General features: G+C 44.4%; 1 protein-coding gene across 1 annotated transcript; it reads left to right on the top strand.

The window, feature by feature from the left end:
• Nucleotides 1-25169: 25169 nt before the first annotated feature.
• LOC141257582 (DNA helicase MCM8-like) lies at nucleotides 25170-68953 on the top strand. The gene is made up of 19 exons (XM_073672257.1): nucleotides 25170-25281; nucleotides 29449-29632; nucleotides 30901-30993; nucleotides 37278-37360; nucleotides 40879-41025; nucleotides 41537-41640; nucleotides 41712-41910; nucleotides 44536-44621; nucleotides 46417-46568; nucleotides 47688-47886; nucleotides 49553-49583; nucleotides 51079-51219; nucleotides 51464-51605; nucleotides 53173-53368; nucleotides 62649-62868; nucleotides 62969-63178; nucleotides 64248-64324; nucleotides 65883-66072; nucleotides 67418-68953. Exons 2-19 carry the CDS (start codon nucleotides 29485-29487, stop codon nucleotides 67508-67510), a joined length of 2511 nt encoding a protein of 836 aa, XP_073528358.1. The 5' UTR covers nucleotides 25170-25281; nucleotides 29449-29484; the 3' UTR covers nucleotides 67511-68953.
• Nucleotides 68954-72089: the final 3136 nt, after the last annotated feature.

Here is a 72089-nt window from a genome sequence, read left to right as displayed (position 1 = left end):
TACGTGGGGGCAATTATTCTGTATGGAGTGACTATGTGAGGCCCATTATTCTGTATGGAGGACTATGTGGGGCCCATTATACTGTATGGGGGACTATGTGGGGGCCATTATTCTGTATGGAGCACTATATGGAATATTATTCTGTATGGAGGACTATGTGGGACCATTATTCTGTATGGAGGACTGTGGGGGATCATTATTCTGTATGGAGGACTATGTGGGGCCCATTAGTCTGTATGGAGGACTATGTGGGTCCCATTAGTCTGTATGGAGGACTATGTTTGACCATTATTCTACATGGAGGACTATGTGGGGCCCATTTGTCTGTATGGAGGACTATGTGGGACCATTATTCTGTATGGAGGACTATGTGGGGCCCATTATATTGTATGGAGGACTATGTAGGGGCCATTATTCTGTATGTAGGACTATGTGGGGCCATTATACTGTATGGTGGACTATGTGGGGCCATTATTCTGTATGTAGGACTATGTGGGGCCATTATATTGTGTGGAGGACTATGTGGGACCATTATTCTGTATGGAGGCCTATGTGGGGGCCATCATTCTGTATGGAGGACTATGTGGGGCCATTATTCTGTATGTAGGACTATTTGGGACCATTATACTGTATGGAGGGCTATTTGGGACCATTATTCTCTATGAAGGACTATGTGGGACCATTATTCTGTACGGAGGGCTATGTGAGACCATTATTCTGTATGGAGGACAATGTGGGGCCCATTATACTGCATAGAGGACTATGTGGGGGCCATTATTCTGAATGGAGTGACTATGTAGCCCATTATTCTGTATGGAGGACTATGTGGGGCCCATTATACTGTATGGAGGACTATGCGGGGGCCATTATTCTGTATGGAGGACTATGTGGGGCCCATTATACTGTTTGGAGGACTATGCGGGGGCCATTATTCTGTATGGAGCACTATGTGGGACCATTATTCTGTATGGAGGACTATGTGGGACCATTATTCTGTATGGAGGACTGTGTGGGATCATTATCCTGTAGGGAGGACTATGTGGGGCCCATTAGTCTGTATGGAGGACTATGTGGGACCATTATTCTGTATGGAGGACTATGTGGGGCCCATTATACTGTATGGAGGCCTATGTGGGGGCCATTATTCTGTATGGAGGACTATGTGGGGCCATTATTCTGTATGTAGGACTATGTGGGGCCATTATACTGTATGGAGGACTATGTGGAACCATTATTCTGTGTGGAGGACTATGTGGGACCATTATTCTGTATTGTGGACTATGTGGGACTATTATTCTGTGTGGAGGACTATGTGGGACCATTATTCTGTATTGAGGACTATGTGGGACCATTATTCTGTATTGAGGACTATGTGGGACCATTATTCTGTATTGAGGACTATGTGGGACCATTATTCTGTATTGAGGACTATGTGGGACCATTATTCTGTATGGAGAACTATGTGAGGCCCATTATTCTGCATGGAGGACTATGTGGGGCCCATTGCACTGCATGGAGGACTATGTGGGGGGCATTATTCTGTATGGAGTGACTATGTGAGGCCCATTACTCTGTATGGAGGACTATGTGGGGCCCATTATACTGTATGGAGTGACTATGTGAGGCCCATTATTCTGCATGGAGGACTATGTGGAGCCCATTATAATGTATGAAGGACTATGTGGGGCCCACTATTCTGTATGGAGTGGCTATGTGAGGCCCATTATTCTGTATGGAGGACTATGTGGGGCCCATTATACTGTATGGAGGACTATGTGGGACCATTATTTTGTATGGAGGACTATGTGGGACCATTATTCTGTATGGAGGACTATGTGGGACCATTATTCTGTATGAAGGACTATGTGAGGCCCATTATTCCGCATGGAGGACTATGTGGGGCCCATTATACTGTATGGAGGACTATGTGGGGTCCATTATTCTGTATGGAGCACTTTGTGGGACCATTATTCTGTATGGAGGACTATGTGGGGCCCAGTAGTCTGTATGGAGGACTATGTGGGGGCCATTATTCTGTATGGAGTGACTATGTGAGGCCCATTATTCTATATGGAGGACTATGTTGGGCCCATTATACTGTATGGGGACTATGTGGGGGGCCATTATTCTGTATGGAGCACTATGTGGGACCATTATTCTGTATGGAGGACTATGTGGGACCATTATTCTGTATGGAGGACTGTGGGGGATCATTATTCTGTATGGAGGACTATGTGGGGCCCATTTGTCTGTATGGAGGACTATGTTTGACCATTAATCTATATGGAGGACTATGTGGGGCCCATTAGTCTGTATGGAGGACTATGTGGGACCATTATTCTGTATAGAGGACTATGTGGGGCCCATTATACTGTATGGAGCACTATGTGGGGGCATTTTTCTGTATGGAGGACTATGTGGGACCACTATTCTGTATGTAGGACTATGTGGGGCCATTATACTGTATGGAGGACTATGTGGGGCCATTATTCTGTATGTAGGACTATGTGGGGCCATTATACTGTATGGAGGACTCTGTGGAACCATTATTCTGTATGGAGGGCTATGTGGGACCATTATTCTCTATGGAGGACAATGTGAGGCCCATTATTCTGCATGGAGGACTATGTGGGGCCCAATATACTGCATGGAGGACTATGTGGGGGCCATTATTCTGTATGGAGTGACTATGTGGCCCATTATTCGGTATGGAAGTCTATGTGGGGCCCATTATACTGTATGGAGGACTATGTGGTTGCCATTATTCTGTATGGAGGACTATGTGGGACCATTATTCTGTATGGAGTACTTTGTGAGGCCCATTATTCTGCATGGAGGACTATGTGGGGCCCATTATACTGTATGGAGGACTATGTGGGGGCCATTATTCTGTATGGAGCACTATGTGGGACCATTATTCTGTATGGAGGACTATGTGGGGCCCATTATACTGTATGGAGGCCTTTGTGGGGGCCATTATTCTGTATGGAGGACTATGTGGGGCCATTATTCTGTATGTAGGACTATGTGGGGCCATTATACTGTATGGAGGACTATGTGGGACCATTATTCTGTGTGGAGGACTATGTGGGACCATTATTCTGTATTGAGGACTATGTGGGACCATTATTCTGTGTGGAGGACTATGTGGGACCATTATTCTGTATTGAGGACTATGTGGGACCATTATTCTGTGTGGAGGACTATGTGGGACCATTATTCTGTATTGAGGACTATGTGGGACCATTATTCTGTATGGAGGACTATGTGAGGCCCATTATTCTGCATGGATGACTATGTGGGGCCCATTATACTGCATGGACGGCTATGTGGGGGCCATTATTCTGTATGGAGTGACTATGTGAGGCCCATTATTCTGTATGGAGGACTATGTGGGGCCCATTATACTGTATGGAGTGACTATGTGAGGCCCTTTATTCTGCATGGAGGACTATGTGGGGCCCATTATAATGTATGGAGGACTATGTGGGGCCCACTATTCTGTATGGAGTGACTATGTGAGGCCCATTATTCTGCATGGAGGACTATGTGGGGCCCATTATACTGTATTGAGCACTATGTGGGGGCCATTATTCTGTATGGAGCACTATGTGGGACCATTATTCTGTATGGAGGACTATGTGGGACCATTATTCTGTATGGAGGACTGTGTGGGATCATTATTCTGTATGGAGGACTCTGTGGGGCCCATTAGTCTGTATGGAGGACTATGTGGGGCCCATTAGTCTGTATGGAGGACTATGTGGGGCCCATTAGTCTGTATGGAGGACTATGTGGGGCCCATTAGTCTGTATGGAGGACTATGTGTGACCATTATTCTGTATGGAGAACTATGTAGGGCCCATTAGTCTGTATGGAGGACTATGTGGGACCATTATTCTGTATGGAGGACTATGTGTGGCCCATTATACTGTATCGAGGACTATGTGGAGGCCATTACTCTGTATGGAGGACTATGTGGGACCATTATTCTGTATGGAGGACTATGTGGGACCATTATTCTGTATGGAGGACTATGTGGGCCCATTATTCTGTATGGAGGACTATGTGGGCCCATTATTCTGTATGGAGGACTATGTGAGGCCCATTATTCTGCATGGAGGACTATGTGGGGCCCATTATACTGTATGGAGGACTATGTGGGGCCCATTATTCTGCATGGAGGACTATGTGGGGCCCATTATACTATATGGAGGACTATGTGGGGGCCATTATTCTGTATGGAGTGACTATGTGAGGCCCATTATTCTGTATGGAGGACTATGTGGGGCCCATTATTCTGCATGGAGGACTATGTGGGGCCCATTATACTGTATGGGGGACTATGTGGGGGCCATTATTCTGTATGGAGCACTATGTGGAACATTATTCTGTATGGAGGACTATGTGGGGCCCATTAGTCTGTATGGAGGACTATGTGGGTCCGATTAGTCTGTATGGAGGACTATGTTTGACCATTATTCTACATGGAGGACTATGTGGGTCCGATTAGTCTGTATGGAGGACTATGTTTGACCATTATTCTACATGGAGGACTATGTGGGGCCCATTTGTCTGTATGGAGGACTATGTGGGACCATTATTCTGTATGGAGGACTATGTGGGGCCCATTATATTGTATGGAGGACTATGTAGGGGCCATTATTCTGTATGTAGGACTATGTGGGGCCATTATACTGTATGGTGGACTATGTGGGGTCATTATTCTGTATGAAGGACTATGTGGGACCATTATTCTGTACGGAGGGCTATGTGAGACCATTATTCTGTATGGAGGACTATGTGGGGCCCATTATACTGCATAGAGGACTATGTGGGGGCCATTATTCTGTATGGAGTGACTATGTGGCCCATTATTCTGTATGGAGGACCATGTGGGGCCCATTATACTGTATGGAGGACTATGCGGGGGTCATTATTCTGTATGGAGCACTATGCGGGACCATTATTCTGTATGGAGGACTATGTGGGACCATTATTCTGTATAGAGGACTGTGTGGGATCATTATTCTGTAGGGAGGACTATGTGGGGGCCATTATTCTGTATGGAGGACTATGTGGGACCATTATTCTGTATGGAGGACTATGTGGGACCATTATTCTGTATGGAGGACTATGTGGGCCCATTATTCTGTATGGAGGACTATGTGAGGCCCATTATTCTGTATGGAGGACTATGTGAGGCCCGTTATTCTGCATGGAGGACTATGTGGGGCCCATTATACTGTATGGAGGACTATGTGGGGCCCATTATTCTGCATGGAGGACTATGTGGAGCCCATTACACTGTATGGAGTGACTATGTGAGGCCCATTATTCTGTATGGAGTGACTATGTGAGGCCCATTATTCTGTATGGAGGACTATGTGGGGCCCATTATACTGTATTGAGCACTATGTGGGGGCCATTATTCTGTATGGAGGACTATGTGGGGCCCAGTAGTCTGTATGGAGGACTATGTGGGGGCCATTATTCAGTATGGAGTGACTATGTGAGGCCCATTATTCTATATGGAGGACTATGTTGGGCCCATTATACTGTATGGGGACTATGTGGGGGCCATTATTCTGTATGGAGCACTATGTGGGACCATTATTCTGTATGGAGCACTATGTGGGACCATTATTCTGTATGGAGGACTATGTGGGACCATTATTCTGTATGGAGGACTGTGGGGGATCATTATTCTGTATGGAGGACTATGTGGGGCCCATTAGTCTGTATGGAGGACTATGTGGGGCCCATTAGTCTGTATGGAGGACTATGTTTGACCATTAATCTATATGGAGGACTATGTGGGGCCCATTAGTCTGTATGAAGGACTATGTGGGGCCCATTATTCTGTATGGAGGACTATGTGGGACCATTATTCTGTATAGAGGACTATGTGGGGCACATTATACTGTATGGAGCACTATGTGGGGGCCATTATTCTGTATGGAGGACTATGTGGGGCCACTATTCTGTATGTAGGACTATGTGGGGCCATTATACTGTATGGAGGACTATGTGGGGCCATTATACTGTATGGAGGACTATGTGGGGCCATTATTCTGTATGTAGGACTATGTGGGGCCATTATACTGTATGGAGGTCTCTGTGGAACCATTATTCTGTATGGAGGGCTATGTGGGACCATTATTCTGTATGGAGGACTATGTGAGGCCCATTATTCTGCATGGAGGACTATGTGGGGCCCAATATACTGCATGGAGGACTATGTGGGGGCCATTATTCTGTATGGAGTGACTATGTGGCCCATTATTCGGTATGGAAGACTATGTGGGGCCCATTATACTGTATGGAGGAGTATGTGGTTGCCATTATTCCGTATGGAGGACTATGCGGGACCATTATTCTGTATGGAGTACTTTGTGAGGCCCATTATTCTGCATGGAGGACTATGTGGGGCCCATTATACTGTATGGAGGACTATGTGGGGGCCATTATTCTGTATGGAGCACTATGTGGGACCATTATTCTGTATGGAGGACTATGTGGGACCATTATTCTGTATGGAGGACTATGTGGGACCATTATTCTTTATGGAGAACTATGTGAGGCCCATTATTCTGCATGGAGGACTATGTGGGCCCATTATACTGTATGGAGGACTATGTGGGGGCCTCTATTCTGTATGTAGCACTATGTGGGACCATTATTCTGTATGGAGGACTATGTGGGACCATTATTCTGTATGGAGGACTATGTGGGACCATTATTCTGTATGGAGGACTATGTGAGGCCCATTATTCTGTATGGAGGACTATGTGGGGCCCATTATTCTGTATGGAGGACTATGTGGGACCATTATTCTGTATGGAGGACTATGTGGGACCATTATTCTGTATGGAGGACTATGTGAGGCCCATTATTCTGTATGGAGGACTATGTGGGGCCCATTATACTGTATGTAGGACTATGTGGGGCTCATTATACTGTATGTAGGACTATGTGGCGGCCATTATTCTGTATGGTGGACTATGTGGGACCATTATTCTGTATGGAGGACTGTGTGGGATCATTATTCTGTATGGAGGACTGTGTGGGATCATTATTCTGTATGGAGGACTATGTGGGGCCCATTAGTCTGTATGGAGGACTATGTGGGGCCCATTTGTCTGTATGGAGGACTATGTGGGGCCCATTAGTCTGTATGGAGGACTATGTGGAGCCCATTACACTGTATGGAGTGACTATGTGAGGCCCATTATTCTGCATGCAAGACTATGTGGGGCCCATTATTCTGTATGGAGGACTATGTGGGGCCCATTAGTCTGTATGGAGGACTATGTGTGACCATTATTCTGTATGGAAGACTATGTGGGGCCCATTATTCTGTCTGGAGGACTATGTGGGGGCCTCTATTCTGTATGTAGCACTATGTGGGACCATTATTCTGTATGGAGGACTATGTGGGATCATTATTCTGTATGGAGGACGATGTGGGACCATTATTCTGTATGGAGGACTATGTGAGGCCCATTATTCTGTATGGAGGACTATGTGAGGCCCATTATTCTGTATGGAGGACTATGTGGGGCCCATTATACTGTATGGAGGACTACGTTGGGCCCATTATACTGTATGTAGGACTATGTGGCGGCCATTATTCTGTATGGTGGACTGTGTGGGACCATTATTCTGTATGGAGGACTGTGTGGAATTATTATTCTGTATGGAGGACTATGTGGGGCCCATTAGTCTGTATGGAGGACTATGTGGGGCCCATTAGTCTGTATGGAGGACTATGTGGGGCCCATTAGTCTGTATGGAGGACTATGTGGGGCCCATTTGTCTGTATGGAGGACTATGTGGGGCCTATTTGTCTGTATGGAGGACTATGTGGGGCCCATTAGTCTGTATGGAGGACTATGTGGGGGCCATTATTATGTATGGAGGACTATGTGGGACCATTATTCTGCATGGAGTACTATGTGAGCCCCATTATTCTGCATGAAGGACTGTGGGGCCCATTATACTGTATGGAGGACTATGTGGGGGCCATTATTCTGTATGGAGCACTATGTGGGACCATTATTTTGTATGGAGGACTGTGTGGGATCATGTTTCTGTATGGAGGACTATGTGGGACCGTTATTCTGTATAGAGGACTGTGTGGGGCCCATTAGTCTGTATGGAGGACTATGTGGGGCCCATTAGTCTGTATGGAGGACTATGTGTGACCATTATTCTATATAGAGGACTATGTGGGGCCCATTATTCTGTCTGGAGGACTATGTGGGGGCCTCTATTCTGTATGTAGCACTATGTGGGACCATTATTCTGTATGGAGGACTATGTGGGATCATTATTCCGTATGGAGGACGATGTGGGACCATTATTCTGTATGGAGGACTATGTGAGGCCCATTATTCTGTATGGAGGACTATGTGGGGCCCATTATACTGTATGTAGGACTATGTTGGGCCCATTATACTGTATGTAGGACTATGTGGCGGCCATTATTCTGTATGGTGGACTGTGTGGGACCATTATTCTGTATGGAGGACTGTGTGGAATTATTATTCTGTATGGAGGACTATGTGGGGCCCATTAGTCTGTATGGAGGACTATGTGGGGCCCATTAGTCTGTATGGAGGACTATGTGTGACCATTATTCTATATAGAGGACTATGTGGGGCCCATTAGTCTGTATGGAGGACTATGTGAGGCCCATTATTCTGTATGGAGTGTCTATGTGAGGCCAATTATTCTGTATGGAGGACTATGTGGGGCCCATTAGTCTGTATGGAGGACTATGTGGGGCCCATTAGTCTGTATGGAGGGCTATGTGGGACTCATTATTCTGTATGAAGGACTATGTGGGGCACATTATTCTGTATGGAGGACTATGTGGTGCACATTATTCTGTATGGAGGACTATGTGGTGCACATTATTCTGTATGGAGGACTATGTGAGGCCCATTATTCTGTATGGATGGTTATGTGAGGCCCATTATACTGTATGGAGGATTATGTGGGGCATTATACTGTATGGAGGACTATGTGGGACCATTATTCTATATGGAGGACTATGTGGGGCCCATTATTCTGTATGGAGCACTATGTGGGGCTATTATACTGTATGGAGCACTATGTGGGACCATTATGCTCTATGGAGGACTATGTGAGTCCATTATTCTGTATGGGGGACATGTGCGGCCCATTATACTGTATGGAGAACTATATGCGGCCCATTATACTGCATGGAGGACTGTGGGGCCCATTAGTCTGTATGGAGGACTACGTGGGACCATTATTGTGCATGGAGGACTATGTGGGGCCCATTATACTGTATGGAGGACTATGTGGGACCATTATTCTGTATGGAGGACTATGCGGGGCCCATTATTCTGTATGGAGGACTATGCGGGGCCCATTATTCTGTATGGAGGACTATGTGGGACCCATTATTCTGTATGAAGGACTATGTGGGGCCATTATACTGTATGAAGGACTATGTGGGGCCCATTATACTGTATGGAGGATTATGTGGGACATTATACTGTGTGAAGCACTATGCAGGGCCATTCTTCTGTACGGACGACTATGTGGGGCCCATTATTCTGTATGGAGGACTATGTGGGTCCATTATTCTGTATGGAGGACTATGTGGGACCATTATTCTGTATGGAGGGTTATGTGGACCAATTCATCTTTATGGAGGACTATGTGAGGCCGATTATTCTGCATGGAGGACTATGTGGGGCCCATTATACTGCATGGAGGACTATGTGGGGGCCATTATTCTGTATGGAGTGACTATGTGGCACATTATTCTGTATGGAGGACTATGTGGGGCCCATAATACTGTATGGAGGACTATGTGGGGGCCATTATACTGTATGGAGCACTATGTGGGGCCATTATACTGTATGGAGCACTATGTGGGGCCATTATGCTCTATGGATGACTATGTGAGTCCATAATTCTGTATGGAGGACTATATGCAGCCCATTATACTGTATGGAGGACTGTGGGGCCGATTAGTCTGTTTGGAGGACTACGTGGGACCATTATTGTGTATGGAGGACTCTGTGACCCATTACTGTGTATGGAGGACTCTGTGGGGCCCATTATTCTATATGGAGGACTATGTTGGGCCCATTATTCTGTATGGAGGACTATGTGGGGCCCATTATACTGTATGGAGGAGTATGTGGGGCCCATTATACTGTATGGAGGAGTATGTGGGGCCCATTATACTGTATGGAGGACTATGTGGGACCATTATTCTGTATGGAGGACTATGTGGGGCCCATTATTCTGTCTGGAGGACTATGTGGGGGCCTCTATTCTGTATGTAGCACTATGTGGGACCATTATTCTGTATGGAGGACTATGTGGGATCATTATTCTGTATGGAGGACGATGTGGGACCATTATTCTGTATGGAGGACTATGTGAGGCCCATTATTCTGTATGGAGGACTATGTGGGGCCCATTATACTGTATGTAGGACTATGTTGGGCCCATTATACTGTATGTAGGACTATGTGGCGGCCATTATTCTGTATGGTGGACTGTGTGGGACCATTATTCTGTATGGAGGACTGTGTGGAATTATTATTCTGTATGGAGGACTATGTGGGGCCCATTAGTCTGTATGGAGGACTATGTGTGACCATTATTCTATATAGAGGACTATGTGGGGCCCATTAGTCTGTATGGAGGACTATGTGAGGCCCATTATTCTGTATGGAGTGTCTATGTGAGGCCCATTATTCTGTATGGAGGACTATGTGGGGCCCATTAGTCTGTATGGAGGACTATGTGGGGCCCATTAGTCTGTATGGAGGGCTATGTGGGACTCATTATTCTGTATGAAGGACTATGTGGGGCACATTATTCTGTATGGAGGACTATGTGGTGCACATTATTCTGTATGGAGGACTATGTGAGGCCCATTATTCTGTATGGATGGTTATGTGAGGCCCATTATACTGTATGGAGGATTATGTGGGGCATTATACTGTATGGAGGACTATGTGGGGCCCATTATTCTGTATGGAGCACTATGTGGGGCTATTATACTGTATGGAGCACTATGTGGGACCATTATGCTCTATGGAGGACTATGTGAGTCCATTATTCTGTATGGGGGACATGTGCGGCCCATTATACTGTATGGAGAACTATATGCGGCCCATTATACTGCATGGAGGACTGTGGGGCCCATTAGTCTGTATGGAGGACTACGTGGGACCATTATTGTGCATGGAGGACTATGTGGGGCCCATTATACTGTATGGAGGACTATGTGGGACCATTATTCTGTATGGAGGACTATGCGGGGCCCATTATTCTGTATGGAGGACTATGCGGGGCCCATTATTCTGTATGGAGGACTATGTGGGACCCATTATTCTGTATGAAGGACTATGTGGGGCCATTATACTGTATGAAGGACTATGTGGGGCCCATTATACTGTATGGAGGATTATGTGGGACATTATACTGTGTGAAGCACTATGCAGGGCCATTCTTCTGTACGGACGACTATGTGGGGCCCATTATTCTGTATGGAGGACTATGTGGGTCCATTATTCTGTATGGAGGACTATGTGGGACCATTATTCTGTATGGAGGGTTATGTGGACCAATTAATCTTTATGGAGGACTATGTGAGGCCGATTATTCTGCATGGAGGACTATGTGGGGCCCATTATACTGCATGGAGGACTATGTGGGGGCCATTATTCTGTATGGAGTGACTATGTGGCACATTATTCTGTATGGAGGACTATGTGGGGCCCATAATACTGTATGGAGGACTATGTGGGGGCCATTATACTGTATGGAGCACTATGTGGGGCCATTATACTGTATGGAGCACTATGTGGGGCCATTATGCTCTATGGATGACTATGTGAGTCCATAATTCTGTATGGAGGACTATATGCAGCCCATTATACTGTATGGAGGACTGTGGGGCCGATTAGTCTGTTTGGAGGACTACGTGGGACCATTATTGTGTATGGAGGACTCTGTGACCCATTACTGTGTATGGAGGACTCTGTGGGGCCCATTATTCTATATGGAGGACTATGTTGGGCCCATTATTCTGTATGGAGGACTATGTGGGGCCCATTATACTGTATGGAGGAGTATGTGGGGCCCATTATACTGTATGGAGGAGTATGTGGGGCCCATTATACTGTATGGAGGACTATGTGGGACCATTATTCTGTATGGAGGACTATGTTGGGCCCATTATACTGTATGGAGGACTATGTGAGGCCCATTATTCTGTATGGAGTGTAACATCCCTGGCGGCGTGCTTGCATAGTGCACCACCTCCCACCATGCAAGACCGCAATCTTACCCATCAGTCCAGCCTCCAAACCTTGCTCCAGTTAATGCTGTGTGCATATCTCTTGTCTGATTGCTTAGGGTGGCGGCCCGGTTACTTTCTGATTCTTATAGCTGCTGTGGGCGCACTCCTAATGCGTCCCCAGCCTATTGCTGTGAGTCACTGGATATTTAAACCCCCTCCACCCAGAAGAAGGTGCCTGAGCATCACTAACTATCAGTGTGCTCCTTGCCTCTGAGTTGCCAGGTCTTGTTCTGCTTCTTGTCTGTTTCCTCCACCCTGGGGGCTGTGTACCCAGGCCTGTTACCTGTGACTTCTAGTCTGTTTCCGCCACTCTGGGGGCTGTATACCCAGGCCTGTTACCTGTGACTTCTAGTCTGTTTCCGCCACTCTGGGGGCTGTATACCCAGGCTCGTTCCTGTATCTAGTTGCAGTATCAGTTCCTGTCTGAACTGTCTCCTAGTCTGTTATCTGTTTGTTTCTATGTTTGTACCTTCCCTCTTCCTGCAGTGTCTGAACCTGCACCTAACTCCAACTCGTTGTCTCTGTACTTCTGCTTGTGAGTTTAGTGTCCACTCGCTACTTCATTGTAAGTACCTTGTGTGTTTCTGGTTCTGCTTGTCCCTTTTCCCTTCCTCCGTATCTACCTCCTGTGTTCTAGCCATCTTCTGAATTTTCCAGTCTGTTCCATGTGAACAGAGCCCTGCCCTCTCTGACTGCAGCTTGAGCCGTATTCTGCTCTGTCTTGCCCACCGCTCCGGCGGTTCCTCTCTGCTCTGCCTTGTCCTCGCACCTGCGGTTTCGCTCTGTTCTGCTTGCTTACCGCACCTGCGGTTCCACTCTGCTCTGCCTTGTCCTCCGCTCCGGCGGTTTCGCTTTACTCTGCTTGTCTACCGCATCTGCGGCTCTGTTCCTGTCTCCCAGTCTGTACTGGACCCTATCCAGCTTGCGCTCCAACCTGCTAGTACAGTAGTTTAGAAGAAAAAGACTCAGGATATACAACCGTGCACACCCAATGTTGAAAAAATGAAAAAATCTTTATTACATGATTACACACTGACAACACAAGAGGAAATAAAAACATTTAAAAACAGACAAAGCATTACAATGTTCATGGGGGAGGAAAATGACAATAACAATATTCCAAAGCAATAAATCCCCCTTAGGCCATAGGTATAATTTGTGTCATTTGTAATATCCCATAGTACAGTATTGATTTTAACCAAGCTATGTCACCCTGGTTAAGAGTAGCACAGCACAACTAGACCAAATATGGGTGATGAACCAGGCACTCCCAAATAGTCAGACCATATATCATAATAAATCAAGGAATGAGTGGGAAAAGTCACCTGCTAGCACTAGAGGCCCGTACAATATCAGTTTTCACCAAAATGTGTCACCCAAGTCGTGTACGACATCGCACAGCTAGTCCAAACATGAGTGGCAGACCAGGCACCCCTAAGTGGTCAAGGGATAAATCAAAAAATATAGAAAATATATATACAATGGCATAGTTATCCCCTTTCCTGGGGCAGTCCTCATGTGAGCCAGTTTCTTTGTAGCGCTTGATGGTTTTTGAGACTGCACTTGGGGACACTTTCAAAGTTTGCCCAATTTTTCGCACTGACTGACCTTCATTTCTTAAAGTAATGATGGCCACTCGTTTTTCTTTACTTAGAATTTGTATTATGGCAAGAAAAAAGCAGCTAACAGTCTATTCAGTAGGACTATCAGCTGTGTATCCACCAGACTTCTGCACAACACAACTGATGGTCCCAACCCCATTTACAAGGCAAGAAATCCCACTTATTAAACCTGACAGGGCACACCTGTGAAGTGAAAACCATTTCCGGTGACTACCTCTTGAAGCTCATCAAGAGAATGCCAAGAGTGTGCAAAGCAGTCATCAAAGCAAAAGGTGGCTACTTTGAAGAACCTAGAATATAAGACATATTTTCAGTTGTTTCACACTTTTTTGTTAAGTATATAATTCCACATGTGTTAATTCATAGTTTTGATGCCTTCAGTGTGAATGTACAATTTTCATAGTCATGAAAATACAGAAAAATCTTTAAATGAGAAGGTGTGTCCAAACTTTTGGTCTGTACTGTATATTCCAGCGTGGAAAGATCTGAAACTTTGCAAATCACTTGATAAGATGGAGTTTTGCATTCATTTTGTGAAGAAAAAAAAAAGACATGCAAGTGGTATGCAAACTCTGCTTGTCCCAGTATTTTGACCTGTCATCAGCTACATTGATATTAGAATGTACTTACTTGGAGTACAGATGATGGCAGTGATGGCTCCTGCCTCCTTCTCTGAGTGTTGTGCTGATTAGAATAAACTACTGCAGCAACTTATCCCCAGATTTAGGCCAGGTTCACACGAGCCTATTTCACAGCCCATATACAGACTGCAATAGGCGGGCTTATAAGAACATGCTTCGCTTAGACGGACCACAATGCCCAGACTGACTGCAGCTCTGACTATCCGAACTTATAGCCTCATATGTTTCGATGAGGCTGTACATTAGGGTCGGGAGACCTGCGGTCATCTTGGGCATTGTGGTCCGCATATGGACTGGGAAATGTGCTTGTATGAACCTGGCCTTAGTGAGACACAGGTGCTGAACTGACCCTTTCACTACCATCAGCTGTACTCCAAGTAAGGCTATGAGCACAGAAAGCGTTTTTGATGCTTCTTTTCCACTGCGGAAACGCTGCAAAAATGCTTGTTAATAGGTCTGCCAGCTGTAGCAATGGTAATCCTGATGTGCTGTGCACATGATGCGGAAATTTCCACTCAGGATTACCATTGCGGAAAAAAACACAGCATGACCATTGTGCGGGCATTTCCCCAGCGAATTTGCGCCCGTTGACTTGCATTGAGCTGCAGCAAATCCGCAGATATAACATCTATGCTCGAGCATGCACAAAAGAGTGTTGTATCATAGTAATCAGTATCAGCGAATACAAGAGAACAGGGCTCACGAAGTGCAAGACAGAGCAAAAAGGCCATCGCTGCCCCTTGTATGAGCGCTACTGGGCAGCGCAAGTGCACAAGTCTTTTCAGCGATTAAAAGGGGTGGAGGCGACCTAAACCGCAGCACCTATCACATGTATAAAAGAAATGACACGTGTAGGTAGACTCTAATTTGGGTACTTTTTTTAGTCAATGGTGTTATTACAGACGTCCTCCAGAGAAAGACACAATTCGGAACCATAGAACAGCTAAAAAAATTCTCCTGGCAGAAGCAATAGTATATGTTATCTACATGAGCCCGGTAAGAGGTAGTTTATGAAGCCACTATTATACCTGTGCTGGCATAGGAGAGCATCCCAGCAAGAAGCAACGGGATAAAGGAGATTACAGACACACCAGAATAGAAAACCTGCACACGTAAGGCTTTAATGAGAGATGAGGAAGGTATGAGAAATCAATGAATCAGCTGGAGACATTGGAAGCAGAACGCAGCCTAATAATAAGCTGGAGGTGTCCCTTATGGAATCCTGCAGGAACATATGCCGTCCTCAGCGAGCAGATGGCATCTGGAGGAGGCTTGTAGAATACGCCGGCACTTCTGGAGGATTATGCAATGACATCGGGGATCTAAAATAGTCCTACCTCCAGGCGGAGGCTTCATACAAGACCTCTCCGATGAATGATCAGACACAGCATTTCTAGATAAATTAACCTTTTACACAGTGACACACAGCCATCGACTTCTACCATCTATCTGTCACGCAAGGTGTGGGAAAGACTTTGTGCAACACAAAGGGAAGAGGGAAAAGGAGCCCAGACTCTAGGGAGAGGGGTGAAGTGGAGACCTCCTAGGTTGATCTAGCGTCACCCTGTCTCCCCTAACGTCCCTGTATTGGATCTTCATCAATCGCCGCACGTGTGCCTCGCCCTGTCTTTCCCTGGCGTATGGCCAAGGCTAGGGAAGGGAGGAAATGAACACTAGTCGATCTCCACTAAACACTATAGACAACAAGGAAGGTCAAACAGGGGTAAATTGCTTAGGTTTAGATGACTCCAGACAAATGTGCACACATCCCAAAGCTCCAGAGAGAAAAGTACTGCTCTTGGTAAAGCCTCACAAGTAGTAATAAATATCGGCGGCACCTCCATCTCAGACACATCAGGTATTTATACACCCAGGCCAGGGAGCTAATTAGCTAGAGGAAGGTAGCTGCTGGGTCCTAGAGACAGCCTCTAAGAATATGTCAGTAATGTCAAAAGTAGAGATCTCCTGCAACCAACTGCAGGGCGACTGTCTGTCACTTCTGACACACCCATGACACTATCACTGGATTATTTATAACCCACAATGCCATTTATTGTGAGAAAAGCATCAAGCCCCATTGTATCTGCTATTACTTCTGGTCGGCATTGCACTGTCTGACTGCTCTAAAGGGGCATTTACACTGCAAGATAACGAGCGCTGTTAAAAACGCTTGTTTCCTGATTATCTTTCTTTGTAATTAGGCTGACGATCCCTCATTCATCGAGTGAAATCATCTTTTATGCAGCATAAAAAAAATCATCCGGCAAACAGAACCAGCAATGGCGGCCTGTGCACACTGAGCGACCTAGCATAGATGGGCGAGTGCGCATGTTTAGTGATGGGTCCTTCCTGACTGATCCAAGACAAAGAGCCGACTCCCATTGTTCCCAGAAGTGAGGGCCATTAATGGCTCTGAATGGCTCTCACGGGAAGGGGGGGGGGGGTGGTAAAATGATGGTGCTTGGCGGCACAAACCTTGCCCAATGAAACCCCGCCAACCTATCAATTCCATTGGCTGGTTGCATGTAGGCGGGGTGTCAGATGCGTTAATTTCATCTTAAATGTGTGTTCAACTGGGATGCAGACAAATTTAATAGGGATCCATTTCCGATCCAGAAGAGCTGGCTCTTTTTGGTGAGCAGAGAAAGAGCGCAGAGCACCAAACAGAGCCGGTCCGCCCATCAGTAGCACCATTTGCTTTGGTCTGCTTGTGTAAACAGGCATTCAAGCGCCCGCCGATTGGTAAAAGTTTACCTATGGGCAGTCATATCGTACAGCCAGCCAGTCTGTGTAAACGGATCCTAACTTTAAGGAATCGTCTTTCCAAGTCCCATAATGAATGCCTCCTGGTCCTTGAAAGGTATAAATCATGTGCCAGTCCCTTGTATTGACCACACATGTAAATGCGATCTCTTCTGAGACGTCTTTTTTTCTAAACGTAACAAGCCTCTCATCATTGGAGAAGCCTTCCAGCCAGGGCTGTGGAGTCTGAGTCGGTATAAAATGGACCAACTCCGACTCCTAAAATATATAATAAATTGGGTGCAGTAGTTCAATGCAGTTTGTGGGGAATATTTTTTCAGAGGAATTTGGGAAAGTTATGAAATGTCCTATAAATGTCTCTCCTATTCCTGATCTAAGGGTCTAGACTTTTAGCTGAGGTGAATCTGTGCTACAGTAAATTTATCACTTAAACATGAGCCGTGTATGAGGGAGTCGGAGTCGTGGAATCGGAGGTTTGGCTTGCCGACTCCACAGTCCTGCTTGCAGCCCTTGTAATAATCTAGTTGCCGCCTTTGAACTAACTTCTCAATATTGTTTTTAGGGCAGGTTCACACGAGCGTATCAAAAATCATCACAGTTTCATCCAGAAAAGTGGGACGATTTGTTTTCTCACTTGTAATCCGTATATAATCCGTTTGTTGCAGCGGTAGCTATTAACGATTTACAGAACCAAGTACAGTTTCCTATGTTACAGAATTGTAATGTATCCGTAATAATCAGATGTTATACTGTGGCTCTAGACTATAGCAGACTATAGACTTGAACGGCTGAGTCTCATCAGTTTTACAAAAGAAACTAGAGCCCACTGCAATTTTTTTCACAAACCGATTCAGTCTGTGGAAAAAAAAAATTGCTCATCTGCACTGCCCCATGGAATAACATTGGTCCGAGTGCAGTTTATTTTTTTCACAGACAGCACTCGGACCGAAAATATGGTTGTTTAAACGAGCCCTTAAAACATGGAGCCGAACGCTGTATCCCATATTCATGATGTAGCCTCACAAGTCATATATAGGGGGGTAAACCTTCCAAATAAAATTTACAACTGGAAAGGCAGGAGGGAGAATCAGGGAGCTGCAACGCTGGATCCAGATGAGGTGAGGATAATTCACTGGAAGGTGCCGGTCCCACAGGTGAGCACAACCACGCACAAAAGAAAAGGGAAGGAAGTCGGCACTCCAACGAGTAAAATAGCGAAAACACTTTATTTGTTCATTAAAAAGGGGGAAAAAGGATAAAACAGTCCTACATGTTTCTGGCTCCATGGTTGTGCCCTTAGTCAACGCTAAGTTTTTCACTATTTTACCAGTTGGAGTGTCGTCTTCCTTCCCTTTTCTTTTCTAAATAAAATTTAGTCAAGACCACATAAAAACAGAACAAAAAGTGCTACAGTCCAGCACCAATAAAACAGCAGGTGTGAAGTGAGGCGTCTGCTTTTATGGAGCCCATGGGAAGTGAGGTCAATGCTGCTCCTGAAACACACATGCTCCATTCACAGGATATGCCAGGAATTTCAGATCCGACAGTGAAAACAGGGAGCACTGATCCTATTTCTACCTGGTGTGGCGGCTGCTGGAGACCAAATCCAGGCAGAAAGTATGAGGAGAGGAGGCTTCTCATTAGGCGAGATGGGGATCAGGGGCCCTCGGTCTCGACATAAGTACTGAATATACATATATATATACCCCGTTAATACACAATCAAGGCAACTCACCAAGTAATAATCTTACAATTTGCTCGGAAATGTGAGTTTTGGTCAGCACAGCCATAATGTGGCCTTGTTTTATGCAGAATAAGTCGTAGTTTTGATTGACACCATTCATTTTATCATCCAATGTAATACGGCAAGAAACTTCCAAGTGGGGTGAAATGATGAAAAATAAACTAGGATTCCACCTCTGCTTTTTGGATATTATTCAGGGCTCAGTCACTAGTCCAATTTTTTCACCACATAGGAGAAAACAGACAGATTATTCTGACCAGAGTGTGGTCTCAGTGTCAGTGTAAAAAAATAAAAAGTAAATAAATTCTCCACCTTTTCCTGACAGCCCATGAAAAGCAGACTGCACTCTGATGTCTTCCGAATGCGGTACGATTTTTTCACAGATCCATAAATTTGCATTGCCGATTTTGGTCCAACTCTCAGATCAAAATCGGACATGTGAATGGGCCCATATAATATCATAGGGACGAGTGCCATTTGTTAAAAACATGGATAGCAGTCATGTGTGAAAATCAGAAGTGTGAATGAGCCCTTATAGTGTTCATGAGGGGGAGGGGGAATGGCCACCCCGTCCTAATGATTGTTCCTCATTCCAATACAGTCATTAGGACGGGACACGGAACAGTCACAGCCATTTTCAATTATGCGCACTGCTCAGTTGAGTGATGTGCTGCTCAGGGTATTCCCAGGACATCAATCAACTGACTAGTGAGGGTGATTGGAGAAGAGCTGTGATTGCTCAGCGCTGCGTCCTGCCTATCACGGGGTTACAGAGAGGCACTGTGTGGTTAGGGCTTATTTTCTCCTTTCACCAATAAGGCTGAGTTCACACGATGCGTTTTTAATGCGTTTCCGCGGCATTTTTGCAGTTGCATAAACGCCGCGGAAACGCATTAAAAACGCATGGTAGAAGGACAGCAATGTTCCCCAATTGAAATCCGCATGTGCTGTGCCCATGATGCGGATTTTTCCGCAGCGTAAACGCTGAGCTCAAAAATCCGCAGCATGTCAATTTTGCATAAACGCGGCGTTTTCGCCACCATTGACTTGCATTAGAACGCGCCAATTCTGCAAGACTGCATTTGTACTTGCGCTATTGGCGCGTTCTAATGTGCGGATGGTACCCGGGTGTGGAGAAGATGAGACTCTCATCCACACCCAGGTACCATTAAAAAGCTGTAAAAACAAGAATAAAATAAAAAATAAATGTATACTTACCTTCTGTCGGCCCGCGCACCGCTCCTGCTTGGTTCCCGGCACTTTGCAGTGAGTTGAAGGCCCTGCGCTGACGTCAGAGTCATGTGACGGGTCACGTGACGCTGACGTCGGCAGGTCTTTCAATTCAAAGTTGCCGGCGAGGGAGAACGGAGTGTAAAGCAGGACAGCGCGGGCCATCGGAGGGTAAAGTATACATTTATTTTTACCACTCTCTCGGGTCACACTATATAAATCCATGCTGGTAGCATGGATTTATATAGTGTGACCTAGTTGTCAAGCACTTTCCAGGTGATGCTAAAATTGCCTGGAAAGCGATTGTCAATCCACATGCGGAAACGCATGTGAATTCGCATGTATTCCGCAGGAAAAACGCATGCACAATCTGCATGCGTTTTTTCTGCCAGGGAGATGCAGAAATTTTCTGCTTCATTTCTGCATCGTGTGCACATACCCTTAGGCTGCGTGCCCACGTTGCGTATTACAAGCGTATATTCTGTGGAATTTCCGCAGCGTAAACACTTGTAAAACGCATGTATATCCGCACCCCATGGTCCCCAATGGCATTCCGCAATGTCAATGCCCATGCTGCGGATTTTTCCGCAGCGTATATGCTGCGGTCAAAAATCCGCAGCATGTTAATTTTGCGTAAGCGCAGCGGAATTAATGTGCTGATGGTACCCAAGTCTGGATGAGAGGAGACTCTCATCCAGACCTGGGTACCAAAGAACCTGTAAAAAAAAGAATAAAATAAAGTTTATACTTATCTTCTGATGTTTTCCCTCCGTCGCGCTGTTGTGTGAAGGACCTGCCACGTCATTGAGTCATGTGACCCATCACATGACTCAATGACTTCACCGCAGGTCCTGCACACAACAGCGTGAGACGCTCAAGACTCCGGACGGGGCAGAGAATGCATCGGAAGGTGAGTATAAACTTTATTTTTTTATTTTTTACCATTCTGATTCTTTTTTTTAACTATTACTTGGTCACACTATATAAATCCATGCTGGTTGCATGGATTTATATAGTGTGAACAAGTTGTCAAGCACTTTTCCAAGTGATGCTTAAATCGCTTGTAAAGCGCTTGATAACCCGCATGCAGAAATGCATGCAAAGACGCCTCACAAACGCTTCTACCTGGCGGGAAAACCGCATGTAAAATCCGCATGCGATTTTACCGCCAGGGAGAAGCGTAAAAAATATGCTTCAGGTCCGCAACGTGGGCACATAGCCTAAGTGCTACATGAATGCTAATTATATCCCCTCGATATCAGACTGGTGGGGTCCAACACGCTGCACCCCCAGATCAGCTCCATATACTGTAGCGGCTGCTCGGCTCACATTCACCACTGATCTGCAGGAGGCGTCCGCTGGTGAGATTGTGGATGCTCTGGATAAGTGAGATTAGCAGAATACCGGGATTTATTAGGCTACGTTCACACACTCAGTATTTGGTGAGTTTTTTAACCTCAGTATTTGTAAGCTAAGACCAGGAGTGGAACAATCAGAGGAAAAGTATAATAGAAACAAGTCACCACTTCTGGATTTATCACCCACTCCAGGTTTGGCTTACTAATACTGAGCAGATACGGAACGTGTGAACGTGGCCTAATAAAGAGAAGCATTAACCCATGAGACGCAGTCATCCGGGTCTTCTATCAGACATGCCGCAGCCACTCACTTCCTCCTCTGCACCTGCACCGCTTTGAACACGTCCTCTCTCTTCAGCACCACGTAATCCCCCTCACAGATGAGCTGCCCGCAGGCTGCCACCGACTTCGCCATCCGTCCTCCGCACAGCAGCGATCACCCGCACAACCCACGTGTGACACACACACACTACTTCCGGGGTCTCCCGAGCCAGCCCCGAAGAATCCAACCCAGAATGCATCGAGCTCGCAGACGGACTTCGGATAACCGATAGAATCAATCGCTAAAGTCAGTTATTACTGATGTCGGACCCCCAAAATGGATAAGGGAAACATTATTGGTCTTATTAATGACAGGGGCAAAACAATACTGAGTATTTACAGAGGGTCGCGTTACTATGGCGACCAAGACAGCTCCCGGAAGTGACGTCACGTGGCGCTAAACTAGAAGTGAAGCAGCTGGCAGGTGAGTGTGCGGTGTGAGGACGGCTGCGGACAGTGACAAGGTCTCAGGAGGGAATGCCCCAGAGGCAGGACTACGACTCCCAGCCGGCAGATTAGGCGTTGCAGTTTGTTAACAGTTGTAATACAAAGCGAATGTACCTTCTGCCATATCAGCAGTGTAGGCCCCAGGCTTCTATGTGTGCACCCAGTGGACTGCACCACAGCTATTGCCAAGGAGTAAAGAAGCACAGCTGCTAATTCAGAAACAGCGCCACTCCCTGACCATAGGTTGTGTCTGGTACTGCAGTACAGTCACAATGAAGTGATTGGAGCTGAGGTGCAATACCACACACAACCTGTGGACAGGTGAGGTGCTGTTTCTGAAAGTATCAGCCATGTTCTCCAACTCTGGATTAGAAGAGGTTGTTTGGGCATCCTTACCCTTCTGATCTGATCTAGTGCGGGGAAAGACACTGCTGAATGCTGAGCAGGACGAGTGTGTACCAGCCAGCGAGGAGCGTGCACGTGTCCTACTAATGGAAAGGATACCCGTGCGTGGTACCCTGAGGGTTCTTCAGTTCCCTCATCCCATCACCCCCTTCTGTGCAGTGTGCCTGGCTTGTTGTAGAAGCTCAGGGCCTAATGAAGACCAGGAAGCTTTAAGGGGTTGTCCAGGTTTTTCACTCTGTGACTGCAGGCTTGTGGATCCTTGCAGTGTGTGCTGGGAGGATTCTTCGGTGCTGGCTGCGAGACCGAGGGGTCATGTGACTGCACATATTCCATATACATACTTACGGCCACGTTCCGACTAGACGTGCACAGACTTTTGATCAACCCTTTTAAGGAGATTTGCTGATTTTGGAAAACGCCTCTTCTCCAGGCTGCAGTTTGTTGTAGCAAACTGTACTTTACTCACCATCCCCAGGTCCAGAGTTGAGTCTCTGTTGCTGCATCGGGTGTCTGTTATTCTCTGCAGCCAGTAACAGCTCAGCAACTCTGAGCCACTCATACCATTAACTCAGAAAGAGCCTGTGAGCTCAGTGTTTGGCTGAAGAGCTGTCAGTGTGATGTCCGCACTGGATGCAATAACAGACACTGTGAGCAGCAGTAGAGACTCAGTGTTTGACCTGGGGAGGGTGAATAAAGCCCTTTTTTTAAAAAACAAGCTGCATCAGGAGAAAGGGTTATAAGCAGCCTCATGTGTTTTGAACGCCATTTACCTGTAGATTAGCCCCATATCTGCAAGTTAATAGCGTTATTTCACAACTGGTTTCCTTTAAGTGATCGGTGGGCTTCTCAGGACCTGGACCCCCTGGGATCTGCAGCATATCCTTGTCACATGTTTTATAAAATTAAGTTTAGGTTCTGTAGATATTATAAACCAAACCCTTCCACAAAATGTTATCTCAGAATATGGTGCCACTTTCCATTTTTGGTTTTGGTAATAAAAAGAACAGTATACGTTTGGCCTCACTATAATCATACTGATTCACAGAATAAATCTTTAATATTCCATTATTACCACTGATTAAACGCCATAAAAATGAACCCCCCCCCCCACCAAAAAAAAAAGTAGCGGAATTGTTTATATTTTTGTCAATGCTTTATATGGTGAATCAATGTATGTACAATGATTGAAAGCTGCAATTTTTCCAGCAAAAAAAAAAACAAGCATTGAAATGCATATGTCGTAAATAAAGTTTTGGCTCCTAAAAGGCAAAGATGGAAAAATTAAAGTGAGAAAAATCAAAACTAGCCATATCTGTAAACGGTTAAATCCTTATTCTTTCAATGTGTAGGAATAAGTTGCGTGGTTCTCTTCAATGATTGACAGCTACAGTATCATGGTATGAATGGGCAATCACTGATTAGCTCCCCCTACTGGACTCTTAAAGCGGACCTGTCAAGAGGAATTTGTAATCTAAAGTGAAGACCTGGCTGTAATGGAGCTGTGCGCAGATTGAGTCCCCGGCTCACTGAGGTCTTTAAGAGATGTGCGGCCCACAGCAATGACGTCACTGGTGTGAGATTTCAGACAGCGGAGACAGCCACTGAAGGACCAGTGACCTGTCATTCACAGGCGGAGGGGCCTGGGACTCACAGACCGGAGGCAGGCCGGTGGGGCCTGGGACTCACAGACTAGAGGCAGGCGGAGGGGCCTGGGACTCTCAGACCGGAGGCAGGCCGGAGGGGCCTGGGACTCACAGACCGGAGGCAGGCCGGTGGGGCCTGGGACTCACAGACTAGAGGCAGGCGGAGGGGCCTGGGACTCACAGACTAGAGGCAGGCGGAGGGGCCTGGGACTCACAGACCGGAGGCAGGCCGGAGGGGCCTGGGACTCACAGACCGGAGGCAGGCCGGAGGGGCCTGGGACTCACAGACCGGAGGCAGGCCGGAGGGGCCTGGGACTCACAGACCGGAGGCAGGCCGGAGGGGCCTGGGACTCACAGACCGGAGGCAGGCCGGAGGGGCCTGGGACTCACAGACCGGAGGCAGGCCGGAGGGGCCTGGGACTCACAGACCGGAGGCAGGCCGGAGGGGCCTGGGACTCACAGACCGAAGGCAGGCCGGAGGGGCCTGGGACTCACAGACCGAAGGCAGGCCGGAGGGGCCTGGGACTCACAGACCGGAGGCAGGCCGGAGGGGCCTGGGACTCACAGACCGGAGGCAGGCCGGAGGGGCCTGGAACTCACAGACCGGAGGCAGGCCGGAGGGGCCTGGGACTCGCAGGGGCAAAGCAATACTGAGTATTTACAGAGGGTCGCGTTGCTATGGCGACCAAGACAGCTCCCGGAAGTGACGTCACGTGGCGCTAAACTAGAAGTGAAGCAGCTGGCAGGTGAGTGTGCGGTGTGACGACGGCTGCGGACAGTGACAAGGTCTCATTAGGAGGGAATGCCTCAGAGGCAGGACTACGACACCCAGCAGGCAGATTAGGCGTTGCAGTTTGTTAACAGTTGTAATACAAAGCGAATGTACCTTCTGCCATATAAGCAGTGTAGGCCCTAGGCTTCTACACTGTCTTCCAAATTATTATGCAAATAATATTTTCTCAGATTTTCCCAAATTACCTATATGAATTGCAGTCATTGTAATTTTCCAGTCAAATAACTATTAGAGTACAATTGAAAGTTTTTTGTACAAACTGCCTATGATAACAGTATATTTTTAAAAAAATAAAACACTCAAACTGCACTCAAAATGCATGTTCCAAATTATTATGCACAGCAGAGTTTTCAACCTTTTCATTTTAATAAAGAACAAAAAAATGGTCATTTTTGAAATGATAAGCATTAGGTTATTACAAACTGAAATCAAACAGTTTTCAACTCAAAACTTTATTCTAGGTGATGTTACATTTGCACATAGGACCCCTTGTTCGAAAGGAGCTTCTGAACTCTCTCGTCCATTGAATTTGTCAGGTTTTGGATGGTTTCTGCTTCAATTGTTATGCATGAGGACAGAATACCCTCCCAGAGCTGTTGCTTAGATGTGAACTGCCTCTCGCCATCATAGACACTCCCTTTGATGATGCTCCAGAGGTTCTCAATGGGGTTGAGGTCAGGGTAGCATTGGGGTCACACCATAAGTTTGTCCCCTTTTATGCCCATAGCAGCCAGAGATGCAGATGTGTTATGTGCAGCATGAGACGGGGCATTATCATGCATGAAAATGATCTTGCTGTGGAATGCACGGTTCTTCTTCTTGAACCATAGCCGGAAGTGCTGTTTGAGAAACTCAACATACATTATGGAGTTCATCTTTACCCCTTCAGGGATCCTAAAGGGGCCGACAATCTCTCTCCTCGTGATTCCAGCCCAAAACATTACTCCACCTCCTCCTTGTTGGCGCAATAGCTGTGTTTGCATGGGGTGTCCATCAAGCAGCTATCCTCCACTCCATCCATCTGGACCATCGAGCATTGCACGGCACTCATCGGTGAACAAAACAGTTTTGAAGTCAGTCTTCATGTATTGTTTGGCCCACTGGAGCCGTTTCTGCTTGTGTACAGTGGATAGAGGAGGTCGACAGGATGGCTTACGCACAGCTGCAAACCTCTGAAGGACCCTGCATCTTGTTGTTCGGGGGACGTTGGAGGCACCAGCAGCTTCAAAAACTTGTCTGCTGCTATGACAAGGCTTTTTTGCCGCTGCTCTTTTAACCTGACGTAATTGCCTGTAGGAAAGAGTCCTCAATTTTCCCTTATCGGCACGCACACGTGTGTACTGTGAGTCAGCTACATACTTCTTGATTGTGTGATGATCACGATGAAGTGTCTTGGCAATGTTGATTGTAGTCATGCCTTGACCTAAACACTCCACAATTTGTTGCTTCTCAGCAGACGACACATCCTTTTTCTTTCCCATTTTGCCAGAAAATGTAGGCTGCTTAATAATGTGGGACAGCCTTCTTAAGTAGTCTTGCCTTTCATTGGACACACCTGCCAAACTATCTAGCACAGGTGTCTGCAATTGCTTACAGTGATATAAAGAGCCCTGACACACATCACCATCAATGAGTTTACCTGACAAACAAAACAATTCTTACCTTATCACTCCTAAACACTTTTTGCATAATAATTTGGAGCACAGTGTATGTGTGCACCCAGTGGACTGCACCACAGCTATTGCCAAGGATTAAAGAAACACAGCTGCTAATTCAGAAACAGCGCCACTCCCTGACCAGGGCCTGGGTCTCGCAGGCGGAGGGGCCGGGGACTCGCAGAGCGGAGGCAGGCGGAGGGGCCGGGACTCGCAGGCGGAGGGGCCGGGGACTTGCAGAGCGGAGGCAGACGGAGCGGCTGGGCACTCGCAGAGCAGAGGCAGGCGGAGGGGCTGGGGACTCGCAGAGCGGAGGCAGGCGGAGGGGCCAGGGACTTGCAAAGCGGAGGCAGACTGAGGGGCCGGGCACTCGCAGAGCGGAGGCAGGCAGAGGGGCATGGGGAGTCGCAGAGCGGAGGCAGGCGGAGGGGCCGGGACTCGCAGGCGGAGGGGCCGGGGACTTGCAGAGCGGAGGCAGACGGAGCGGCTGGGCACTCGCAGAGCAGAGGCAGGCGGAGGGGCTGGGGACTCGCAGAGCGGAGGCAGGCGGAGGGGCCAGGGACTTGCAAAGCGGAGGCAGACTGAGGGGCCGGGCACTCGCAGAGCGGAGGCAGGCAGAGGGGCATGGGGAGTCGCAGAGCGGAGGCAGGCGGAGGGGCCAGGCACTCGCAGAGCGGAGGCAGGCGGAGGGGCCGGGGACTCGAAGAGCGGAGGCAGGCGGAGGGACCGGGGAGTCGCAGGCGGAGGGGCTGGGCTCTCGCAGAGCGGAGGCAGGCGGAGGGGGCGGGCACTCGCAGAGCGGAGGCAGGCGGAGGGGCCGGGGACTCGCAGAGCGGAGGCAGGCGGAGGGACCGGGGAGTCGCAGAGCGGAGGCAGCAGAGGGGCATGGGGAGTCGCAGAGCGGAGTCAGGCGGAGGGGCCGGAGAATCAGAGAAGACCCAGCGCACTGTCCGGCCCCTGTGCACCAAAATCTAATTAGCAGAAAACTTAATTAAAGAAGAACAAAGGGATTTCTTCACCAAAGGTGTAAATGTAATCAGTATTCCACCAAGACTGTACATTATAAGATCACACTGACAGGTTCTCTTTAGGTAAAGAAGTTGCAGGGATTGAAGTAAAATACAGGTTACAATGAATCTCTTCCAACAAACCTACTTACTGGTTGTTCAGCTCTTCCCCCTCAGCGATGCCGTAGGCAGAACACAATGTGACCAGTTAGGCAAAGAGGATTTTCTAATTACTATTGTAGTTGTGTGCGGTCTTGTTTTGTTTTTTGGGGGGTTTGGGGCGAGGTGTATTTTTCAATGTCAACCATCTTGGAGTAAACATATTTAGTGATAAACAATTTTTTATAAGGGGAACGCAAAGATACAGCAAGTCTTTCTTTATTTTCTACATTTTTTTTTTTTTTACTTGACATTGTTAGATGGGTTGCCTCATGGGAGCTTAAAACACCACTCCCTTGCATGGCTCTCATAAACTTCCATAGAGAAGTGACCTCCGGCTCGCCCAGTAAACACTGGAGAGATCCGGCAGGTCACAACCTGCAGAAGACAACTGGAGCGGCACAGAGAAAAGCAGAAGATGGCAGCTGGTAAGTATAAGACTAGGGATATGGAACTTAGATTAGTGACACCACTCTGATGATGTAATAAAAAAACATGCTGAAATGGTGCTTTAAAGGAAGCCTGTCATATAAAAAGAAATGTCATGAACATGTAGACATGTGGTTAATAGCATTTTGATGCCGTTCGGCTGCTGCACTGAGAGCCCCGCTGCCAGGAGAAAATTAAGTTAATTCCTTCTGGCAGTCTAGGGCTTCCAGTCATAGAGTCGTGGCTTCAGTCATTGCTCTGTACATAGTGAGCGGCGGCTGTAATCGCACCCCAGCACTGGCTGGCAGTCGGATCCGCACTGATGCACTGCTGAGCCGGCTGTCAGTCAGTGCTGGGGTGCGATTACAGCCACCGCTCACTATGTACAGAGCAGTGACTGGAGCTGTGACTGGAAGCCCAAGGCTTCTGGAGAAATAAACTTAATTTCCTCCTGGCAGCAGGGCTCTCAGTGCGGTGGCCGAGCGACTTCACAACGCTATTAACCTGCAGATTATCCCCATATTTGCAGGTTAATAGTGTTTTTTGACATGACAGGTTCCTTCACAGTTCGAGTTTTACGGTCTTTGTACGGACTGTGATTTCTGGACTGTGTGTGTCTCTCCTGACTTGAACTCAGCAGCCCTACAGACATATGACAACGTTGAGTTCAGGTCAGGGCCTGGAAATCGCGGGGCCATATGCGGACAGTAAAACTGTGACATGTGAACCTGGCCTTAGCCAGAGCAGGGAGTGTCTGGAATGAGGAGCTTTGCTCTGGAATTGTTTGGACGTCTTCTAGCGCAGTATTTCTTTCCCAGTATCACTGAAAGCGGAGAGCTTTATTTTCTTCTGTTTCGTTCTACGTTTCAGCATTGTTTTAGTGAGAGTCCTGCAAAACATAATGTAATGAGTCAGAGTTGGAGAGGTGGATGGAGAGGAGGTGGAGGAGCAAATCATCACTCACGAGGATGGAGAGGCCGCCCCTGGAGGCAAAGGGGCAACGGAAGAGGCCAAAGTGGAAACTGGAACAGAAACCCTGGGACCAATCCATCAGGTGAGTCAGACCTCATGATGGCAAAAACTGCAATGAATATTAGTCATTGAATTGCTACAAATTCTGGTCATTTTTTCTTAAAGTGAACATCCACAATTCTTTTTATCTATGTAAATGCAAAACACGATGGAGATTAATTTCTTATGAGAAGAGTGTAAACCTATTGCATACAGTGAATTCAATGATAGCGCAGTCTGTGATGAGCCTCCCTCATGGTCACTGCAGACAGTCATTTCATTCCAGGTCTGTGCAGACCACGCAATGCAATACATGAAACAGGGACATTGCACTTCAGGACACAAAGACCAGTGAGCCCCACAACACAACGATGGTACCTCACCCCTAAGTCCAAGGTGTAAACATGATAAAGAATAATAATGATGCCCTTATATGCTATCTAGCATTGCCTATAATATAACAGCACAATCAGTGTGTGGAGTATAGTAGGTAGGAATCCCAGACTCTCATTCAATCACCCATGTGAAGATAGTCCAGATATGGGGGAATCAATGATCATGGTAAAGGAGTCTATTACCTGTGGACGTGGTGGTGGTGGTGGCGTGTAGGAAGCTCACAGAAAACCTCGACGCGCGTTTCACTACTACTGCGGTTTCGTCAGGAAACCGAAACCGCAGTAGCGGTGAAACGAGCGTCGAGGTTTTCAGTGACCTTCTTACACGCCACCACCGCTATGTCCACACGTAATAGATTCCTTTACCATGATCATTTCTGTAATGATTTTATATGATTTTTCTAATAAATTCTGAGTTTTACAGGTTACTTGGATCTTTCTCCTTCTATCTTTCTTGATAGGTGAGGTTAAAAAAATAGTCTGAAAGGAGAACATTTCCCCCAGTGCTTTAGTATCGATGCTCCAGTGTTTCCTCTTTTTACTTCCCTGCATTGATGGCAAAAAGTACATCCATGTGACTGCTGCAGCCAATCACTGGCCTCAACTGTCTCATGCTGTACATCACCTCTGAGACTAGTGATTGGCTGCAGTGGTCACATTTATGTATGTATGTATGGCATGCCATTGTTGATGAGAAGTAGAAATAACAGGAGCATTGGTGCTGGAGAGATTGAACAGTTGAGTAATGTTTTCTTTCTTTTTCATCTTATCAGAATTATTGCCATTTTTTAAAAAAATCTTGGACAACTCCTTTCATCTGATATCTTATTCTTTCACTTCACTATTTATTTTCTTCGCCTCATAATTGAAAAAATACAAGTATCCTCACAAAGTATAATTCTGCAATTTTTTTCAGGTCAGTCCTGTATTCCTGCCAGGCCTCGATTAACCCAGACTACACTGGACAAGTACGTTCCATACAAAGGTTGGAAGCTTTACTTCTCTGAAGGTACGGCCCGTGAAGATGAAATGGATTACACCACTCATACCATCTAGATCACAATTTATTTCCTGTGCATCAATCATTCTCTGTCCGTGATTTTCTGGGTTTCATCAGATAACCTTCACAGCCGAGCATTTTTCATCTGCAGATGATTACTGGTGTCAGGAGTCAGGGCAGTAGCGCCATTTCTCCCTGTATCAGATCAAATATATCTGCTACTTATCTGTATCATCTCAAAAAGGGAAAAGATGCTATTAAGCACAGCGCATCCCCCAGTATTATCAGCCACGTCTTTGTATTGAGGCTGAAGTGGTCTTTGTACCGCTGAATACACATGAACTGATTATGGGGAATGGTTGTGAGCATCGTCTGTGTGATGTAGAGGTAATGAATGCAATTTGCACATGTTCACATTTCACAGGTGCTTTTATATTGTATTTATGCAACCGTTCGCTGGTCCCTTTGGGGCATATGTTCAAATCCCTCCCCCCGAATGGGGGTTCGGACGTATGTGCCGACGGGGTCATAGACTGTAATGGTGACGGCAGGGCAAACGTGCCTCTACCATGCACCATTTTCGGGAGTGTCCACCTGCAGGAGGCGGACACTAAGATGTACTAGATTGCATCTGACTGTCTGACACTTGTAGCCTAGCCGTACACTCCCGAAAATGGTGAACGTCAGAGTGCATGTTTGCACTGTCTGCATCATTGCAGTCTATGGCCCCGTCAGCGCATACGTCCAGATCATGTTTTGCGTGGAGGAAGGGGGGTTCGGGACGTATGCCCCAACGGTACCAACGGGGAGGTTGATACTATTGACAGATTCCCTTTTAAGGTGCTTTCACATTGCTTTAGGTGGCCTTGTTGGTGCATACATTCGAATTTCCCCGCAAAATATGGGTTCGGATGTATGCGCCAGCGGGGCCATAGACTGTAATGGTGCCGGCAGAGCAAATGTGCGCTCTACCATGCACCATTTTTGGGAGTGTACGCCTACAAGAAGTGGCCGCTCAGAGGGACTAGACTTCATCTGAGTGTCCTCCTCTTGTAGGTGTACAATCCCGAAAATGATGCACGTTCGCACTGTCTGCATCATTACAGTGTATGGCCATTGGCGCTTATGTCCGAATCCCATTTTGCAGAGGGCTTCAGACCTATGCGCTGACGGAACCAATGAGGAGGTTAATCCCACTGTCAGATTCCCTTTAAGGTGCTTTCACATTGCGTTCGGTGGCCCGTTGAGGCATATGTTTGAATTTCCCTGCAAAACGTAAGTTTGGACATATGTGCCGGTGGGGCCATACACTGTAATGGTGATGGCAGAGTGAACATGCTCTACGACGTGCACCATTTTCGGGAATGTGCGTCTACAAGAGGCGGACACTCCCGAAAATGGTGCACATGATAGTGCATGTTCGCTCTGCCAATCATGTGCACCATTTTCGGGAGTGTTCCCTTTAACATTTATATCACCTGTATCCCCTTATTACTAGGTCAGATAAATCCCAGGGGGTGACAGGTTCCCTTTAACATTTATATCACCTGTATCCCCTTGTTAGTAGATCATATACATTCCAGGGGGTGACAGATTCCCTTTAAACCCACAAGGCCGTGTGAAATCCTTGTACATTACAGATGATAATGACAATTGATCATAAAACTATTGATATGGAGGACGCAGTAATAAACAGATGAGGGAAAGCAAGACATTGATTAAGATAGGTGATACAAAGCCTAGAACCCTGCCACTTCCTTATCATAGAACAATGCTGCTCTAGAATCATAGAACCTAGAACTCTGCCAGCTCATAATCACTGAGCCCCACCCTCTGACAATCAGGACTCTGCCGCCTCATAATCACCGAGCCCCACCCTCTGACAATCAGGACTCTGCCGCCTCATAATCACCGAGCCCCACCCTCTGACAATCAGGACTCTGCCGCCTCATAATCACCGAGCCCCACCCTCTGACAATCAGGACTCTGCCGCCTCATAATCACCGAGCCCCACCCTCTGACAATCAGAACTCTGCCGCCTCACAATAATAGAACTCTGCCGCCTCACAATAACTGCTGCCTAAAAAAGCAGCCATGTTCCACCATTTTTCCTTGATTGGTTGGAGACGTCAGACGTGTTCTTGGAGCTGTTCAGCATCTCTACAATTTCAATTGGATATTTCTTCACTGAAGATTTCTCAAACATCTGGCGACCTGTTCTCGGCTGATGATTCAGGTTGTCACCACTATGGAGCAGCAGATCATTGTATTGAGGAGGAAACCTTGTCTAAAGCGAATGAGCGCCCTGCAGATCGTCATCTGGGTTATCAGCACGTTCGCTGAAGTGACGACATTTGCATCCTGTGTCCCGGATCTTCCTGCCCCCTGGAATCTTGCTGGCTACATCGTTATTGGACAAATTTACTTCACTCACTTTCTAGTACTTGTTCTTACTGTTTACATGGACGTGCCTACGGTGTATACAGCTAGAAGCTACGTGATTCCGAGAGAAACATGGATGTACCTCGCCGTGTCTCGTTATGAGCGACGCAGGCTGAGAGAAGGCATCGGCTATTGTTTTACATGTCTCACCATTGCAGTTGTGAGTGCCATACTCCTGTCTACAGCGTCTTATCTTGTTATAGTTGAGATTTACTACTGGTCTCCTATGTCAAGGATGACACTGCTCGGATACTGGTTAGTCCTCCACGTGTTTCTTATGTACCGAGTACTTACCGCCTGGTACCGTAAATAGAGGCAGAGTATATGATTAAACATTGGCATTGTTAATAAACATAAACTTATGTCTTATAATTGTGTCTCGTTTTATTTCTCTCAATAATACGGTTTAAGTGACAAAAACATCTCATAATGGGGGAATTTATTAACACTGGTGTTCTATGTGTCAGCATCAAACAGAAGATGACCCAAACTTTAGATACATCCCTCTTAATAAATTTGGTACAACTGTATGTGATCACCTACTATGAGCGGCCATACATGGATTTAAGGGTGCATTCACATTGCGTCTAGGGTCACGTTCGCTGGTCCCATTGGGGCACACATCCGAACCCCCAGCAAAACGGAATTCGGACATATGCGCCAACTGGGCCATACACTATAATGGTGACGGCAGAGCGAACGTGCTCTATGACGTGCTCCATTTTCAGGAGTGTGCATCTAAAAGAGGTGGACACTCCTGAAAATGGTGCATGTGATAGCGCACGTTCACTCTGCCATCACCATTACAGTGTATGGCCCCACCAGCACATATGTCCAAACTTACGTTTTACAGGGAAATTCAACGTATGCCTCAACAGGCGACCGAACGCAATGTGAAAGCACCTGAAAGGGAATCTGACAGTGGGATCAACCTCCCCATTGGTCCCGTCAGCGCATAGGTCCGAACCCCTCTGCAAAACGGGATTCGGACATATGCGCCAACTGGGCCATACACTATAATGGTGACGGCAGAGTGAACGTGCTCTACGACGTGCACCATTTTCGGGAGTGTGCGCCTGCAAGAGGCGGACACTCCCGAAAATGGTGCATGTGATAGCGCACGTTCGCTCTGCCGTCACCATTATAGTGTATGACGACGCCGGCGCATACGTCCGACGGGACCATTCACTGTAATGATGCAGACAGTGCGAACTGACGTACACCTTTTTCGGGAGTGTCCGCCTACTAGAGGAGGACACTCAGAAGCAGTCTAGTACGTCTGAGTGTCCGCCTCCTGTATGCGTACAGTCCCGAAAATGGTGCACAGTATCACCTGTATGCCCATATTAGGTCAGATAAGTCCCAGGGAGTGACAGATTCCCTTTAAAAAAAGTTAGTGGGAGTGCTTCTTTAAATTAATTTGTATTAAATGTGTGTATATGTACATGTAATGTAGTGTGAGTGTATTAATATCCCCCCCACCACTGCTTTCTCCAGTGTCCAACGCTGTTCTTCTCTGTTTCTACGTGACGTCAGCACTATTGTGACTGGCCGGCTCGTTCTGTGCGCTATGCATGAGCCGGATGTCGCTGTTACAATGAAAGCCTATTGGGCCTCGTTCTGACGCTCCATAGGGTTTCCCTGTAAAAGAAACTTCCAGCTCACTCTGCGCTCTGTGGTCTGCAGAGCGATGACGTCGCAGTGAAGAAGAGCGCTGGACACCGGATAGAGCAGCGGTAGGTGACTATTAGTACACTCGCACACATTTGATGAAAAAAGTTAGTGGGAGTGCTTCTTTAACAGTTTGCAGCATTTGTATTGATGCTTTCTAATAAATTAGAAAAGAGTCAAAGTTCAGACGTCATGGAATATTTCAGTTGAGCTAGAAGAGCACCACAAGTAACAGCAAGTCAGCATGTACCAGTCTACAAAATGGAAACATGTGTTTGCACCTCAATGGTCACCAAAAAATTTCTTTGCTACAAAAAAGAAATTACACAAATACAACAAACTTGCATAGACAGGACTTCAGTGCATTTATAGAGGATCTGTCAACAGATTTCACAATACAAACTGTATATATGATTAAATAAATATCTTAAACTTGATGAGACTGGTGTACTTGCCTTGATAATCCATGTCAGAATGGCTGTAGAATCCTGATATTGAGATGGGCATTTTATTAGACCAGCTATAGAGTGAGAGAGCTCATGAGCCCAAGTGTATTCAATCTCCACACACCTGGCCTGACAGACCGCTGCAGCTTGTACTGAGCAGCGTGAAATCTCAGCAGCAGGAAGGAGGGACACTGAGGAGTTGTCAATCAGGCTAGGTGGTCAGAGATTCTTGTAAAGCATTATTCAAGTATCAAATAAGGAATTAAGTAAAATATGCAAAATATGGCACTTCAAACAATATCATAGTCAACAAACTCTGCCTGCAATCCTGGAAAAGAGGTGAAGAAGAGATCCATATATATAAAATAGTAATTTTTATTAATCAATCAATAAAAACAATCCAAAGAAAAAGATAAGAAAAATAATAAATTATAAAATTATAAAGGCCCAAAGTTAGTACTGAACATATAATTGAGAGCCTATTATAGCATAAATGGTAAACATCAAAAACCCTTTTTAACATTTCCCATAGATTAGACAACATAAATGGTTAATGGCCTCTATGATATAATATATGACAAGTATGATCTAAAGTGAACTAAGGACTGGCCCTACATTTAGATCCCATACATTGTGCATAACAACCTATAAAGCAATGTGGTTGAGAAGTATTGGGGAGATGGTATGTACCTGACAGGCAAGTAGTGCACCAAAAGAATCTGTGATCCAGAGCAGGACACCGTCCCCTTCACCCTGATGCGCGTTTTGCCCGCTTGCTTCTTCTGGATTTTTTTTGGTGCACTACATGCCTATCCAGTATATGCTATCTCCCCAATACTTCTCAACCACTTTGTTTTATAGGTTGTTATGCACAATGTATGTAATCTAGCTCACTTTAGATCATACTTGTCATATATTACACCATAGAGACTAGTGATGAGTGAGTATGTTCTGTTAACCCTTTCGGCGAGCATGCTCGGGTGCTTGCCGAGTATGTTCTGCATGCTCGGGTGTTATGTTTCAGTCACTCCGTGCTCATGATTTGCGACTGTTTGACAGCTTTAATACATGTGAGGAATATCTAAGAAACAGGCATTCCTCACATGTATTAAAGCTGCGAAGCAGTCGCAAATCATGAGCACGGAGTGACTGAAACATAACACCCGAGCACGCTGAAGATACTTAGAAAACACGCGAGCATGCTCGTAAATCTTGAGTAACGAGCATGCTCGCTTATCACTAATAGAGACCATTAACCATTTACATTGTCTAATCTATGGGAAGTGTTAAAAGAGGTATTTGATGTTTACCATTTACTGTATGCTATAATAGGCTATCAACTATATGTTGAGTACTAACTAGGGCCTTTATAATCTTGATCCATTGATAGGAATCTGTCCCCTTACTGGGCACTCTGTTTTTAATATTTTTTTTTTTTTTTTTTAAATCTTTTTCTTTGGATTGTTTTTATTGATTAATAAAAATTACTAATTATATATATATATGGATCTCTTCTTCACTCTGTATCTAGAATTACAGGCTGAGTTTGTTGACTAAAGCATTATTCAGCCATACTGATATGGGTGTACTTAGTTTTTCCTCGTTACTTTTTTTGTATGCAAAATATATATAATAAAAAAAAAACCCTATACAGTCCAGGTAACTTTTCGTAGGTCTCTCTGTTGTGTAGGTAGTTTTATGCAGTGTGTTGTTAATATTTCCATGGTATATCAGTTTACAGTGACAATTCCCCATTTGTGCTGAAGGTCCAAGTCTTTGAGAAGTTTTTTACTAAACACATTGAGTTGTATGATAAGGTAAGTGACAAGATTCATGGTTCTCATATTGTAACATCCTGTAGACCAGGCGGGCACAACCTGCGGCCCGGGGGCCACATGCGGCCCAGGTTCTGATTCTAGCTCCAGTATAGGATGTACAGGCCGAGGACTGAATCATTCTCTATCTACTCTGATGTTTAGCACAGATCGGGGGGGGGGGGTCTGATTTTATAATATATGCATATTACATACATACTAATTACTGGCCGTGTACATTTATCTACACATAATATTCACAGTATTTATTTCAATGAACTTACTTTTCTCTTTGGCGCAGAGCAGAAACTGCTGCAGGAACATTTCTGTTATCTGGCGCAATGTTTGGTCCAGAAGATGGAGGAGACAGAGTATGCTGCGCTATTTTGTCTGGTTATGGACTCCCGACCGGTGCACAGTTTTCATAGTTCTGTGCAGCCGAAGCATAAAACAACAGATATATATATATATATATATATGCCCAACTATGGTGGCAAACAATTTCTTTATGCAAAGGGCACAAGGCACTTCCAGATGAAGTTTTCACAGTTTTATTGTGGAGTGTGAATGTACTAATCAGCTTATCTGGATTTGTGCTCCACGATAAATCTTTGAAAAATCTTTCTGGTGGAGCCTTGGACCCTTCTTACACATTAGACTTCTATGGTGGATCAAATCGTAACCCATCACTAAATTAGCACACTGCGACCTCGTCTGATTTCCCTACAACTTAGGATAATGTTTGTTCTTCTATAGTATCCCTCACTCATCTTTTATTGGTGTGCGTTAAAAAGAACCTGTCATATTTCTCAAGGCCCCCAAACCGCCACCAGTATCATACAGAGCTGTATTCTTGTGTCTTCATCAAGTTTGTGCTGTGAAAAAACTCTGGAGCTATAAGTGGCAAACACAATTTTGTATCACCCCTCATCATATGCATTTTGTGCAGCAGCCATCTATTTCCCAGGGATAGTCCTGGCCTCGGGTACAATAATCACGCACTCGGCATGATTGACATCTTACTTATTCACACATCATATCTTCAGTGCACAGCACTCAGGGGAAGCACACGACGTCCAATTACTGGAGACGGTGAAGAAAAGGTCATTCATTTCTAGTGATTACAGCACCCGAGATCGGGACTAGCCCAGAGGAGTAGTCACCCTGGTGCACTGGTCCTGACAACGTAGCTCATCATGGGTAGCATAACAATTTTTTTTTGTTGCTCATAGCTTGAAAACTTTGAGAAACAAACCGCAAACCTGCTTAAAATGCAGGACTAGATCTCTGAAACATAGTGGTGGCAGTCTGGGGGCCTTGGGGAGCCTGATAAGTTACCTTTAAGATCTTTGTGTCGATGACCTGCTTATCATGTATGGAGTCTGGGGCAATACCTGCCAATTGGATGATCATTTAGCTCACTGCTAACATGTCTATGGGCAGCTTGGTCATGAACAATTATCCTACCAGTAGATACCTACAAGGTGATCGTCAATTTTTTTAAAATAAAATATGATATAATTTTTCCCCAAAATATATTGTGTGAGATGCAGGGTTAAAAGTGTATATGACTTAAAAGGAACCTGTCACTTTATACATGCTGTGTTATCTGTGGGCGGCACGGTATAAGGAGGAGAAGCTGAGTAGAATGATAAAAGATTCAGTATAAGGCTACGTTCACACTATTAGTATTTGGTCAGTATTTTACATCAGTATGTATAAGCCAAAACCAGGAGTGGAACAATCAGATGAAAAGTATAATAGAAACACGTCACCACTTCTGTATTTATCACCCACTCCTGGTTTGGGCTTACAAATAGTGATGTGAAATACTGACCTAATACTGAACATGTGAACCTGGCCTAACTTGTAATTTATTCGTTAAAACCCGTGGTGTTTGTATGTAATGGAGTCCAGTGGGCGGTGCTACTAGTGATTGACAGCTATCTGCATGCACAGTCATACAGGAAGACTGTCAGTCACTGAATAGGACCGCCCCCTGGACTCATACATATAAACACCAGGGATTTCAATGAATAAAATGCAAGTTTTTCTGAAACTTTTCCGACAAAATTGTCTATCAGTCTGACCAGCTCCTCCTGCTCTATAACATCTTGTCTGCTGATCAGATTCCATTTTCAACATTACACATTCCTTTTAAAGGGGTCGACAGATTTAGTAAACCTATTTCCATGTTCCCAATTAGGGAATGCTGAGTTAAGAGGGGTCCTCTGCTTGGGATCCTCATCTCTTGGATATAGTGGAGAGTGACTACACAGAGCATCTCTTACTTAGGACGACCTGTTCCAGTCTGTCTTACACTTTGATGTTAATGTGCGCTGCGTAATGCTTTATTTTCCCTGTGAGGTTTCCCCACAAATACCAGCTCATCCCTGGGGAAGTCGCAACGGTTTCACTTTAGAATTTGCCGAAACAGTAGAGATTGACCAAAGCGCAGGACCTCTTTAATAGGGTGTTCCCAAGTTTGGATGATATCCCCTAACTATGAGACCCCCATTGATCCCAGGAAATGGGACTCTGAATGTAGCAGTGGTCAACCATGCACACTACCTTTGTGGTCATTCCTAATAGAACTCCGGAGATAGAAGAGCGCTGCACTCGGGTGGTCTTTGGCACTGCCATAAGACTGAACAGAGTTGCACTCTGCATGCTTGACCACCGCCTTATTCACACAGAGCTCTTCAGAGACCCGGATCTCGGGATCGGTGGAGGTCCCAGCATTCGGATCTCCAGCGATTGGGAAGTGTTGTTAATCTGATATAACTCGTTTTTCACAGTCCCGATAGTGGATAGCTGCAAGTCTAAAAGTCTATGATTTATCCAGTTTCAATGACCAGTTTTGAATTTAGTTATTTCTGTTCCCTAAAGAGCTCACAATTTAAAATTACCTTCACAAACACACACATGGGCGAATTTCATTGGAAGCCAATTTAACCTGTCAGTATATTGTTGGATATTTATCATTGTCATTATATGTCCTATATGACCCTGTATTGTCCTATATGACCCAGTCTTGTCCTCCAGTATGACCCTGCCTTGTCCTCCAGTATGACCCTGCCTTGTCCTCCAGTATGACCCTGCCTTGTCTTCCAGTATGACCCGGTCTTGTCCTCCAGTATGTCCCGGTCTTGTCCTCCAGTATGACCCTGCCTTGTCCTCCAGTATGACCCTGCCTTGTCCTCCAGTATGACCCTGCCTTGTCCTCCAGTATGAGCCAGCCTTGTCCTCCAGTATGACCCGGTCTTGTCCTCCAGTATGACCCGGCCTTGTCCTCCAGTATGACCCGGCCTTGTCCTCCAGTATGACCCGGCCTTGTCCTCCAGTATGACCCGGCCTTGTCCTCCAGTATGAGCCAGCCTTGTCCTCCAGTATGACCCGGCCTTGTCCTCCAGTATGACCCGGTCTTGGCTTTTCTGCTACTATATATAATTTCTTACAATGTACATTTGTACTTGGATTAAACATTTGTTCCCTAAGATGTTACCTCTTTTATATGACAGGATGAAATTGAAAGAAAAGGCAGCATACTTGTAGACTATAAGGAACTTCTACAGGACAATGAAGTTGCGTCATCTGTTCCACTGACAACGGAGCTGAAAGATATGCCAGAGAAAATCCTGGATTGTATGGGGCTAGCGATCCACCAGGTGAGCAGTTACACAAAATATAAATGCCCTAAAAAGCGGCTTAGTGGCACAGCACTGCTGGTATGGTAAAAAAACAAAGAGTTTGGGATGTTACAGCTCACACACTGGAGCCTTTTCACGCTTGTGAATTTGCACGGCTGACACATGGTATATTCACACTTGGCAGATTAATTGCCAATATTCAAAAAAAAAAAACGAAAATTGTTTCCATGTATCTGAATAAATTTAGCAGAAATATCTGCACACAGCATCATTAACATGAGTGGAATTAATTTGCAGTCACAGAAAATTCTGCAACAAATCTGCCCTGTGTGAATATACCCGATAAGTTCTAATTCCTATTATTTCCACCATTCTTGAAGTGCTGTGATCTCCCATTGTTTTGTTCTGCATTTGAAGGACCTTTGGATCATGGACCTCTCCGCTTACATCTGAGATTTATAAACAATGGGCTGTTTCATTTTTGTGCCTTTATCCATCTCTGAAGTTTATTTCTTTGACTTATTTTTAGGTATTAACCAAGGATCTGGAGAGCCATGCAGCGGAGTTACAGGAGCAGGAAGGCCTTCCACTACAGGAGACCCCCATTGTCAATGTGCCATACATACATGCAAGGTATTTAGTGTGCACTGGTATTACTGTGCTAATAATGGTATCATGTTTAGTAATTGACTTTTCTTCCATAGGGTATATAATTATGATCCATTGACTGCTTTGAAAAATCTTAGGGCCAACTTGTATGGGAAATATGTTGCATTACGTGGCACGGTTGTGCGGGTCAGTAACATTAAACCACTATGCACCAAAATGGCTTTTATATGCAACATGTGTGGTGATGTGCACAGCCTCCCCCTGCCGGATGGAAAGTATACCATTCCAACAAAGGTAATGGCATTTTATTTATTTTTAAACTGAACATTTTCATTGAAGGTAATTGCATTTTTGTTGTTAGGGAGCGAAATGTTTCTAGACTGTATCTCCATCAGATATTACTAAGGGTATATCCATCAGATACTGCTAAGGTTACATAGCAGGTTTCCTATGTCTGTGCTGTACATTTGGATGAAAGTGCATGTATGGTAAAATGCTTGAAAACTCCTTTTTTATAGCAGTTTACATAATGTATCCATATGAAAGCAATGCAGCAAGCTACACTTTGCACAATTGGTGTATTTTTCTCATGCATATATAATACGGCATTGTACCATATTTTTATATGGAAATAAATAAAAAGTGGATAGATGTGCACTACTGGTAATTGCAATCAAATTAATGTAGTAATATGTGGAGATAAATATCATTGTTTAAGTCCTGAGTCGGTTATAACAGAGCCACACGTGGTGCTCAACGGGAGGCAGGCAGCATCAAATACAGGAACAGAGGAAACTGTGGCACCACGCCGTGGCTCCAGAGCCTGGATGAAGCGCCTGGCAGCGTGAAACGGCCGTCGTTCTTTATTCTGTGTCTTTCCTCCGCCTCGTATGTAATAAAGGAACCACTTTTCAGCCATGTGGTGAGTGCCAAAGTTTTTTCTCTGTTCGTAGTTTTGATATTTTTTCCTGGATTTTAGCCCATTCTTCATCTCACACAGTTTAGATATACCCACTACCCACTTTAAGTTGTTAAGCGGAGCAGGGAACCTTTTCTTTTTAGAAGTTGAAAGGTATTATCATCAACGGCAAAATAATTGTATGTAAAATACGGTCGTCCTTGTCCTTCACGTCTTTCCAGGAGAACACAAGGCAGGGAATAGTGCCCACTAAAATCAATTGCTTTCCATGGGTGTTGACAGTCTTACAAAACTGCATGTGATCGGTTGTACCTAGCAAGGCGTATTGATTGGGGTGTACTCATATGTTAATAAGTATATTTAGATCTAAAGCGTCATACACATTAAAGGGATTGTCTGGGTTACAAATTGCATGTTCAAATTCCCTGTTAATGGATTTTGAGCTATTAGACCGTTCCCTCCCTTAGGATCTATATAACTTCGAGGGAGCAGAAAGCCGTTCCTAAGACCATCTCTAACAATAGGAGACCTGGCTCGTCCATTTATGACATGGAAATCTCTGGTGGTCCCAGCAGTAGGCTCTCTGTGATCAGCTTACTGTCTGGGGGCTGTTTTTTATCCATGTGATTGATGTGTGCCTTCTTTACGGTAAAGATCACATCTGCACAGAGGCTTATTTATAGGAGTTGTCCAGGTTTGAGAGCAAAGTCTGCAATCACTCTATGTGACTGCGGACTTCTGAATCCTGATTCCCTGGTATTGCTGGTGCGAGCGGACACATGACCATGATTTGTGATGTGATGACTGGGATGCGATTTACTTACACGGCTTATTATATGTCAAGTTCACTTGTATAGAGAGAAGCCATACATGGAAATGACCGCTCGATCACACCAGCAATACTGGGGAATCATGACAGCGTACACATTGCACACTGTCACGATTCAGAAGTCTGCAGTCACATGTAGCTCTCTCACCTGGACAAACCCTTTAAGCACCAAGTATTTTTTAGCACATAATTATATTTATCAGTTCTCTTCTCATCAGAAAATCCTAATGAACAGTTTATATCCCTCTTTAAAGGGATGAAATGAAAGATAACTCCTCTCAAAATGTAACCCCCAGGACAATCAGCTAATCCCCTCCAAGTCCCACTCCGAACATCCCTGGGAAGAGCTGTGGCTAGCTATTCATGACCCCTGCTGCAGCCATTACCAGGGAAATGTAGTATTACATGGCGGCCATTCAGATGGATACAAGAATAGCTCAAGTCTGAAGTCCACTGCCACCATTGTTGTAGTCCCATGTAGACCAGCCCATGGCTGGGCTTTATAGAGGACTGAATTTTTTGCTGTATATTGCAGTATATAATACAAGCAATCAGTTGATCGCAGGTTCACCGGTGAACGAAATAATGAATGAAAGTTCATAAAAAAAAGTTTAGAAATGTAAAAAAAATGTATAAAAACTTCATTTGCTTCTCTCCCTTTTTAATTCAAAAACAAAAAACTAAAAAGATGCTTATGAATAAACACTTGTTATCGCCGTGTCCATTAAAGTCTGAACCATGAAATTATAAAATGTGTTAACTCATATGGTAAATGTGATAAAGTCAGGAAAATAGAAACTCCTGAATTGACATATTTCGGTTATTCCCCTTCTTTAAAATAAATAGAATAAAAAGTGATTTTGTACATACTCCAAAATGGAACCACTACATCTGACTTGGAATTTTTTTCCCATTTTTCTTTTACATTATATGGTAAAGTGAATGGCATCCTTCAAAACTACAGCATGTCCCATAAAGAACAATGCGTCATAGTGATATGCCGGTGGATAAATTACAAATATATGTCTCTTGTAAGAAGGGGAGGAAAAACTAAAGTACAAAAATGGAAATTGGCCATGGGGAGAAGGGGTTGATCATGTTTTTTTACAATGCTGGCATGTGGTAAAAATCCTATAATGGTCCTTTTTATAGCCAGGATTTTGTGTTTTAGTGCCCAGTCCCAGAATGCCGAGGACGCTCATTTACACCGAACCGAGGGTCTCCTCTGACAGTGACAGTGGATTGGCAGACAATCAGGCAAGTAGAGAGTATGTTTTATATCATGTCTTATAAGTCTCCTCATTCTGACATGCCAGGCTTGGCTTGTCACTCTCCGCAAGGAGAAACGTAGACATAAAGACGTGTCCTTCATCTGCTCCATGTATGTTTTCCATTTACCTACATGTCTGTTCTGGACAAAAGCTTCTATAGATCAAAGTGTGAGTCACAAAAGGACAATGCAGCAGTCGGCCCCCGTACCTGCTCTTTGCTGCCTGCATCCTAGACCGCCTATTCAGTCTCATTCAGAATAGATTTATAGAGGCGTCTTCACTCCATAAAGCAGATATTCTCCAAGATTTCCATATGAAAGAAATCGTGATTATATAATTATTCCAAACGGAAAGGTTATGGTTTTTTATTCTGTTGCCGCTCCTTGGCTCAGCCGGGTGTTGTCTCTATTCATGGTGAGAACATTATATTCGGCTCACGAGGGTATCTTAGCATATTGCTATTGTGTCGCTTTATTGCTTTCACTATATTCCACTTTGTGTCTCCTTTATTTTGATGTTTCCTGCCCTTATAATCTAACAGACATGACCAGTTTAATCCACAGAACAGATTCTCATGTTTTCTTTGTTGAACAGAAAAAAAAAAGTGTGATCATTTTCACATTACAGTAAAGATAAAGCCACTTGTAGGTGAAGGAAAGCAATGAAACCTAATGAAAGGGTAAGCGTGCTCTGTTCCAAAAGATGTGACCCTACCCTGTACTAATGAGGAGGAGCAAAAACTCCGTGCTGCCTACAGACTGGTGTCCTTGCTTTGATGATACCGTATCTCTAGTCATGTTTCAAGGCTCTTTAAAGGGGTGTTCACTACTCGAACACCCTCTTCTCAGTCTGTATGTTTGCACCCATTAAAATAATAACACTTGTACTCAGCCCTGGTGTCGGTGCCATTCCAGAGGCGTCGGCACTGTCTCTCCCAGGGCTATAGCAGCTCTCACTTCCTCCGGATGAAAGTGATTTGTCTTAAGGCAGGGAGAATGATGCTGCCGCTGATTGCTGATTGGCCACAGGGATTGCGTGACATAACAAAGTCACGCGAACCCCGGGAGAGACAGTGCTGGAATGGGACAGAAGGTGAGTATAAATGTTTATTATTTTACTGGGTGCAAACATACAGGTTGAGAAGGGGTTGTGTGAGTAGAGGACAACCTCTTTAAAGTCTATGTACACCTTCATATAGAATTTCCTTGTTATTGATAATTTGCTTCCTAAATACAAAGTTACAGTAAGTAACTTTCTAATTAGTTTTTATTAAAGGAATTGTATACTACTTGGATAACCCCTTCTCAATTACCATATTTTCACCATTAAAAATAAAAAAAACATTTACCCCCATGGCTCCCCCTTTTGGGGTTTGCATCTTGTTTATATAACTTAGGTGCAAATCTTCAGACAGGAAGAGGACTTGAACTCTCTAGCACCGCCTGTTGGAAGCAGCGATCCTACAAGTCACTATTGCCCTTTAACGGGCCTTACAATATGACATAGGATAAAAGCCAAACCAGAATCTCAATTTGATTTACTTACCTACTTTCTTACTGCAGTTTTTTTCCTTGTTGTTTTTATCTTAGGATTTGTTCTGTTTGTTAATGGCCACAGTGTGAATGTGCACCTATACTGACAGGTGTGCCGGCTCATTTCTTCAGAATTAAAATAAAAAAAACAGCCTATTTCACCTCCGTTGCCGTCGCAGTTCCAGAGAGTTTAACTCGATGTTGCCTAAGTGATAACAAACTTACTTGAAGATATGTTTTCTCTTCCAGAGTCCAAGAGTTGATGTCAGATGATCAGCGGGAAGCCGGTCGGATCCCAAGAACTGTAGAATGTGAACTGAGCCAAGATTTAGTGGACAGCTGTGTCCCCGGAGATCTGGTGACCATCACTGGGGTAGTAAAAGTATCTAATATTAAAGATGGTACGTTTCATTTACTTTCTCCAGACCACATGCCAAAGCTTGTGATTTGTCTTGTTCTTAGGAATCTATTACAGTAAATTCATACATTTGTCAATGTAGTGAAATATTTTGACATATTTTTTATTTTTTTTTATTTTTTTCATGGAAGTTCCGTTTTAGATTAGTGACCATGACTGATTCAGGGGATATTCACATTTCATAAAATGATGGCATAGCTCTAGAATATGGCATCACTTCTTGATCAGTTGGGTTCTGTATTCTGGGACCCCCAACACCTGGAATTGAGGGGGCCATAGTGCTGAATCATATAAGGAATACTGTGCAGAACAGGACTGAATGGGGCCAGATTGGTGAATCTGCACATGTGATGTGTCGTCACTTTCAGAGTGCTGAACGCTGCCAGCTTATCAGCTGAAATGCTGCTAGCGGGACATCGTGGTATTATATAATATTGAGCCCTTTTGGTGATGACTCCTAAAAGAACTTTTCTGGCAAGCTAGTGTAGAAAGGATGCCATCTATTTTGCAGAGGGTAGCACCAATGAAGTTTGCACTATGAAGGCATACTACCTGCAAAATGAGGCCTTTTTCTTTGCTTTGTTGGTACTTTAATATTGATAATTTAATATTGATGGCCTATCCTTAAGATAGCTCATTAATATTAGATCTGTGAGGATAACACCCGGCACCACCGCCAATTAGCTGTTCCCGGTGCTGGCGTCGGCCAGATGTGATCAGTTGCAGAGCGGCACGGCACAGCTCTATCAACAGCATAGTGGCTGCAGTGGGTACTGCAGATCCATTTCTATTCATCCAAATAGGGGCAGATGTGCATAACCGAGGAACAGCTGATCGGTGGGTTTGTCGGGTGTCGCACCACCAGCGACCAGGATGGGCCATCAATATTAAAGTACTGGATAACCCCTTTAATTTGCATGCTATTGCCATGAAGCATTGCCTGTTGGACTCCATACACCAGCTGGATCTCCACAAGTAGAACCAGAACCTTCCAAAATTAGTTTCTGTACATTTCACGTACTACATATAAGTGGCATAATAAACCTGTATAAAATGTATCTAAATAATATATCACTTTCTTTATCTCTCATCTTGTGAATAGGAGGATTTAAAAACAAAAATAATAAATGTATGTTCCTATTATACATCGAGGCAAATTCTGTCTGCAACAGCAAAGGCCACAAAGGGAAAGAGACAGACGAGAGCGCCACCCATGGAGCTTCCATGGACTTCTCCTTAAAAGACCTCTACGCTATTCGGGAGATCCAGTCTCAGGAGAGTCTCCTAAAATTAATAGTCCAGTAAGTGTGTTTCTCTTAATATTTCTACAGCCTTCTTCTTACTGATGTTAATGATGAATTATTTAGCTTCATTTTGCTTGGTAGAAGCTTGCTCTGCTAAGAAACATTCAGCTGTTATATCATCATCCGTCCTGACAGATGGGACGATTTACTGACGAGTGATATTCAGTGCAGACCTTCACCTACACAACTTATTGTAAAGTTCACCTGTGTAAGAAAATAGGGTCTGTGTCACTTTATTTTGATGATTTAAGTGGTTTTCTGTTTTGGAAATGTTTCCCAGCTTCAATTTGTTAAAAACAAATAAACTGGGCCTTGATCACCCTCCCCGGGTCCGACAAAGAGTTTCTGCTGCTGCTCCTGTTATTGTCTGCTGCGCTGACGTTACGTTGACTGTCCTGCAGCAAATCGGTGAGCTCAAAGACAGACCTCCTGCTACATGTAAGCAGCATTCGTGTCATATTTACATGTAGTTTTTCTTCCATATAAAGGGAAAGTTGCTTCCCCAAAAGAATGGAGCATACCCCATAACACTATCAAAACTTTTAATGGACAACTGGACCAACGTTACAAACTGCCGGCCAAGAAAACCTTGTTATCTTTCCATAATTAAAAAGAGATGAACTGGAATATAAGTTGGTGTGCATACAGCGTATAGGCGCATGTTCACACTGGTCACTAAACAGACAAAACCGAAGATAAAACCAAAATAAGCAAATACCCTGCAGTAAATTAATAAAAAGTAATAGTGCATGAAAATAATATAGAGTGCTTAGTTATCATAATTTTGATCAATAAAACGTATTAGCTTTCCCACCACGTCACGGTGACCCTATTTAGGTCGGTCCTAACCTCCGGTATTAAAACCTTACCATGTGTCAAGTGACATACATGTCGATAAGTGCTGAGAAGGAGTGAGACCGGATAATGGACACCCAGCCATGGGGAACAACATGAATGTAATGTCCAGCTCAAAGAAAAGAGAGGCCACACTTTTAATGCACTAAGTGCAAACAAACTGAAACAAAAACCTTAAGAGATGAACTGAAATTCTAAGTTAGGTTTTTTGTTTCAGTTTTTTTGCACTCTGTGGCCTGCTTTTACGTTGAGCTGGACATTACATTCAAGTATTTCCCCATGGCTGGGTGTCAATTAGCCGGGTCTCAGTCCTTCTCAGCCCTTCTCCACATGTACCAAGAAATAAAGTTGCATTCTGTAGCACTAGATCATGTAAACTAATGTGATTCCTCTCCTGGGCTGATAGCTTACATTTAAATGGGAAAGTAAGATCATGCTGTGATTAAAAGCACCAGAGGTTGATGGGTGGAGAGCTCAGTCAGAGAGCCTATTTATACAAATATCAAAGACTGACGGTCACTTCCAAACAGAAAACGGGTGTGTACAGGTGCAAACTAAGAGTAGCCATCTCTATATATAATCAAATTTCATATATTTCATGTTTGCATGTTACAGCGCTACAGAGTGCAACTTTATTTGTTGGTTATATAAGGTGATGGCTACTCTTAGTTTTCACCTGTACACACATGTTTTCTGTTTGGAAACCATTTACTAAATGCACTGCCCCAGTGAGCAGCACTATCAGTAATATTGGCCATCAGAATTCATTACTTTGTTTGTCTCATTGTCATTTTTCTTTGTATTTCAGCTCACTTTGCCCTACGATATATGGACACGAGGTAAGATTATCTAAATATATCCATGAAAGCATTATGACCTATATGTGAAACACATAAAGAAGAAATGAATTAGTGTCATGATTCCGTTGTCAGATTACCAAGGGCTCCTCCCCTGTCCCTAACGCTAGGGGCGTCCTAGCTATCCTTGCTCCCCAGATTACTTCTGATGGTGAAGATGCTGGGGTCACATACCTTGCTGAACTCTTGAATCCGCCCTATGTCTGTCCCTCTCCCCCACCCAGGGAAGTGTGGAGGAATAGTGTATGTATATATATTAACCAGACAAACAAGGAAGGACAAACAGGGATGAATGAAAATGGCAGTCATAAAAATATGCACTCACAGAAAAGAGAAAGGAACACTGGGGAGAAAAGGGAGGAAAACCATATAAGAGGATGAGGAATTGCACACAGCCTAAACACCTAGCAACAGTCAAAGACAAGCACTCCAAATGCCTCTACCAACAACTGACTCCTCCACTCCTCACCAGGCAGTACAAGACTTAACACTGGCAATCCAGATGGCCGGAGGCGAGTATATATAGAAGAGGGGAGTGGCCAACACTGAACAGCTGAGATCATTCAAGCTGGAAAGCTTCAGAGACTCCATGCTGAACAGATTAACCCCTGTACTGCTAACAGAAACCTGCACCGTTGAATATGAAGGAGAAGTGCTTCTGATCAGTGCATGAGTACATGAAATCAGACGCTGTGGTCTCCTGGTCCCTCTCAGTCGCGGTAAACCTGTGACAGACCATTGGGGGAAATTGCAATCCTTCCAGTTTTCTGGAATCATTGGTAAAAAATAACATAACCATAGCATTCTGTGATAGCATTCACTATCAGGGCAGTCTCTAGTTGACCGACTAATAGTTATTCTCACTCCTCGACAGCCAGCATCTTTCCCTACAGGAGAAGCCAAAACAATGCTGCATGCCCCGGAAAACATGGTGCCCAAAAATAAGCGTCCAATATTATCTGAACTGTAACTTTGGCTCCTATTGAAGTGAAAAGGAGCTGATCTGTAGATCTCTACAGTGGCCTTTACACAGCATACAGCACTCTTTATTGCTTACATCTGAAGCTGAATGCAGCTTATCGGTGGGGGGTACCAGGTGTCAGACCCCTACTGATCTGATATTGATGACCTGTTCTCAGGATAGTTTACCAATATCATAAGGACATAAAACCATTTTAATAATGTCACTTTAAGAAAATCTCAGTCTCAGATAATAGTTTCTCTATCTTGTATTTTTGGTATTTTTGCCCCCCTTAAAAGTGTAGCGGGTCCTGAGCCCTCATTTCAATATTTTTGAAAATAATTCTTTCTAAAGGAAAACATTGGACCCCGACGAACATAATTTGTAAGGGTCTCAGTTGTGGGACCCCCAGCGATTGGCAACTTATTAACTATCTCTTAGATGGTAAATTGTGATTGTGGGGCAACCCCTTTAATATTTTTAACTAATGAAATATATATTTTTCTTTTCTTTTAGGTGGTTAAAGCTGGTCTGTTACTTGCACTTTTTGGAGGTTGCCAGAAATACGTGGATGACAAAAACAGGATTCCAATTCGAGGAGACCCTCATGTTCTTGTTGTTGGAGACCCTGGATTAGGAAAAAGTCAGATGTTACAGGTATCGACGGCCTTTATACTCTTGATTACTGAGCAGACAACTATGATGGCACTCATTAGGTTTTAAAGAAAACCTCCAGCAGGGTCATGATGACACTGCTCATGCACCATTTTTTTCACGCAGTATACTCTTCAGGGAAGGAGTCAAAAATAATAGCTAATGCTTAGATATATTTTAGACTCAGAATCATTGAAAACAAAAAATACTAATAGTGTGATATATGCATAACATATGTGTTTTATAGGCTGTGTGTAATGTCGCACCTCGTGGCATTTATGTATGCGGAAACACCACTACGACGTCTGGACTGACTGTAACTTTATCCAGAGACAGTGCAACAGGAGATTTTGGTTTGGAAGCTGGAGCACTTGTTTTAGGAGATCAAGGTATTATGTTTGCCACAAATAAAAAGTTGTACCTCCTAATTATAAAAAAATATACTAGCAGGAAGATCTTAAAAAGTAACTTTCTGAAGTTACCAGAAACTACAGGTACACTTTGAGCTCAAGTAGTGTGTACATCCAGGATAAACTCCTGACATCCTCCCACATTATATGCTGAAGATAGCCATAGGCTTTTATGGACCAGATGTGAGCCAAAAAGTGCTCTTAGGCTGGGTGCCCACGTAGCGGAATTTACGCAGCATAAACGCTTGGGAAACGCTTGGTAATCCGCACCCCATGGTCCCAAATGACAAGCCGCACTTTCAATGCCCATGCTGCGGATTTTTCCGCAGCGTTTATGCTGCGCTCAAAAATCCGCAGCATGTCCATTAATTTTGCAGACACGCAGCGTAATCGCCGCCATTGACTTGCATTGGACCGTGTGACATCCGCATCACTGCATTTGCACATGCGGATATCACACGGTTCAATGTGCAGATGGTACCCAAGTCTGGAGAAGAGGAGACTCTCATCCTGACCTGGGTACCATAGAAACTGTAAAAAACAGAATTTAAAATAAAAAATAAAGTTTATACTCACCTACCGATGTCCAACTTGTCAAGCACTTTTCCAAGTGATGCTAAAACCGCTTGGAAAAGCGCTTGATAACCCACATGCAGAAATGCATGCAAAGACGCTTCACAAATGCTTCTACCTGGCGGGAAAACCGCATGTAAAATCTGCATGCGTTTTTCCTGCCAGGGAGAAGCGTAAAAAATATGCAGCATTTCTGCATCATGGGCACTTAGCCTTATGATGTTTTTGGCAATTGTGTTCACATTTTTTTTATTTTTTTATACTGTTTTAGAAAACAAAATGAACTTGCCTGCACAGTGGCAGATGTATTGGATGTTCTCAGCCTCTGTACTAGGGGAAATCCTGATTGGGGACATGCTTACTGCATTAATATTGCAGCATTCACCTCCTTGAGATTCCTTATTCCTGTAGATCATCCAAATGATTAAAGGTCAATCTGTCAGCAGGGTTTTTACTATGTAGTCTGACAGCACAATGAGGTAAGGACAGATACCCTGATTCCAGCGATGTATCACTTAGTTTACTGGGTGCAGCATTTGTGAGTCACAGTTTTTTCTGCTGCAGATCTAGCAGAGCTCAGTAATAGAGCTGTGTATAATCCGCCCACACCACAGCTTTCTGTGTACATTGTATAGTGACTGAGAGCGGCTAGTCAGTGCTGGAAGCGTGATTTGACTAGGAGGCACAATACAAGTTGTCCTGCAGTGATAATTTCTTGCTGATAAAACACCAATTGTATTGAAGCAGCAAAACACAGCCTAGTAAGTGATGCATAACTATAATCAGTGTCTCTGTCCCTACATCATGCTGTGCTCTGATTACAAAATAAAAACCTGGTGACAGATACCCTTTAAAGAAGATTTATACATTTTGTTAAACAAATCACTTTTTATAAGTTTCTATATGTCGTATGCACATGTTCTGCAATACACTCCTGCTTTCGTTGAGTCGTTCTTCTGCTCTTCACATTCAGGGATATGTGGAATAGATGAATTTGATAAAATGGGTAACCAACACCAAGCTTTATTGGAAGCCATGGAGCAACAAAGCATTAGTCTTGCCAAAGCTGGGATTGTCTGCAGTTTACCAGCCAGGACGTCTATCATTGCTGCTGCCAATCCAGTAGGAGGACACTACAACAAAGGCAAGACTGTGTCGGAGAACCTGAAGTAAGTGATAAGGCTGCAATATTGGAGGAGGGGAAACATTATCTGCAACAATTACCTGTTGCTACAAATTGTAATACATATTTGAAGAATGAGTCCTCTACAGAAATATCAAGGACGTCCTGCTGCTGAGTGGCTCTATGTCTACATTTATACATAATCCAATGCTGCTTCTCACCCTGTATGACGTCACATGATAAAGCCTTGTCTGGTATAAATCACTTTTATGGCCATAGGGTTGCAGACATATAACATAACACTCATAGCTGTTACTCACCCTCCCTGGGTCCAGCTCTACCACTCTGCCGCTGTTCCAGGCTTTGTTCATTGGCTGCAACAGTGATGTCATGTCTACAGTGCACATCACCGCTGCAGCTAGTCACTGGGCTCAGTAATTTGTGCTGTCTGTATTGGCTCCCAGTGATGGTTGCAGAGGTCACGTGCACTGTAGATGTGATATTACCATTGAAGCCCATCAACAAACACTGAAGTAGCTGTGAAAAGGCCATGCTGGACATGGGGAGGGTGAAGAACAGCTGTGAGTGATATTTTATACATCTGCAACCAAATAGCCACATAAAACTTTAAACCGTACAACCCCTTTAAGAGGTATTAATGACCATCAAATCTCGTGACAGATCCTAGTATTCTCATAAGTTTCCCTAGTTGATCAAGGAGTAATAATCCAAAGCGTCGTGGAGCTAGCATTATCCTCCCTTTATGTACAGTTCCTAAAAAAAGTACTCATAGTCCGTGAGCTTGTCCACATTTTATCACATTACACGCACAAACTTAAATGTTTTTTTATTTGGAGGTTATGTGATACCAAAACAAAGTAGGAAGTGTGTTGAAATGATACATCGTTTTCTAAATATTATAAAAATATAAATTTCAAAATTGTGCCGAGCATTTGTATTCAGCACCCTGTTGTCTGATGCCCCTAAATAAAATCCTGAGTCCACCTGTGTGTAATTTTATTTTCAGTATAACTACACCTGTTCTCTGAAGGCCTTAGAGGTTTGTTTGAGAACATTAGGGATCAAACAGCATCATGAAAACCAAGGAACACACTAGACAGGTCAGGGATAAAGTTGTGGAAAAGAGTAAAGCAGGGTTTGGTTATAAAAATATTGCCCAAGCTCTGAACATCTCATTGAGCATTGTTCAATCCACCACTCAAAAATGGAAGGAGTATGGTGCAACTGCAAACCTACCAAGGACAACTGTTATCTGTATACTTCACAAATCTGGCCATTATGGAAGAGTGGCAAGAAGAAAGCCATTTTTGAAAGCAAGCAATAAGAAGCCCCGTTTGCAGATAACAAAAAGCCATATAGGGGACACAGCTAGCATGTGGAAGAAAGTGTCCTGGTCAGATGAAACCAAAGTAGAAGTTTTTGGGCTAAATGCAAAACGCTATGTGTGGTAGAAAACTAACACTGCACATCACTCTGAAAACACCATCCCCATCATCAAACATGGTGGTGGCAGCATCATGGTGTGGGGATGCTTTTCTTCAGCAGAGACAGGGAAGCTTGTCAGAGTTGATGAGAAGATGGATGGAGCTAAATACTGGGAAATCCTGGAGGAAAACCTGTTAGAAGCTGTAAAAGACCTGCGACTGGAGCGTAGGTTCACCTTCCAGCAGGACAACAACCCTAAACATACTGCCAGAGCTACAATAGATGGTTAAGATCAAACCATATTCATGTGTATGAATGATCCATTCGCAGTCCATGCCTAAATCTCATTGAAAATCTGTGACAAGACTTGAACAGTACTGTTCACAGACGCCTCCATCCAATCTCATTGAGCTAGAGCTAGTTTATAAAGAAGAGCAACATTTTTCAGCTTCCAGATGTGTAAAGCTGGTAGAGACATACCCAAAAGACTTACAGCAGTAATTCCAGAGAAAGGTGGTCCTATAAAGAATAGACTTGGCTGAATTCTCATGCACGTCACAATTTTCAGCTTTATATGTTTTAAATATTTAGAAACCATGTATAATTTCCTTTACACTTCACAAATATTTGCTACTTTGTGTTGGTATATCACATAAAATCCCAATAAAATACATTTCAGTTTGTGGGTGTAACGTTAAAAAATGTGGAAATGTTCACGGGGTATGAATACTGACCTACATCTAAGTGATTTACGTAACTTCTGTTGTGTCTAAATTAGTGATGAGCGAGCACTAAAATGCTCGGGTACTCGTTGCTCGGGTCGAGCACATTGGAATACTCGGGTGCTTGACCTGAGCAACGAGCCTAATGTAAATCTATGGGAAACTCGAGCATTTTTCTGGCGGTCCCCCCCGGCGGTCTGCAGAAGGTCAAAAATTGCCCATATCGATGGGAACAGTGCTCAATGAAACATGTCAGGCAGGGAGGCAGAACATATAGGCAGACAGGCAGGGTATATAGGAGGGTGCATGAAAAACATTGCAGGGCACTCGGAACACAGTAGTGCCCTCCGATTTTCACGCACCCGTCTCTTTAAAAAAGCCAGAAATTCAGCAGCTGCATACAGTTATAACATCGGTATCCGACAATTTAGAACAGAAAGAATAGAGCATCACACATAGATTAGATAGATAGAAACATGTCAGTCACATATATAATAAGTACAGTGACAGTGTTCGTTACTGTACTTGTCATTTAGTGTTAAAATAAAGGATTTATATAAAAAAAATTGGCGTGGGGTTCCCCGTAATTTTAGTCTCTAGCGGAGGTTAAGCAGACGGCTGGGGCAGATGTTTGAAGCCTGGGAAGGGGGTAATACCCACGGAGCTTCCCAGGCTACTAATATCAGCCCCCAGCTGAATACCTAGCCTTTACTAGCTATTAAAATGGGGGACCCCCCAAAAAAATTACGTGGGGTCCCCCTATTTTAATAGCTAGCAAAGCCTAGGCAGACAGCTGGGGGCTGATATTAATAGCCCTGGAAGGGTGCCATGAATATTGGCCCCCTCCCAGGCTAGAAACACCAGCCGTCAGCCGCCCCAGAAATGGCGCATCCATGGTTCCCACAATGCTCCAGCTCTGCTACATTGAGATGGCAGGCTGGATCGTAGCAGAACGCTGTCATGCACCTTTTGAACATTTTTGTCTTGTTTATTTTATTTTTTTATAGCTTGGGTCGTAATGGATGTGGCGATAATAAACGTGCACTTTTTTGTATTTACTTTAGTTTATATATAAAGCTGCATTTTTAGTGCCAAAATATTTTTCATCCTTTATTTTTAAATTATTTTTTTTTTGACGTTTACAATTTTGATTCCCCAAATTGGCCACATACATTAATATTGTCTTACAATTAGCACCAAATAGTAATTCTGGCAAACATTTTGCAGTAATGTTCTCCATCCTGGTCCTTATTTTGTAGTAATGTGCCCCATCCTTGTCCTCATCTTGTAGTAATGTCCCATACTGCTCCTCTTCTTGCAGTAATGCTCCCCATCCTGGTCCCCATCTTGTAGTAATGTGCCCCATCCTGGTCCTAATCTTGTAGTAATGTGCCCATACTGGTCCTAATCTTGTAGTAATGTGCCCATCCTGGACCTAATATTGTAGTAATGTGCCCATTCTGGTCCTAATCTTGTAGTAATGTGCCCATCCTGGTCCTAATCTTGTAGAAATGTGCCCATTCTGGTCCTAATCTTGTAGAAATGTGCCCATCCCGTTCCCCATCTTGTAGTAATGTGCCCATCCCGTTCCCCATATTGTAGTAATGTGCCCCATCCTGGTCCTAATCTTGTAGTAATGTGCCCATCCTGGTCCTAATCTTGTAGTAATGTGCCCATCCTGGTCCTAATCTTGTAGTAATGTGCCCATCCTGGTTCTAATCTTGTAGTAATGTGCCCATCACGTTCCCCATATTGTAGTAATGTGCCCATCCTGTTCCCCATATTGTAGTAATGTGCCCATCCTGTTCCCCATATTGTAGTAATGTGCCCATCCTGGTCCTCATCTTGTAGTAGTGTGCCCCATCCTGGTCCCCATCTTGTAGTAATGTGCCCCATCCCGGTCCCCATCTTGTAGTAATGTGCCCATCCCATTCCCCATCTTGTAGTAATGTGCCCATCCTGGTCCTAATCTTGTAGTAATGTGCCCATCCTGGTCCTAATCTTGTAGTAATGTGCCCATTCTGGTCCTAATCTTGTAGAAATGTGCCCATCCCGTTCCCCATCTTGTAGTAATGTGCCCATCCCGTTCCCCATCTTGTAGTAATGTGCCCATCCCGTTCCCCATCTTGTAATAATGTGCCCCATCCTGGCCTTAATCTTGTAGTAATGTGCCCATCCTGGTCCTAATCTTGTAGTAATGTGCCCATCCTGGTCCTAATCTTGTAGTAATGTGCCCATCCTGGTCCTAATCTTGTAGTAATGTGCCCATCCTGGTTCTAATCTTGTAGTAATGTGCCCATCCTGTTCCCCATATTGTAGTAATGTGCCCATCCTGTTCCCCATATTGTAGTAATGTGCTCATCCTGTTCCCCATATTGTAGTAATGTGCCCATCCTGTTCCCCATATTGTAGTAATGTGCCCATCCTGTTCCCCATATTGTAGTAATGTGCCCATCCTGTTCCCCATATTGTAGTAATGTGCCCATCCTGTTCCCCATATTGTAGTAATGTGCCCATCCCGTTCCCCATCTTGTAGTAATGTGCCCATCCCGTTCCCCATCTTGTAGTAATGTGCCCATCCTGTTCCCCATCTTGTAGTAATGTGCCCATCCTGTTCCCCATATTGTAGTAATGTGCCCATCCTGGTCCTCATCTTGTAGTAATGTGCCCATCCTGTTCCCCATCTTGTAGTAATGTGCCCCATCCTGGTCCCCATCTTGTAGTAATGTGCCCATCCCGTTCCCCATCTTGTAGTAATGTGCCCCATCCTGGTCCTAATCTTGTAGTAATGTGCCCATCCTGGTTCTAATCTTGTAGTAATGTGCCCATCACGTTCCCCATATTGTAGTAATGTGCCCATCCTGTTCCCCATATTGTAGTAATGTGCCCATCCTGTTACCCATATTGTAGTAATGTGCCCATCCTGGTCCTCATCTTGTAGTAATGTGCCCCATCCTGGTCTCCATCTTGTAGTAATGTGCCCCATCCCGGTCCCCATCTTGTAGTAATGTGCCCATACTGGTCCCCATATTGTGGCTATGTCCCCATCCAGGTCCCCATATTGTAGATCTGCCCCCATATTGTAGATATGTCTCCATCCAGGTCCCCATATTGTAGCTATGTCCCCATCCAGGTCCGCATATTGTAGGTATGTCCCCATATTATAGATATGTCGCCATCCAGGTCCTCATATTGTAGATATGTCCCCATATTAGAGATATGTCCCCATCCAGGTCCACATATTGTAGATATGTCTCCATCCAGGTCCCCATATTGTAGCTATGTCCCCATCCAGGTCCGCATATTGTAGGTATGTCCCCATATTATAGATATGTCGCCATCCAGGTCCTCATATTGTAGATATGTCCCCATATTAGAGATATGTCCCCATCCAGGTCCCCATATTGTAGATATGTCTCCATCCAGGTCCCCATATTGTAGCTATGTCCCCATCCAGGTCCGCATATTGTAGGTATGTCCCCGTATTATAGATATGTCCCCATCCAGGTCCCCATATTGTAGATATGTCCCCATATTGTAGATATGTCCCCATCCAGGTCCTGATCTTGTGGCCATGTCCCCATCCAGGTCCTGATCTTGTGGCTATGTCCCCCATCGATGTCCCCATGCTGTGGCTATGTCCCCCATCGATGTCCTCATGCTGTGGCTATGTCCCCCCATCGATGTCCCCATGCTGTGGCTATGTCCACCATCGATGTCCCCATGCTGCGGCTATGTCCACCATCGATGTCCCCATGCTGTGGCTATGTCCGCCATCGATGTCCCCATGCTGTGGCTATGTCCCCCATCGATTGCAGTGACGTCATACGCCACTGCGCCGGCTCGCAAATGTCAGCTGCTGGCCTCTGATTAGCCGGTGGCTGTCATTGGTAATGCTGTGCTGGGAGACTGTCTCTGCGCAGTGAGCGGCAATGCAGTTCTGCTGTCGGGGTTTCCTCCTGGACCAGGTCGGGATCATCAAGGGGTCTGACTCTGTGGTGCCTGCGGGCCGCATAAAGCAGCCTCAGGAGCCGCATGTTTGAGACCTCTGTGTTAAATCAAGTTGTGTCCACTAATTAGCATCACAGGTGTCTACAATCTTGTAATCAGTCAGTGGGCCTGTATATGGGGCTTCAGATACTCTGTGCTGTTTGGTGACATGGTGTGTACCACACTCAACATGGACCAGAGGAAGCAAAGGAAAGAGTTGTCTCAGGAGATTAGAAAGACAATTATAGACAAGCATGTTAAAGGTAAAGGTTATAAGACCACCTCCAAGCAGCTTGATGTTCCTGTGAATACAGTTGCACATATTATTCAGAAATTTAAGATCCATGGGACTGTAGCCAACTTCCATGGATGTGGCCGCAGGATGAAAATTGATGACAAATCAAAGAGATGGATAATACGAATGGTAACAAAAGAACCCAGGATAACTTCTAAAGAGATTAAAGGTGAACTTCATGCTCATGGAACATCAGTGTCAGATCGCACCATCCGTCGTTGTTTTGATCCAAAGTGGACTTTGTGGGAGACGACCAAGGAGAACACCACTGTTAAAAAAAAATCATAAAAAAGCCAGACTGAAATTTACCAGACTACATGTTGACAAGCCACAAAGCTTCTGGGAGAATGTCCTATGGACAGATGAGACAAAAATGGAAGTTTTTTGGCAAGGCACATCAGCTCTATGTTCACAGATGGAAAAATGAAGCATATCAAGAAAAGAACACTGTCCCTACTGTGAAACATGGTGGAGGCTCTGTTATGTTCTGGGGCTGCTTTGCTGCATCTGGCACAGGGTGTCTTGAATCTGTGCAGGGTACAATGAAATCTCAAGACTATCAAGGGATTGTAGAGAGAAATGTGCTGCCTAGTGTGAGAAAGCTTGGTCTCAGTCGCCGGTCATGGGTCTTGCAACAGGATAATGACCCAAAACACACAGCTAAAAACACCCAAGAATGGCTAAGAGGAAAACATTGCACTATTGTGAAGTGGCCTTCTATGAGCCCTGACCTAAATCCTATTGAGCATCTTTGGAAAGAGCTGAAACATGCCGTCTGGAAAAGGCAGCCTTCAAACACGAGACAACTGGAGCAGTTTGCTCATGAGGAGTGGCCAAAATACCTGTCGAGAGGTGCAGAAGTCTCATTGACAGTTACAGGAATCGTTTGATTGCACTGATTGCATCAAAAGGTTTGTCAGATTCAAGTTATTTCTGTGACTATTGTGGGTTTTTCTTTCATTAAACGAGGGGTACCTACAATTTTGACCACGTGTGTAATTGTATTCCTTACCTACAAGGAAAACATATATTTTTGTACCGTGTTAGCCAGTAGAATGAAGCAAAACCATTGCAACAGTGACACCTACAGGTCAATTGATGCGACTTCAAGCTGATAAAAGATATTGCTATATGTCATATGTGTCAGAACACCACTTATTTTTACTAAATGTTTCCTAACTGTCCAGAAGACATAAGAAATAAATGATGAGGACATTTTCTGTAAGATGCTCTCTAGCAGGGGCATGCTAGCTAATTTTTGGAATTCCCTTAGAAACAAATAGAGAGAGCCGTGCATGTGCAGCCGCCTCTCCATTCCAGTTCTCAAGATAAATGCACGTTCCAAAGCTCTGACCCAAATCTATCACCTATTGTGTTGTTCTGCCATAAATATCACAATGGAAATACCGTTTTAACTGCAACTCCGGCAAGATGGCAGCCCCCGTCCTCATGTACAGAAAATAGAATAAAAATTAACAATCAGAAAATAAAAAAATAATATATATTAGTATCTGATTTTAATGGGGTTTTCTGGGCTGAAGTGAAAAGTCTACAGTTGCTCTATGTGACATCAGAAGGCCGAATCGTGACAGTGTGCAGTATCACGATTCCCCTGTAATCCCTGAGCGTGTGGGCGGTCATGGGACCACATGTATGCGATTTGCATTCTTTCAGTTCTATTATATTAGAGAAACCAGATGAAACTAGTCAGCACATGAGCGCAAGTATGCAAATCACATTCATGCTGTCATGTGACCACCAACTTGTTCAGGGCATACAGGGGAATCGTGACCATGTGCACATCACACACTGTCATGATTCTGCATTTACATAGAGAGACTGCAGGCTTTTTCTCTTGGAGCATAAAGCAGAAAACCCTTTTAATGTCATGCACAGTGTAGGAAAGACAAAGTGCAACACGAAGGGATGAGGGGAAGGGAGCCCAGACACTAAGGAAAGAGGAGGTGGAGACGTCCTAGGCTGATCTGATATCACCCTGTCTTCCCTCCCGTCCCTATATTGGTTTCTCACCAATCGCCGATCAGGAACCTTAAACTCTGTATCTCCCTAGAGCTAGGGTCTGCCTAGGGAACGGAGGGGATGAGCGCTAGTCAGTCCCCACTAACAACTAAAGACAGCAAGGGGAGACAGACACGGGGGAAGTAACTTAGCTTGAGCCGACCTCAGAGAGATTACACACACGGCCTCTTAGCACCAAAGAGGAAGTAAGCAGATTGCAACAGCTCCAAGCCTTCACTAGGGGTCATGTGAATATCACTAGCACCTCCCTATAGCAAACAGGAAGTATTTAAACACCCAAGCCTGGGTGTCAGTTAGCCGGAGGGAGGTAGCTGCTGGGTCATAGAGTGAGACACATCTAAGAAGGTGTCTGTAATGCCAAACGAAGAGATCTCCTACAACCAACTGTAGGGCACTGTCTATCACATCTGACACACCCGTGACATTTAATTGGCAAAAATACAGGTGCTTTTTAAGATCAAGTTCATTCCACATCAGAAGGAAGTACAGAAACCTAGTTCTAAGATCATGATTACCTTCCTGAAAATAAAAAAAAACTATCATCAGGTGCCCTGCTCATCGTGGAAGAAGGCCGGTCATCTACAGCCTATTGCCGAGCATTGAGCAGGCTGAGGTTTCATGCTTCACTGTGACAATAAAAAGCAGATGATGCCTGTAATGTTCATTTACCTTCGGGAACATGTTTTTGGCATGTTCTCTCCCAGGCAGCTCCCCTTGCACGTCTCTCAATCATAACCTGTGGTAGAGAGAGGCCAAACTATATAATATTATTGCAGAAAATGTGTAATGTTAAGATGGCGATATTTACTAAGATGATGCTATTTGTTCCGCAGAATGGGAAGCGCTTTACTGTCACGGTTTGATTTGGTGTTCATCCTGCTTGATACCCCTAATGAAGACCACGATCATTTACTGTCAGAACATGTCATGGCCATGAGGTCCGGGTCCAAGCACGTTATAAGCGGTGCGAGTGTAACGCGGGCAGACACACAGGACTCCAACATCTCTGTCCTAGAGGTGACTTCTGACAGGCCATTGAAAGAGAGATTAAAGGTATTGTTAAATGTAAAATAATACAATACAAACCATATACACAACATCTAATTAATAAATGTAATGTAAGAAAATAACAAGCTGCTTTGTTTTTCTCTAGGTTTGGCCCGGGGAACATATTGATGCAATTCCACATCAGCTGTTAAGAAAGTACATTGGTTATGCCCGACAGTATGTCCAGCCAAAATTGTCACTGGATGCAGCTCAGGTTCTCCAGAACTTCTACCTGGAGCTCAGGAAACAGAACCAGGGCATAGACAGCACTCCTATAACAACCAGACAACTGGAGTCCTTAATACGATTAACAGAGGTGCAGATACAACACCACATTACAATTACACAATTATTACAATTACACAATGATACAATATTTGTTTACTATTATTAAAACAAAATATTGGCACAGCGGTCTACATCTCTAGTGATAGATACCTGGCTCTCCCAGTACAGCAAAAGCAAACTTATTTTTGCAGTCATCTGAGACAATCACTTTCAGAATGACACCATTAGGGCAGTCGGCTGATCCGGGTCTCTCTCCTTCCACCAGCAGCAAACATCTGATTTTGCCAGGGAAGCCAAAGTCAGTCTATAGTATTACATGGTGGCCAAATAGATGAATAGCTGTCCATGTGATAAAAGAATTGTGTCCAGTTCTGGGCACCACCTTTTTAAAAAAGACATCGAAAAACTGGAGCAAGGTCAGAGAAGAGCTATCAGGATGGTGAGCGGACTGCAAACTATGTCCTACGTGGAACGGTTAAATGATCTGGCAATTTTTAGCTTGCAAAAAAGAAGACTGAGAGGAGACTTAATAGCTGTCTACAAATATCTGAAGGGATGTCACAGTGTAGAGGGATCATCCTTATTCTCATTTGCACAAAGAAAGACTAAGACTAGAAGCAATGGACTGAAACTGAAAGGGAGAAGATACAGAATAGATATTAGAAAAAACTTTTTGACAGTGAGGATGATCAATGAGTGGAACAGACTGCCCCGAAAGGTGGTGAGATCTCCTTCAATAGAAGTCTTCAAACAGAGGATGGACAGACATCTGTCTGAGATGGCTTCGTGAATCCTGCATAGAGCAGGGGGTTGGACACGATGACCCTGGAGGTCCCCTCCAACTCTAACATGCTATGATTCTGTGTGCCCAAACACAGATTACTTATACAGAGGAGCTCTCTGTTCAGGCTTATAGAGATGGGTCCTAAGCTGACAAACCTCTCTATGATGTCCATACCTTCTAATATTGCATATGGGCAGAGGTTGTCTTCATAAATGTGACTATAGTAGTCCACACTTCTATTCCTGTTACATTTAATTAAATTACTATAGGATAATTTATTTGCAAAAAGTTAAACGTCTTGTATTTTACACAGGCCCGGGCCAGATTAGAACTGAGGGAAGACGCCACCAAAGAAGACGCTGAAGATGTGGTGCAAATAATGAAATACAGGTAACCAGTTTTCCACATTCTCAATTTTACTTGATTAATTTATACATTGCATCTGATTAGTTAATGACAACTCCTTTTTCTTATAGAACTGCAAACATAATTTTTGAAATAGAATGTCATTCTCATAAGAAACACACCTTTTTCTAAACTGTTAATGAGAGCGGTTATAAAAGTAGGAAGAGTTGGGACATTGGAAATACAAGAATGATCATGAGTCTGATGAACAGATTATACAAGTAAAAAAAACATTGGGCCCGATTCATCAAAGCTTTCACACCAGAATTCTGGCGTAAAAGCTTTGAAAAGTCACAAAATTTAGATGCAAATTGGAATTGCGCCAAATTTTTGTTACTATTGGCGTTTTTCATGCCTGTTTTTCCAACTGTGACAAAATGGAAGGAGATTGGATGGGACGAGGCACGGCAGGGGCGTAATGTCACAGCTCTAATTCATGATGAGCTGTGGTGTTCCCTACTTCAGAAATCACACTCCAGTACCTGACTGGAGTAAGATTTTTGGCGTTGTGCACGCCACTCTTCAGAAGCTACAGATTAATGAACAAGTATGAACGACGCCGGTCTTGATGAATCGGGCCCATTGAGTTCAGCTTTTCTTCTTCTCTTGGAAGGTACTGGTTTCCTTGCAGAGGTCTAGTTGCTCTAATTTAGCAATATGTTCCCTTCACTCTTTTTGACTCCTGCATCGCATTGTACAGGGAACTGCAGAATGGCCCCATTGAAGTCGATAGGACCAGCTGCAGTTACTAGAGCAGCCGGGTGGCCGAGAGCGCTGCTTTACCAGGAGAACTTCGATGAAGACTCAGAATTACAAAAGTGCAGCATCTTTTTCTCTCTCAGGACCAGGGAGGGTCCCAAGTGAAGGCATGTCCTAGCAAAATGCACTTTATAAGATGGAAAAACCCCATTAAAGTCCTTGATCTGTTCATACAACTTTCATGGCACAATTATATTTAGAATCCATCTTTTACATGCAGTTTTCCACACGTGTAACAGGACTATACATGTACTGCTGTATCTACGTACGCCGAGTTGTAATGTGGGCACTTTCCATGCAGATTAGGCATCCGCTCGTGTGTATGAGCCGGATGTTTCGTCACCGACATTGACTGTTTATCACTACGATGTTACCGTATTCACTAGAACAAAGAGATAAGAGCCCTAGAAAGTCATCTTACCACTCACTTTTCCTTTCTGCTTCACATTTTCTGGTTGTCTTTGTTCATCCTTGTAGTATCCAGCCTAGGGAATATGTTACGTGATTGGATGGGTCATGAAGAATATTTATTGCTAATGTATTATTTGCATCATGTGTTCTGTTCCTCATTCCCTGGAAGGATATGTGCACAGGGACACATGAGGAGACCATACGGGTGGTGGGGAGCGCTGGTTGTTTCAGAGGGGCAAGATGGGCAGATGTTGCCGCTTCCTTGCTGATGTTAGTCATTACTATTATTGGTGGTCATTTCTAGCTATGATTGCAGAGAGTAATCCCATCGTTACTTTCTTTCTTCATAAATCAATGTTTTTATCCCCTATAGTCTACTGGGAACGTATTCGGATGAGTTTGGGAAATTAGATTTCAACAGATCTCAGCACGGCTCTGGAATGAGTAATCGATCACAAGCAAAGAAGTTTGTTTCCGCGCTTAATAGGATCGCAGAAAGAACCTACAATAATCTATTCGATTATCAACAGCTTCGACAGATTGCAAGGGAGCTGCAGATACAGGTAGTGCGACACATTAGACTCCCCTCCATGGTCTCCGAAATTAAAAATAAATATATGTCCTCGTTCTCTGAAAAGGGAAGGGGATGTCGGACTATATAACTACAGGCTGGAGTCTTTGGAGTCTGGGAAAGAGAGTGACAATAATTTACTGGATCCTGTGACCATAAAGCAGTTACTTATGGTAGATCAGATGGCAGGAGTACAGTACAGACATGTTCACACACAAGTTTTTTCACTTGAGAAAAATTGGGTGTGTGTTTGCAGCAGAATTTATGGAGGAAATCCGAGGACAACCCGTTTGAACTGTGGCAGGGCTGCACATGGATTAGCTGCATTCAGTGGGGCTAATCCCCACAGAATTATTATGGCTGAAGCCACCGTGAAGTCACTTATTTAAGCAGTTTTCAAAAAGCTCTGCAGCTGCGCGAAGAGCAACACAGATCTCCAATTTAAAACAATAGGAGGTAGTTTGTGAAAGTTTTTTATGTGGATTTCAGTGCTTGCTGAAAAACTGCATGTAAATCTCTGTGTGAACATACACTGATTTTGATTGTATGTATTGGCCAGTTGTTTCCCTGACCGTCATCTCCCCAAATATTCATCACCTACCATACATTTCTAGCATTGCTTTATTTCCTGGAGGAACAAAAAAAAGCATGTTGAAATCCAACATGACAAATCTTCAAACCTCAATGACACGTTAGACTGTCAGAGGGCCATACAAAGTGTATGGCCAGCATTGAGGCTGTAAGTTATAGGAATGTCTTTAGAGCGCATATAAACTGCACTCAAAATCTCCACAGAATAAGTGAAAGAGACAGTAGGTTGGGGGAGTGGAGCAGCTCCGATGGTAGTGAGGTGGCAGCTCCTCCGGTGGTAGTGAGGTGGCAGCTCCTCCGGTGGTAGTGAGGTGGCAGCTCTGCTGGTAGTGAGGTGGCAGCTCCGCTGGTAGTGAGGTGGCATCCTGTAGAGAAGAGTTTTCAGATTGCGTCTAAAAGTTTCAAATGTGAAAGACAATCGTACGTGCTAAGGCACTGATCTCTAGAGGATGGGGAATTCTCAGGAAAAATCTTAGAGGCCTTGGAGAGAAGAAGGTCTTGTAAGAAAAGGAGATTACATGTGGTAAGGTATCGGGAGATTACGTAGATGTATGGATGAGACAGATTATGGCCAGTCGTATAGGTCAGTATTAGTAGTTTAAATATAGATTCGTTGGGAAATTGGAAGCCAGTGCGAATTTTTGATGTAGATTTTAACATTGAAATTTTACTAGAAATGCAGGAGGTAATGGTGACGTCACCAGCATTGCTGTATCAATTATTTTCTCTAATTTGTTTCCTCTCAGGTTCCAGACTTTGAAAGTTTTGTTGGCTCACTGAATGACCAGGGATATCTCCTAAAGAAAGGACCTAAAGCTTACCAGCTACAGACCATGTAGGGCCATTTCATGGTCCTACAGATGATTATGATCTACACGGAATCATCATTATCCTCATATCCGCGGGCAATCAGATAGTTTTTGCCTACAGAACTATCTACAGTGCCAGGTATGGGATGTGGCCAAATGTACCTTGTGGCCGCAGATATTGATTGTAGAAGAAAACACCTTTTTTTTAATAATGCTGCTGATCTGGCTAGGGCTTGAAGGGTGGTCCTAGTCATGGAAAGAGCTCCAACTTTCTTCCTTAACCTCCCAAATTCCTCCCTCTAGACAGGAACAGAAATCTTGCCCAAGATTTTAGTGCCCATCACAATGGTGGAAACGTTAGGCCGGGATTAGCGAGGAAAACTGAAGCTTTTGCCAGGACTGGTTCCTTCCTTGGAGCACTTGTCACATTATTTGCATACACCTCAGAGTTGAATTTCTCCACAAGAACCGAGAACTCTACCGAGTTATGCTGTCAGGTTATGACTATCAAAACATGTCAAAAATGTGATTTAGACAAGTCCATTGACTTCAATTAGACAAATGAAGTCCAAAACATGCAGCTTTGGATTCCACTTTTTAAGTCTGACACAATAGCATGGTAGACTACACTATTGTACATTGCTAAAAAGACAGACCGTGAAAGAAAGGAGGCTGAATGGGGTCCAGAGTTGAATGTTTTAGACTTAGTTTGCTTAATTAATGGTTCATCAGGGGCATGTGTGAATTCCGTTGTTTAGGGATGCACAAGCCCACAATGAATGGGCGGCATAATGCAATGTCTGCGGTCACAAAGTTATGTTTGAACATGTCTTAAAGTCCCCTACCCAGCAGTGCATATGCTTAGTAGGAATAAACCATCTTACAGTGTAAATGTAAAGCTAAATGTATTTATTTTTGTAATGTAAGCTGATACATGTTATTCATACATGAATGGGAAATTTAAGAGCAGTTGTGTTAACTTCTTAAATAGGTAAAATTGCAAAGTGGATGTAAATACAAGCAACTTTGCAATTTACCTCTTATTAAAATTCCTCCCCGTTCTCAAGATCAGAGGGATGTTTAATTCTCTAGTTTACTGCTCATTGCTTAGGTTTCCTGATAGACTGCAGCGGTGACATGTTTTCTAGGAAGGAATGAAAGCTGTTTACTATACAGCTTGTAAGCGCAGCCCTGAAGCTGGTCAGATCGCTTAAGCGCCTCAGTGCTCCTCCGATGCTGCGGAGGCTTCAGACCAACGACATGACCATACAGCCAGTCTGAACAGTGAATCTTCAGGAGCGAACTGCCCCCAGAAAGAAGGTAGCTGGGATGCATAGAGCGGTGTGTTCCAGAGGAAAGAAATTTAGAAAACCCCTTTAAAGGGAACCGGTCACCAGGTTTTTCCCATATAAAGTAGGGTCAGCACCTGTAAGCCCTATGTGACAGCATTCTAGAATGCTATATGTCCCCAATGCGCTCTTCATAAAACAAAAAGTAGCTTTTATTACACTCACTTACGGGCGGTCTGGTCCAATGGGCGTCTCTGTTCTTGATCCGGCGCGTTCTACGTCACCCACAGTGTCCTCAGCATCGCACCACTGCACAGGCACACTTATCTGTCCTTCCGAGGGCAGAGCAAAGTACTGTAGTGCGCATGCGCCAGCGCTCTTTGGCCTTTCCCTGCACATGCACATTATAGTACTTTGCTCTGCCCTCAGCAGGACAGAGAAGTGTGACTGCACAGGGGCGCGATGCTGAGGACACTATGGATGAAGTAGAACGCGTCCTCCACATGAAGCAAGAAGAGAAGAGGCGCCAGATCAAGAACAGCAACGCCCATCGGACCGGACCGCCCAGTACTCGAGTGTAATAAAAGTTATTTTTTGTTTTATGGAAAGCGCATTGGGGACATATAGAAAGCATTCTAAAATGCTGTCACATAGGGCTTACAGGTGCTATTTGGGAAGAACCTGATGTCAGGTTCCCATTAAGGTTTATTCACATATGGTAGTCATGTAGCTGTTCTTGATATGATTCCAGAAAATCGCAACATAACTGCGAAGTGTGTATAAACCTTTAGGCACCAATGCCAGACTTCCAGAAGCACTGATTACCTAATATATGTATATTGTACAGATAAGATGATGTCATCAATGAAATGGTGTTTTGTGTATATTCTACTCCTGTATACGGCATTTGAACTGTAAAATCTTTCATTAAAGTGTAAGGTGATACAATAATTGTTCTTACCATGATTATTTTCTGAATCATTCTCAATGGTTTGTAATGGCCTCACATCTCCGACCTTCACATGTGCAAGAGTTAACTTTGTCATCTGCCCTATACTCATCAAGGAACACAATACTTCTATACACACAGATCAGGACCACCACATACACCAGTAGATGGTGCCTCTCTCTTTCACAATCACCTGTTTAGGTACTAATAATAATAAAAAAATATATATATTATTATAAAAAATCATTATTATTATTTATATAGCGCCAACATATTCCGCAGCACTTTACAATTAAGTGGGAACTTGTACAGGCAATAAAGAAATCACATAGTTCCACAGTTACAGGAGGAGCGAGGATCCTGCTCACAAGCTACAATCTATAAGGAAATAGGGGGAACATAATAGGTAGAAAGTGCTTGTTATGTACGGTCCAGCCATCATTATAATAAATAGGGTACTTAAATAAGCTGCATGATCCGGTCACCAGCCAGGATCTGTCTAAGTGCAGATACCAAGTGCTACTGGGGGCATGGAGGATATGGACACAGATGAATAGGAAGGAGCAGATTCTGAGAAAAATTTAGAAAGTGGGAACAAGTGAGAGTTAGGCTAGTGATGTGAAGTGAGCGGCCTGTCTAAAGAAATGTTTTTAAAGCATGCTTAAAAATATGGGGACTAGGCACTAAACCCTTTCTGACTTTAGTCCTAATAATACGTCCCTGTGCCCTGGGCTTTAATGACCAGGTACGTTTTATAATGTCTTAGTGTGCGGGCGCGATTGCCGCCGGGTGTCCTCTGATTCTGACAGCAGACACCCAGCACTCAGTGCCAGGAGCAGTGCACGCACCACTCCCGGCACTTTAACCCCCTAAATGCTGCAATCGCAGCATTTAGCGAGGGACAAAAGCCCCTCTTCTCTTGGATCGGAGACATCCGGGTCACCAGGCACTAGCAAGATAGTTTGATCATGCACTGCACATGATCAAACTATCTTGTGTCTGCAGGACTGACAGATTATAAGGTACAGCAGTGATCCTGCCCTGCTATTCCTTATAACTGCCTTACATCCTGCCCTGCTATGCCTTATAACTGCGATCAGACTGTAGAAAGTGAAAGTCCCAGTCTCAGTAAAAAAGTGAATAAAAAGGTTGTAAAAATATTTAAAAAAATAAATAAATACACAGCACACCAGCCACGTTTTTCCAGTTTTCACACTCCAGCAGTTTATTATACATCATAACTGCTATAACCGAGTCCAACTCAGTGGCTCGCCGACATATTACATATAATGTCCAGGAGCCTTTCAAGTGGCAGACAAGCCCAATTGGCTCCAGTTACAGCCCCCAGCAAAGTCACTTATAGAAATGTCCACATCAAGCAGTGTTTTACCTTTGCCGGGTTTTAGCTGCTTCAGACTTATTCTGCCACCACTGTGGCTTTACGGCTTCCCAGATGGGGGTCTCCAGCCCTCGTTCCTTCAAAGGCTACTGGTATGTGGTCTCACCTCACATCCAGCCTTTGCCTTCCAGGACTCTTGCCTTCGAAGCCTCTGGCCCTCCAAGGCTACTGGGATCGCTTACACCTAAGGATCCAGCCTCCGCCTTTCAGGCTTCACCAGGCCTCACTAGGCCTCACACGCTAGTGGTGTCCCACACGGGAACAGGCCTCACGCCTTACACACCCTGTCTCAAAACTACCAGGGTTTATATATCTTCCAACGCACACAGGACCTGTGCTGATGTCACAGTCATGTGACCAGTCACACCCTAGACCATTACAGTAATGCCGCAAGGCGCTGCATTACAATATATATATATATATATATATATATATATATATATAATTAGTACGAGCGACCTGACCTATAAAACTGTCCCACTGGTTAACCCTTTTAGTGAACACGGTGTGGCAAGATGACTCACTTGGCTGCAGTCGGAAGTAGACACAGGAACGGTTTTGTATGCAGGTTTATTAACATCCGCATAAAGCACTGCAGACTTCAGCAAAATAAACTCAGCCTTGCTGGCATAAAGGTAAAACACAAAACAAAGGATAACACAGTCCATATGTGTGCGGGTTCGCCTGGACCACTTTTCAACACACTTCAGCTCCTGAGCTGAAGTTACATAGCCTGGAGACTTGTTACTCCAAACTTCCAACCACAGAAAAAAAAACAGGGACCGAGCATTTAACCTTGCTCAGCCACACCCTGAGGGGGGAGTATGGTGAATAACTTCCCTCCCGTCTCTGTCATTCACACAAAACCACTCCCTTCATATATAACACCAGTGACTCTGTCACATATTTCCCCCCTCTGCCCAAAGCCGGGGGTTTGGGCACCTTCAGACACCAAACGGAATTCTGGAGAGG

The sequence above is a fragment of the Phyllobates terribilis genome, unplaced genomic scaffold, assembly GCF_046119375.1.
Source record: "Phyllobates terribilis strain yellow unplaced genomic scaffold, ASM4611937v1 Scaffold_3__8_contigs__length_932513732, whole genome shotgun sequence".
In the NCBI taxonomy this organism is placed as follows: Eukaryota; Metazoa; Chordata; class Amphibia; order Anura; family Dendrobatidae; genus Phyllobates; species Phyllobates terribilis.
Note: the sequence above shows the minus strand (reverse complement) of the source record. Positions and strands in the feature narration are given on the sequence as shown.

Coding starts and splice junctions, on each gene's coding strand:
- LOC141257582 (XM_073672257.1), top strand. CDS start 29,485: ATGAGTCAGAGTTGGAGAGGTGGATGGAGAGGAGGTGGAGGAGCAAAT. Junction 37,361..40,878: donor ACATTGAGTTGTATGATAAG/GTAAGTGACAAG, acceptor TTTATATGACAG/GATGAAATTGAAAGAAAAGG. Junction 62,869..62,968: donor CATTGAAAGAGAGATTAAAG/GTATTGTTAAAT, acceptor GTTTTTCTCTAG/GTTTGGCCCGGGGAACATAT.